This window comes from Aplidium turbinatum, chromosome 1 (assembly GCF_918807975.1).
Source record: "Aplidium turbinatum chromosome 1, kaAplTurb1.1, whole genome shotgun sequence".
Taxonomy (NCBI): Eukaryota; Metazoa; Chordata; class Ascidiacea; order Aplousobranchia; family Polyclinidae; genus Aplidium; species Aplidium turbinatum.
In genome coordinates, this window is record NC_137472.1 from 56,952,324 (window position 1) to 57,024,412 (window position 72,089).

The window sequence follows — 72,089 nt, forward strand, 5'->3', positions numbered from 1 at the left end:
ATTCCGTTTGTTGTTGATACTCTTGCGGTTGCTATTGTTGTTGTTGGTAGTTTCTCCGTTTCTTTCTCTTTCAGCTCTTTCTCTTTCCAGCTGCCTGATTCGTTCTCTCTCTTCCTCTTGCCTTCTCTGCTCTCGAGCAATTTCTTCTTCTCGACGTTGAAGGCGTTCCTCTTCGGTTAAAGTACTTTCAACGCTCTCACCATTGTTTCCAGAATTGCCTACGCAACAATAAAGGATCTTGTTTAATATTTGAAAATTTTAACATTAAGTTTACTGCTCTCGACTTATCTATTTTGTATCAAGATTACCAATTTTTGTCGTCTTAAAAATAAAATCAAAAAGGTAGGCAAATTTCTTGTCACAACGGCGTAGTATATCATCAATAATATTTTTTTATAGTTTTGAGTTAAGTAAAGACTTATTCATAAAATTTAAAAAAAAACTCCAGAAAACACTTCATTCTTCCTAAAATTGCTGTCTGGTCATTTAGAGTTCAAAGATGAAGTTTGCAAGTAGCAGATATGTAGCAATTACCGTTCGGTTCTGTTGGCCTGATTGGTTGTCTTCTATCAGCTGACCTAAATATTCCATTCCACCTGAAGTCTGGTTGTTCGCCACTCGGGCACAAAAACATAACCGCTGCAAATACAAACATCAAGTGTTGACAATATATCAAGGATTGGCACATACTGTATTGCATCATGGCGTGAAAGCACAATAAGTTGCGGCATTGCACCAAGAAAAGTTCTTCACAAGTGTTTTTTAAAAGTTCTCCTGATCATAAATTAATTTTTTTTTTGATAATACAAATGTATAACATTGTTGGTGAAATTTTTTTTCAAAAATGAATGGGTCTATCAAAAAGTCGAGTAATAAAAACGCCATGATGGTCCAAGTACTTTTTTTACTCAAGTAGAAGCCCAGAGTTAGGCTAGTTCGAAGCTAGTTTTACCTTTAGGAAGAGATTCGCTCAGCATCTCTGGAACAATGAGAAAGCTAAAGTCTTCTCGCAGCTGAGCGTTCCATGATAACGGACGGAAGATGTAGACTCTACCATCTTGTGATTTACGAGCCATTTGCGCCTCCCAAACCTTTGGTAACGATAATAGAAATAAAATTTAATATAAAGTTGCGGTTTAAATGTACTGTAATCTAAGCTAAGCTATTTTTAACTGATCTTGAAACAGACATCAAAGCAAAGTTAATAAGTTAACCGTAACCGTAATGGCGCCATTGTAAATTACTGTTTATGATACAAATTTTGCCTTTGTTTAATGTTACTATAATTTTCTTGGCTTACTTCAACGGATGTGATCCGCTTGGAGAAAACAACTTTCAGAGTCCAATCATCAATAAAATTGTTCTCTCCGCTTATGACCACATCGGCATTGAAGCGGAACCGTTGTCCATTGCTCGGCTGGTCTGGAACTCTGTAGCCTCGATTCTTTATTCTAAATCCATTTTGAAGCACTGGAAGAAATACAAAACTTTGATTTTGAGAACTTTTTTTATAACAGGGTGTGAAATTCAAAGTTATTTCTAGTTTATCTACACGATTGTTTGCTCACCGTAGCTTAAGAAGATAAGGGAACGTTGCATGCAAAATGTAAATTGTTTTTATTGACATTTCAATTAGAAAACAACAAAAACAATTGCAATGAATTTGATTTTTATCATGTTAATTGTGAATTATGTTAAATGGGTTCCAATAGCAGCAGCTCACCATTGCAGTTCCCTTGATGTCTCCGCACGGCTGCTCGATTTATAGTGACGTCACTTCCAGGGGTTATTTGAACAGCAGTGGTTGGGCGAGAGGTTTGGGTTGTGGTTTGAGGGTCGGTTGGTTGAGGGGATGGGAGATGTGTAGATCGGATGGGTGGGCGTGTATTTCTAGGTCTTTGGGGACGAGTGAAAGGAGCTCTGGTCGGAGGCCTCGTCTGCTTGACAGTTGGTCGTACAAATGGGACAGTTGAGCTTGGCTGGTGAAAAGACAGCAAAAAGTTAAACTTCCGTTTTCCATCAGTGACTTTAAGGCTTTAACCAGTCAGCTTTGCGGCGGATCGTCAAGCTAGCAATTGAAATCATTGTCGATGTTTCATTATGTATACCATTATAAAATGACTAGATTTCCAATAACCTGAAAATTGTGTTGCCTTGATACACTTGGACTAGGATATTGTTTAAAGACTAAATTTTGTTTGACTCACTGGTCTGGTTGAAGGTTGTCGGAAATAGTGTCCAGGGTTGCCATTGTTTGCGAGGGCGAAACAAGACGCATTTTCAATTCGTTCAGGATAAAATCCAACCAGCGCTGTACAGTAAATAAGTTTTGTCAGAAAAAAACTGAAGCGTTAATAGCATTCAAAGCTCTCGTGTCGACGAATTTGCAAGTAAAGTTGCTAACCAGTTTTACCTATTTTTTAATGGCTATCTCTTCACAAAAAACTACTTTATATCAACCTACTAGCAAATAGTTTAGGTAAATCACATTCACATACTAATGTGCCATGATGAAGTCAAAATTTTAAGCTACAAATCTTATTAAAGCTTACCGGTATACCCTGCCATGTCTCTTAAGTTGGTGTTTAAAAGCACCAGACTGAAAGAAAAGATATCATATCCAGTCAAATCACCATTATGATCGGCGTTTGACAGACTCAAGTATTTTCCCTCTGTTGCTGCTACTTCTGAATTCCATGACAAAACACTGACGTCATCGGGAAGATCTCTGAAAATTGATTTCGAATTTATTGTTCAGTCAGAAGCATAGACGTAATGTACAATAAAAATCACATTATACGTTTATCGGTATGAACGTGGTGCTGGAGGACAGGCCGCAAAACACAACGTCAGCGATTGCAGTATCTGCCACACACGAAATGGAGCGAAATGTCTGCCTGTCTTGGATGATGAAACTAAAGACTGGCTGCTCTGTAGAAGCCTTTCAATGTAGCCCAGAAAAATATGTCAACATTTGTTGATAAATGAATAGACCCTCGGCCTCAGAAAGAAGACATTGACGTTCAATGCGTTTTTGCTAGTTTTATTGGATGCATAATGCTTACTTCCAATGAAAATCATTTAAAAGTTTGTTTAAAATTACTTACCTTGTAAAACTTATTATTACAGACCATCCTTCTTCAACTCGTAGATTGGCCTTGTTGAGAACCACCCTAAACATGCCACCTTCGGGCCAGGTATCCACAACCTAACCACAAGTATTGTTTTAAAAATCATGAAATACTGTATAATACTTTTTTAAGGTAAATCAGTACAGTATAGGCCTTATGTGAAAGATGGCGGCTAGCGATTCCTTAATTGTTTTGACTCTGAGGAAAGAAGTCGCGACGATTAAGTTTCTGAGTTCAAACAAAATCTGCATTTCTGAGCTCTGTAGTAAAAGTGCTTTATGGTGCTCATGTTATTGCAATGTTTGTTTATTGCAAAAATAAATTGAAATGCTTCATAGATTCGATGTGTAGGCTGCTTCTAATTACAATAAATATTAAACCACACCGAAGCTTTGTTGTCTGCGTTACCTGAAACGAATGACTTCCGAAATGGGGAGCTGGGCAGTCATTGTCCACTGAATATTCTGCATTCAAGATATACAAATTATAAAACCGTTGGATGACAGATTGCTAAACTAAAATTAATAATGCACTATAAACATTTAGATACCAAATTTCATGTGTTGGAAATGTCAAGCAATTGGGCTTGTACTTTTGCATGTGCTGTACTTCTAGAATTGCATGAATTAGGAACTCTTTTCTACAAACTAAGCTGACATGTCAAACTGAACTTTCGTTAGGTGGAGCTGCAGGATCTGTTTTACAACAGTTATTGCATGCCAAGCATTGCATTCCAAGCTTTCATACCGTTTTAACGTTTTTAAAATGACCAAGTGAGTTCAAGAGTTTGATTGACAGCCAGAACAATCAATTTGCATATTGCACAAATTGGAGTGATGGAATTTGTTGTGTAAACAACAATTTCTGTTTTGTCTATTATCTTGACATATCGAAAGCAGTTGATCTTTTTCGAAAACACAAAAGCTTGTTTTGTTTCGTCAGTTAAACAAATCAGTTCAACAAAAAACAATCAACAAAGATAGCATCAGATATAACAATGACATATTTATGAGAAGGAGGCCTTAGCAAAAGCTGTTCTTAGTAAACATTGACTATGTCATTAATGGACAATAAAAGCGTAAACTTGTATGCTTTCAGCTACAACTATAGACACTTAGACAGGTAAGCTATGACAGGATGATTTCAGTCGGCAAATCAGTCGTTTTTATATTGATGCAACCTCTGCAGACGTTGATTCAATGTAATTTGAGAGCAAGGATGACATTTGAAAGTAATGGTGTGCTGTGATTCTATCGCTATCAAGATTAGATTTGAGAAAATCATCAAACTTGTACTGAAATGAGATCATTTGTTTGCTTGCTCTAAATTTACTTATTGAAATTACAACTCGGATTTTCTTTGTATACCTGCAAATGCACCATTTTGTTTTGTACATCACACTTATCATGGCTTGGAGCTGGCTTCTATCAACAGTAAACACTGTACTGGAATGTATGATAACATTTATAAATTCCAAATTGCCAGTACCTTTGTGAGATCACGTTCGCAATGTGTAGGCTTACTTACTTTATAAAAAGTTTACTTTCTCAGCTAATAGGTTATAGCTGATTGCTTAGACTAAGTGATCTTGTGCTAATAAAGTTGTCGACATACTCCGAAATTGGTTACCTGGTAAAGTTACAGTTCTCCCCGTTGTAGTTGGAGGTGGCGATGATGTGGTTGGTATTGGTGTTGTGGTTGTAGTAGTTGTGGTTGTGGTTGTACGAGCTCTACAATATAATCATGTTACAAGTATATCGGAAGTAAATTGTGTATGGGCGATAATATACAAAAAAATCTTTCCACCAATAAAAAAACTGAATTTTTCTTTTGTTTGTATGTTTGTTATCGTTTAAAAAACGTTATGGTCAAAAGCAATTTAACATGCTACACTATTATGCTTTTCGTTTTGTCAACTACAGCTAGTAAAGCAAATATTAAACTATCATTGTTTTTTACATGATTTTAAATTATGTAACAGATCATCGTCTCGCTTTAATATTACATAGATGATTAAGTTAATAGTAGGCTCAAGGTCTCGTACCTTATACAAGTGGCCAATGGTCCAGTCCACCTACAACGGGATCCGGAGCAGCTAAAAAAATCGAAGTTTTGGTTACGTTTACGTTAAGTAATCCCAATGTTTTTTAAATGTTTTAACTTTACGTTTCGACTGTTCGATGTCATCCATCAATATTATGGGTAAATCTATAATTTTCTAACACAAGTGGCTTAAATTAAAAAGTTCTAACAAAATCAAATAGCAATAGACTACATGCTTTTGCTCATCAAATTAAGGTTTGTAGTAATTTACTAGTGAAATCAGTCGATCTCAGTTCAGTTCAATTTTGTTTTAAATAAATAAAAAAAAGATCTTTTGTGATAATGTAGGCTACTTTAAAATGATTCCACAATGCTCTTTATACAATTTAAAGATAGTTTCATTGCACTTCTGCTGTTGCCACCTACCTGCATTCTTTCCGCCTGCTAGCTGAATTGGCCAGTCTGTAGCCACTTTGGCAACGCACCGTACATACTGAGCCAGGACTTTGCCTTCGAGTGCATCTGCATTAGAAAATCTCGATTAAACATGAGGTACTAACTCCCATGAGGTAGGATACTAACCCCGGTGAGGTACTAACCACCTGGGGTACTAACCCGCATGAGGTACTAACCTCCGAGGTAACCTAGTAACCCCCATGAGGCACTTACCCTCACAACCAACTTACATTTAAAAAAGTAAAGTAAAAAAATTTAGCAAACTAATTATTATTTGCATTTTAAAGTTGAGAAACTCATTGACTGCAACACTTATTTGTTAAAAAGCGATAAATTTTATAGTTTTATGTTACTTTATTAACCTTAATTAAAACAACTACTTAGAAATGTTTTCTAGAATCTAGATAGGCCTACGCATTAACCTTGGCAGGTTGCAAAAAATGTATTTCTGTATGCATTATACTTAAATACCCGAGACTAAACAGTTGACCTACAAAATAAAACTTTTTGAAGTCATTCTAGACATTTTATATATTATAGAAACCATTTGTTAGCCCCGTTAGCTCAGTGGTTACGCGCCGGCTCACGATCACGCGGCGCTGGTTCGACTCTCGGGGTGTGCGCTTGAGCAACGCATTTCAGGACTGCTCTCCATTTAGCGGCACCTAGTGAATGGAATAATTCCCCGGCAACAAGACTTCAACAATCGGAAAACTTCACTCTGCCAATCTCGGTAACCGGCCCTGCGGCAAGAGCCTCTACAAGAATGCGAAACTACCAGGAATAACCAATCAAGGCTTTGTCCAGTCCGAGGATAAAGATTCAAAACTAAACCAAACCAAATATTTAAAATAAACAATAGCAAAATTTGCGTGTTTACTTACGTCACTCTACGTGCGTTGATATTGGAAATGACGTTGCAAATTGGAGGAGGAGCTAAAAAAACAGACAATGATGCTGTTATTAGAAGTGACGACTGCTTCAAAAAAATGTAAAAACTAAAATGTAAATAATCTAACTGATTTTTCGCAACAACAATGTCACGGCAATATTTGCGTCAGCGTACTATAAAAATATTTCCCAGACCGGGAATCGAACCCGGGCCGCGTGGGTGAGAGCCACGAATCCTAACCACTAGACCACCTGGGAGGTGAAATACGGTTCCTTTATAAGCGATCAAGAACTCGTCGCAAATTGCAAATAAAGTAATTGGACCAAATGCTTTCAATTTTCAACAGCAAAGTTATTTCATTTTATATAAGTGTCCGTCAATATCAATACATTATCACACCTGAGTTTGCTTTTTTGCTAATTCTAACCGGAGGCGAATCCAATAAGTAGTCTTAGAAGAGAGGGGGTGATTTCAACAAAGTAAAATGACGTGTCGGCTAAGTCTACATTAATCCAACCTTGCAAATACACCGTGAATAAAGCTAACTTTCTGTGTGTGAGGAGGCGATCGTCTAAGCCGCCTCTTTAGACCCGCCACCGGATCTAACTGCTGTAGGCTAAATCACATTTTTAGTTAAAAAATACGCTTTTGTGTTACCCACCTGTTGTAGCTGGTGCTCGCGTCCTGGGAGGTGTTCTTGTGGTAGTGACACGCCTACAAAATATACCACGTCATTTTACTGCCTGTCTGTTTCGTCATGAAATTTTCGGAGGCACAAAACTAAAATCATCGGCTTCTCAGTTTTGCCAACGATGTAGGACAGGGCTACTCGATCAACTAGCGGACCGCGGTCCGAATCCGGACCTTCTGGGTGATCATGATGAACCTCGGGCTTCTCAAAGAATAACGGCATTGCCACGTTTCTGGTCCTCTTTAAACCTATTTCTACTCGAAGCAATCTTAATAGCTGGGCGCTTCTCCTCCCAGACCTCAACACTTTGTCAAAATTACAAGTCGAGTTACATTTTACCTAAAGCAATGGTTCGGTGCTGGTACTGATAGTTTAACATTCGTGATTGCGTGTGAAATAACATACCCTATTCACCGGACCACTAAAAATATTCATCTTGTTAAACTGGACCTTTGTTAACATTAGTTGAATAACCCTGATAGGCTATAGGATATCCGCAATCTGCATACAATGAGCAAGAAAATGAGGAAGGACATGATTCAAGTTCCTATAGCCAATAGACTACAACACGATTTAAATTAACAACAAATAAGAATGTGGCACAATGATTTGAAACTCATGATGCCACAGACTGACTTTTGCAATGTTTTGCAATTTCTTTGTAGCTACTTGGTTTATTTTCTATGTCATAGAACTTACGGTCGCTGTCTGGTGCAAGCGGCTAGGGGCCCAGACCACCTACAGCGATTGTTGAAGCATCTGGAAGCAAATAGTTTTCGTTATACAAGCAATCAACTGCAATTTTAAACAAATCCACTTAAAAACACCATAATCAATCAATCTATTTTCTCATGTATCCAGAAAAACGCAAGTTTGAAATAGAGTAGAAATGAATAAGTTAGGTCTATGATGCTAAAATTACACACAAGTTAAAAAGCACTTCATGGTGAGACAACAAAACTAGCACACTGTTTCCTACTGTCGCTGCCGTAGTTGTCGCCCTGGTATAAAGTTACGAAACTGCTGAACAATTCTTTTCTATTGGAAACAACTTTACCTGCAGACTCTTATTTCTGAGTTTTCGTTCGCCAAATTATAACCGGTCGGACATCTGAAAAAGCATCGTGATCCAGGAAAGGTACCCCGGGAGCAACTGAATAAAACAAAGATTGATTAGTCTGAGTTGGGTGCTTTCACCTGAGTCTAAAAGGTTTTTAAGCAACTGAAGATTTTATTGTGGAAAAAGTAGCATAAAAACTATGACTTCATCTGAAACAAGGTAGGCCACAACTGAAACCACAGTTTTAGTTTTTATTTCGAAAGTTTTGTTATGGAATCTGCAAACTATCAAAAAGGATGTCGAATGATTGACTTAAGTTCTGGTTAATGTATTAAAACGAATGTAGGCCTATTACGTCTGGTTAAGTCAACTTGTGGTGGTCGTGCTGAAGACAAATATAATCAAAGTTTTATTTGAAGCAATTGTTGGTGAGAAAATAAAAATATTCATTCAATAGGTTGATTTACTTCCGTTTTAATGAAAATACAATAGACGCAGGAAGATTACGTAACAATGCAATCATCTACCTCACGTTCCTCTAATCACGCACACGCAAATGACGCAGCTTATTTTACGTATAAACAACAGGGATTTTTATTGCTTGCGTGAGGCATGAAAACGTGTGCAAGCAGTTCAGAGTTTGTTCGTGAAATGACGTAGTAGCTGCAATTAAACTTACAATTTGTTTATTTTAGTTTGAGAAAGATTGGTTATCTATACTTTCGTTTTTAAAATATTCTAATGCAGGATCAATCTGTCAGCACTCCTTAGTAATAATCTGTATACACTTACACGTATTGTACAGTGTTTGATCTTGAAAGAGATACACATCTCTGAGAACAGCTTTCTGTAACAAAAAATAAATAAAATTTAACGTAATAAAACGATGTTGGTTTTGATAGACAATTACAGTGAGCGTAAAAAGATGCTGCATTTTACGCAGAGTTGTACTTCACGTGTCATGTCAGAGTACTGTAGTTATATAAATTGTGATACGTCTAATTTGAGCTGCACCAACATCTGATTTTCACAAATAACAGCAAGATACAGTAACTATAGCTTAGTGTTAAACTGATTAATAACATAGACTATGTGAAACTTTTTCCATTCAAACTTTTTAAAATATTTGCAAAGTGAAAAAATTGCTATTAAACTAGTAATATTTTCAGATTACTCCGTGATTTTCAGACTAAAATATATTTTCAGTCGAGGTTATTATTAAAGAATTGGTGGCCCTTGGCTGTTTAGGGTTAGAAAGAATACAGCTGATATGTTAATATCCAGCATTGGTGTGGGCTTGACAGTGGAAAGGAAATGTGTTTTCCTTTTCACTTCACGTATTAATCTGCTTTATAAATTGTAGTTTATGTGTTAAAACTTGGTTGGATACGACAACTGTATTGTAGTTTATTCAAATCAATTGCAATGAAATATAATTAATACTGTAGCTTACCTTGAATTACAACAGCAAGAACGATGGAAAGTAATAAACTCCCCAAACTTGTCATATTTTTAATAAATAAATATATTTCTATGAGTAAAACAAACTGGAAAAAAAACACACAATAGAAATAAATGTTTGTCAAATCATATGTCGGTGAAAAGAAAAAATAAAGAAACAATTTGCAAGTCCAACAGAAATTATAAAACTCCATTGCGATTTTGCATTAATTTATTCCGAAATTATTTTAAGTTTGATCTCTTACCATTGCGTAAGCATTTGTTTTTTTTGTGTTTCTTTATACACGCAGCCAAAACTTAGCTGAGAATATTATTCTCTCTGCTCAAAATACAAAGTAGTTTTTCTCTGCTTTATGTTAACACTTTAGCATGTCGTTTCCGTCTAATACATCTATAAACTGCTACTGGTATGTTTCAAGAACCACTTGCTGAATCATCAAATTCTGAAACTGCAGAATATATCAATATACCATTTATCCTATTTACCGACCTCAAGCTAGAAATACTGATCTTACAGGGCTTGATAGCAACACAGCCCAATGGCTGCAGTGCATGGATGAAATAACGTGACTAATGCCGCCTCATACGCAAAAACCTACCACTGGATATTCAAAACAGAATGAAAGCTATTTGTTTTTGCTGAGACATATTTGCAACTGATGGCAAGAGAAAACCAACCCCGCTTATATAGCCTGTCATCCTAACCAGCTCTAGGACGATGACCTATGAGAGTCTGAGAAATGCTGCAGCCTCTTCCTTTTCACCCGAGCGTTGCGGAAACGCTTTTTTGTTAATAGTTTAACAAAACTCAAAGGTTATTCTTCTGCATCAGAAAACTTTTTGCCGCGCTTTTGTTACGTCATGAAAGAAACGGCGGTCGATGACGTATAACCGAATATAGTAGTAATGCACGTTGTCGTGTGAGTTTATAGTTTTTTCTTTGTATAGTTTTACAACCAAGGTGCAAAGTGACAATCTTTTATACGTAAACAACTGTTCGTTTGGTGTGAAAATGAAAAAAAACTTAGTGGTTGGTTAACGTAAAAATTACGTAACGTTAATACCCGGCTTGTGTTTTTATCATTTAGTTGCATATGACACATCTTGAGATCATAGGTCAGCATGTCTTAAGCCACTGCACAAAACGTGAGCATCAAATGTGCAAAGTGTCGACGCTTAGCACCAAAAATAGACTGTTGGCAGTGATTTGTCTTGGTGTACTTAAACACTGGCGTTGCATAGTGCATTGCTAATGCATTTTTCTTGCAATTTGACAACCTCGCTCGGCCATATCCAAATAAAGAAAAGGAAGATGTAAACGGAACAAGTTTGTTTTCCGCTTTTTAACATTTCATTTTGTCTGATATTCATTCTTGAAACGTATTTCGCAAGATCTTATAAAAAGCCATAGATTCCTGCAATTCCAAATATCCAACATGGAATCAATGAATGAAAATTAAAGGGGCTTTCCTTTGGTGAAAATAAAAAGCTTTATATAATCAGTTGTTTTCAGCACTTCGACTTCTTAAGCAAAATTTTGTATGCTATTTTCATTGCAAACACATGTAGGGCCGTTGATACGATAATTTGGGCCCGGTACCGATAAGGTCAATGAGCTTCAAATTAAAACACTTTTCAAAAACGCCCCATATCCATACAGTACGAAGTAGTTTCTTCAAGTTCCCTGGTTACTTGGACAGGTTACGGGCCCCTAACAGGGCCGGATTTAGCTGATGGGCGGCCCGGGGCACTTTTAAATCGGGGGGTCCCCGTGCAAAAAAAATTTTCGCGCCCACGGCGCGAAAACCCACCTCTACGTCTACAGTAGCATTAATCCAGTACTGCAGAGCATTTTTCAGAAACTTCTAAGGCTGAAAGAAAGAAAAAATAACATAAAATCACATTTTTTCCACGTAGGGGCCCTTCAAAAGTCGGGGGGGGGGGGGCACCTGCCCCTCTGCCCCCCCTAAATCCGGGCCTGACCCCTAAAATCACCCGGGGCCAAGATCTTAAAGTACTCCCTGAACCCCTCTGTCAACGCTGCTGAACACACATGATAAGTTTGAAACGAGAATACTGAATGTTAACTCGAGAAATGTCACGACACCAAAATATCCAAAATGTGATGTTTTTATAATTTTGTTTTCGTCTAGACCGAATCAGGCATGCAATCATATTTCAAGGGTTTAGCCTACGCAAAATTGCATTTAAATTTAGCGGCTTTGTAGACAAAGCCTTCATTAATGCAACAAACGTAGACGTTTGAATCGTCAAGAATCTTTTATACCACTTCCATCACTTCCAAGTTTGACATAAACAGCAAATTGAAAGAGCAGACGTGCTTGATGGAGAATTTGTTTTTCTCATATATTTGTTTCGATTTGTCTCAGCTGTGAATCATAGTAAACAAATAACACTTAATTTTTTCCTGGTTTTCGATACGTATTTCATCTCTTTTTTTAGATAAAACATAGCTTAGCAAGTCAGTGACCAAAATTTTTCAAATTAAGTATGACAACGTTTTTTTAATTTAACAGCCTACTTTATCAAGTTGTTTCATGAAAAGCAGTTATATACATTATGTAGGCTACTGCCTCAAGACAGCTCAAATTTGCACAAATAAGTTTAAAGTGAAGTGAAATGAAGCGAAAATATATTACGCCCCGATACCTCAGTTGCATAAACACCCGACTTTGTAAATAAATTAATAGCAAGATTAAACAACAAAATGCTCGGCTTGAACACTCGACTACTTTGAGGAGAGCTTTCCGTTCAAAGCGCCCAGTAAATGGAACAGTGTACAGCCAAAAATACCTCACCAAGCGGGAACTTTGTTAATCGCGGTAACCTGGTCTGCGTCAGTTGTTCAATGACTCTGAGTGTGCTAAAAGCAAGAAATAATGTAATGGCTTTCGCTGTTCGACTATAAACATGGGTCGGTTGCATGGCCGAGTGGTGAAAACCCTGGTACAGCACTCGAAAGGGTGCCAGTTCGATAACTCTCAAAAGCATGTGGCTGTGTCTTTGACAGCACTCTTAAAGACATGCTTGAAGATTGAACGAAGATTGGCTTCCTTTGCCTTCCAATCCACATCTAAATCTCTTCAACCACCGCGTGTAAGCCTGGATCCGACGACGACAGGAGTAGGGAGCATAAACTTAGTAAGACTTTCAATAAACAATCTCTACAGATTTCCAATAAACAATTTTTTCTCAGTGATTAGCCTAATAATATCGATAGGCTACAGCTGTCATTTGTTTTGTTTTGTTTTATGCTGAATCTCACGAATAGAATTTTACCTTGCCACCATAAGTGGCAGCTTTTACACGAACTTTTTCCATTTTGTTTACGGAAAACAACACTCCCGATCCAGATACAGTAGAATGAATCACCTTGTTACTCAAAGTCATCTACGTTTCGTGTTTCTGCTTAACATTTGCTCATTTGTTATTTTATGATTGAATAGAATGCATCATTGTTAGATTGATCTGTGGAGTTATTGTTTGATTCAATACTAGGCAACCTCTCCTCTTTTAAAAGACTCAGTGGTAATTGTGGTTCACTGACTAAGAAATGAGAATATGCTTGTTGACAATATCTGATGCTATCGAGTGTTATGATGGTTACGAAAAATCCGAAATGTTTGAATGAACAAAAACAATACATTCAACTAAAAGTTTTCATGTGTAAGATTTGTTGATCTATTACTTCATAACATCAGTCGATTATTCAAATCAGATTTGACACACCCATTATTATGAGTGGAACCAATAGATCAAAATTTATCATCAGCTTTCGAAATTTCAAACAGTTTGATTCTGAAAACCCTTTTTAAAATATTGCAATAAAAGTAATTGAGTAACTTTCATAAAAAGAAAAAAGATTTATAAATTCTAATTCCAATCAAACTTTCTTGAAGATTTAGCTCACAATTCTTACATGTATTTCTTACAACATGTTAGGCCATTGTTCAATTATTTATAGTGTTTTTATTTTTAAGAACATTTCAGCTTCACTTTTTGTTTTGATCCCTTATGCTTAAGAAACCTTGAAAATACAATAGCCGACTTTTCAAAACAAATTTCAGCCACTATACCAGGGCTACTCAACTGGAGGGCCGCGGTCCGAATCCGGACCTTCTGGGTGTTGAAGGTGGACCTCGGGCTTCTGGAAGAATAACCTCATTGCCACATTTCAGGACTTCTTTAAATAGATTTCCATTAGGAAAAAGCATTTTTTTGTGATTATCCAAGGAGCTGGGAGCCTCGCCCCCAGACCCCCCAACGCTTAGCCGTCTTAAGAAACACAATACATTTTTTCCTTTTTTTTTTCTTTGTTTATATCAGACAAAAATCCAAGTCGTGTTACATACTACTTGAAAAGTGTTTCGGTGCTCGTAGGCTACTGGTTGTTTAATTTTCGTGGTTGCATGTGAAATATTCACCGGACCGCAAGAATATTCAACTTGTCAAAATGGACCTTTGCTAACATTAGTTGAGTAGCCCTGCACTATACACATAGCCATAGTCACGAGTTCAAAAATGTCAAAGTAATGTTTGCAGCAAAAAGCAGAAAGCTTTGCAGAGGGTCCCATTTGGTGACCAGGTTTTGCATGTAATTTCTAGAATTCGAATTTTGTTAATTAATATTCGAACAATCTTCAAATATTTGGTAAAGCAATCCTTAAATCAAAGCAATCTTTTATATGAAGCCAGCAATTTGTGAATCTTGTTGTATAGCATGTAGCCTACTTGAGACATCTCCATTGCATGGGTTGGCGTAAAACCAAGTAGTTTTAAAGGCACGCTTTAGCATTGCCATGCCAGCAAGCAAGGACTGTTTTAGTAGAAATGTCAAGACTGTTTTCCACCCACTTGAATGGAATGTTTTTCTTCTCTTTAAATTGTAATCTCAGACTTCTTGGGCAAACAGATAAAGTTAGAAAATTACAAATAAAACATAAATTTCTTTACAGAAAATGACTTACCCCACTTCAGTTTCCCATTTGTTTTGTTGACTAGAGAAAAGCTGTATAATTACAACAAACAAAAATGGCAGATTGATTGCACAAATGCGCAACAAACATGGCAGCGAAAGACCAAAACGTCATTAAAATCACCTGCTACCCAAATCAAGTTTAATATTTTTACTGACGGCTTCTGTAATCAATGATCTTTAATCTGATTTTTACAAAATATTTAAAATCTCGTCATTTCGTACAACAGAAGCCAATAGCGTTGACAGGGGGTCCAAGTGGTCATTTTGGACCCGGGCCCGGGATTATCTTGAGGGCCCGGAATGTTTCCAGGGGGCCCTGAAACTTGAAGAAGAAAATCTCATTGGTACCGGGCCCAAACTATTCTCTAAACGGCCCTCACAGAAGTTTAGCCCCTTTTCGCAAAACAAAACTACCTCTTGCAACCCATGAATCTGAGATATGAAATGAGCCTTAAAAAGTATTGACCTAACTCGATGGTAAGGGCCGTTTAATTTTGACGAGCTATCCTACTTTGAAGTGCAGAACCCTTATTTACCGGCCAAAGCCGGGCATTCCATTCAGTCAGTGAGCAGTTGGTTCATATGCACTTACATAAAAAACAAAGATTGGAAAAGTTATATTCGGTGTTGCCATTTGCTTCGGTTTTAAAGCCGATGACTACTTCTTGCATTATTTTGATGAAAGATCCATTTACTACTTCTAAGAATAAAATAATAAGATAAAGTGACGTAGCTTCACATACTTAAAACAGATATTTAATGACTTTCTTCAACTTAAACAGCGTAGTTGTATAATGTACATTTTTCAGGAATATCTTTTTTACTTGAAGCAGTATAGCCTATTATCCTTACATAATGATTTTGCTATCAATTATTCAAAGACCAAAGTAACTACATTTTGTTTTAATTATTTGAATTTGCAGCAAATTTATGTGGAAATGGTCCATTTGAATCGCATCCAAAAAATCTAATGACTTTAGCAGTTAATTCAGAAACGTCAATCTTACTCAATTCTAATTGTTTTCAATGAAAGGCGGTCATTCAGGCAGGGCCGGTGGAAAGGATAGTTTGGGTCACGTGCTAATAAATTGCCCATGCCTCCCAAACACCACAACACTTTTAAACAAATTAATAGAACTCCAAGGAATATGCAAAGTTTTATTATTGTGACCCCCTGTAAGGATTCCGGGTCCTTAAAAAAATACCTGGTTTGGATCTCAAAGTACCCTATGAACCCCTATCAATAAAATTGCATTCGAGTGCCCGAGCGGCATCATGTTTTCCAGTTTCATCGAGTAACATTATACAACTGGTATGAATTGGTTTGTGGAATAATACGCCGGTTGTTGATGAAGACAAAATGGAAATAACCTGAAAGCTGTTAAAGGAGACAAATGTTCTTGTCATTCATTTTGCTTTACACGGATAAGCCATCAACGCTTGATAGTTTAATTAGGCTATTTTAAGATCCCATAAACTTGTTTCATTTTCTTAAAATGTTTTTTCTGTAGCCTACGGTTTCTGTTTTGAAAAAATAATGGGTTACGTTTAAATCAAAGTCTTACAAGCTGCGTTATACCAGTTCTTTTTAAAATAGTCCACCGTGCAACAAGCTTCACTTGAATTTTATTTTAGTCTAGTTAACTTTCTTAGAGCGTACCCCTAAGTTTTTTGAGCTTAGGAAAATTATTCTTTTATTTGTTTTTTGTTCTTTTTTGTTTTTCTTCTTTTTTGTTGCTACGACCACTCTCTTTGGCTTCATAACAGGGGGCGTCCGACGTTTTTTTCGTAAACAATTCTTCGTAAAACAATTCTTCATAAAGCATTTCTTCGTGCATGCAATTGAGAATTGATGTATACCAAGAAATGCTTTACGAAGAATTGTTTTAGGGATTTAATTTTACGAACAACTGCTTACGAACAATTGTTTTACGAACAACTGTTTACGAACAATTGTTTTACGAACAACTGTTTACGAACAATTGTTTTACGAACAACTGTTTACGAACAACTGTTTACGAACAATTGTTTACGAACAATTTACCTATAACCACAACAGGGTACCTCTTGTTTTATTGTGGGAGTGACTGCTCGTGCCGATTGCATTTTAAAAGTTAACAAATAGCTTGGTAGCTGTAAAAATGACGATACTGATTATTAAAGGCTATTTTATAGTGATAGTGGACATTTTAAATCCTTTTTGTTTACCTTTGTTTGTTTATTTTGTTGGTGTCAAATTCGAGTGTTTAGTTGTTTTTGTTATGACAATACAACGAATTTAACATCGACAAAATTTCACTGAACTTAATTCAGCAAGTTTATTTTGAGTTTGAGTTTTGAATTTTTAATTCACTGCATGATTGTGTGCTCCAGCCATGAAGAGCAAAATTAAATTGAAGCAAAATTAGTATGACTTGTCTCATGTGGCAGGCATTGTTCAAGGTACCACCTAACGGTTGACATGGTTTAAAAAGACAACCGCGCAGTTGTGCTTTGGAAATTGAAAACTTACAAGCTAGACGTTGAAACATGGCCATTAGCCATTACAGTGAAATGAAGAACGGATAAGACCAGGCATGTGCTACCGGCTGACAATAATACTGAAATCGTATTCTGAGTAGGCTACTAGACATCACAAATTATATCTTATTGCTTTCAGCATTGGCGTAGAATCGGATTGAGGGCGGCGAGCAATGAATCGTAAAAACTTTGAAAATTGCACCCAAGGCTAATTCTCGCAGCAACAGTAACAACACACATCAAGGTCTTTGAAAACGAACATTGCAATGACAAAGCAAGGCGTGCATAAATTTTTCTCTGAAGGCCAAGACCTGCAACTTGTTCATTTGTGTAGACGTGGACCTCGCTATAGATTACCTCACAATAGTTGATTTAAGTAAAAATGACGTTGGTGAAATCTGTTTTTCAGAGATAATTTTTGAATTTGCCAAAAACCACCGATTTATTTTGTCCTGTGTACTTTAGCCTAGTTTTCTCCGATTTGCTTGCTAGTTTTTACGCAATAACCTACTTTCATCATAATAAGAATAATGCTTGTTTTTAGAAGGCGCTGTATCCATCGCAGAATGCGTTGCTCTTCAGCGCTTTACAAAGCAGACAGTGCCAAACTTTCATAACTTTCATAAGAAAATTACACTAAGTTTTGTTATAAAAAAAGTTGATGCGGCCCGCGTTACCACTCCAAGCTTCGTATTTGGCCCGCCAGTAAAAAAGGTTGCACATGCAGCAGGTTTAGACGCTTAGCTCTCGACTAAGACTGCTGCTGTACATAATGTTTGAGTTGAGCCCTTGCTCCCCAGCTAAAGCCTGCCATACGCTTCAAAGCCGCAGCTCAGGATGGTCTAGCCTAGAGATCCACGTCGGGAAGTTATTCGGATTCAAACTGTTAAACCCTGAATGTGGCACACAGGTTTTTGTTTTAAGGTTTGGTTTGGGTTACCACTAAGTAGTTTTAAGAGACCGCAAGTGTTTCATTTAAATACCAAAAAATAGCCATATTTGAGCGAGAAACAACCATTACTTTTCTACTGTAGCTGCAAGTCCAAATTTTGGGAAACCGCTGGAGAAATTTGGGGGACCGTTTCGGGGACCGTTTTCGGGGACCAAAACACCTTAAAAAAACACTGGTGGCACATGCCCTCCACATACTCGAGACTTTGCTGTAGTGTTTTAAACATCATGGAAGCGCTACTTTGTTTATTTATTATGTTGTCGCCTTCGGCGTTATTATTGGGAGCTTAATTACGCAGTTGCACAGAACACAAAGTTTAAAAAGAATTTTTTAAGTTGTAAATGCTGTACTTTAATAAAAAATTAGTATAAAACTTTTCTAATCTATTAAAAATATCCTCCAGGAAAAGTGCCCCTCTCTTCCGGGAAATATTTTTCCAGAAAAAATTCACCTTAACAAATATCTCTTCAAAAAAAAAAACTCCACTTTGGTAAAGAGTAAACATACCCCCAGATAAAGTCCCTCTGTTACATATTTTTTCCGGTGAAAAATTGGATGTTTATCAGGTGATTTTTCAGAACAGATTCTTGTCACGGTGGCATTTATATGGAGAGATTGTCACCGTTTAAAACAGACATGAGAAAACTCGCCACGTCAGCATGATATTTTGTTGTAAATCTAAATTTCATGATCACTGTGATAAAAAGTATTCACAGAATTTTTTTGCCAAGACTAGGCCTAGTCTATAAATGTTTTCAAAAAATAAAGCGAGAAAAAAACTAAATCGTTCCATGAAGAGCGTGTGGTATAAAAACAATGCCGTTTTTGAACGGAAGAACTTGTGTTTGACTATGTTATCTCACAAGTCTTATCTCAAGTTTACAGCAGATTCGGTGTAAATATGTTGTATGTCTTCCATTGAACTTCAAATCGTTATCAATTTCATTTCAAATTCGTGTTTACATGTTTCTTCAGTTGATGGACATAGATAGCTTTGTGTCTGGATACAGTTTTTACTCCCCAGACAGCAAATCATGATTTGACTATCACAGGCCATTGCTAGTGCCAGAGCTCCGTTGGCCTACTAAAGCTTTGCCCCAGCGTTTCCCAATCCTTACTACGAGGAAGTGGAGTTGGTCTTCAAGAATCAACAACAGGTCCTCAAGACAGAAACAATCATCCATGCAACACATAATAGGAATATTTGGTTTAATTATTATTTATCTGAGGCCATCGATGCCTGGTTCAAGCAAGGCAATTGAAGAAGAAGACAGCAAACCAACTGTTTTTTACATTGATTCAACGTCTGCAGACGTTGAATCAATGCAAAAAAAAAACGGTTGATTTGTTGTCTCTGTCTTATCTTCATACAAGGAAAGGTGGGTTTTTCCATCGACGTTAAAGGGATAAAAAATAGTACAATAAACCAAATCACTTTTTTATTTGCATTAATTCAATGTAATCATATCAAAGCGATAAAGACAGATCTGTAGCCTGGAGGCAATTTGTGCTTGCTGATATAGGCTCTACAGCTAGCAAAATCAAATCAGTTTTACATTGATTCAACGTCTACAGATGTTAAATCCATGTAAAAATGACGGATTTTGCTCTCTGGGTCACCATGCATGAGCGATACCAAGATAAATGCAGCTTTAATCTTACAAACTAGAGACCTTTTTGTGCTAAATTGAGATAAAATACATGTTTTGTATATCCACATGGTTCAGTCGTAAGAAAAGGCTTCATTAACTTTACAAAGCCATTATTTGAAATGTCTTTGAGACTTCGCTCAATTTCGTAAATATGAAAAAAATTACTCAAAAGTTGTATGCTGCAACCATCTCTTAAGTTTTTGAAAATATTTATAGAATCAATGTAAAAAACGGCTGATTTTTTGTATGGCTAGAACTTTATAGTCCTTAGAACAGTGGTTCTTAACCTTTTGCCTTATCGGCACCACCTTGAAATTACCAATCAATTTTCGCACCCCCTCCTAGGATTGGCTGAAAAGTAATAGACGCCTAGAGTTCGAAATTTTTGTTGAAACCTGGTAAAACAACTTTGCTTCTTACGTCATATTATAACAAACCTTGATAATTCAGCATCCCCGCACCGTCTAGGCACGGGTCTCGCACCCCTTGGTGGTGCCTGCACCCCTGGTTTAGAACCCCTGCCTTAAAATGACCTTTAAGTTGGCGAACGACCAGTCAAAAAGTCTAAATACGGCGTTGTTCATTGCAGCAACTACACTCTCCAGTGTAAGTGCAAAATCAGGCGAATGTTCACGTTGAACAAACGTTAAAAAGCAATAAAATTATGATTTAATTTTTAATTTGCGCCCAGCTAGTTTTATTGGCTTTTGAGGACCCTGTCGACTTTTCAGGGTTACTTGCGGTCATGTTCAAATTGCGATCGTAAGACAGTGTAAGTTCATTAAAGGTCATATTGAGAGGTTCCATCTCCCCAGACAGCAAAGCAGCCGTTATTTACATCGATTTATTGCCTGCATACGTTCAATCAATGTAAAAAACGATTGCTTTGTTGTCTGAGACTAAGGTAACAATTGCTGTGGGTAGGTGTTTTATTTGCCCTCTATCATAAAGATTCAAAACTACAAAGACATGTCGCTGTTTTGTCTTCATAGATCCAAAGAGTTTTGCACCAAAAAAACTTTGGATACCATCTACGTAGTAGTATCTGATACCTACGTCGGTATCCAAACTTTTTTTGGTGAAAAACTCTTTGGATTTATGAAACATTGAAAAGTTTGTTATTATTATTAAGAAACTAGTAACTTGCCGGAAAAAAGTCGCATTTTACAACATAAAACAGACAGCAACACATTGAAATGTCTTGAATTGAATAGACCGGCAACCTTCTACTTCTTTTGGCAGTATCTGTTAGATAAACATGTACACCACCAAAAAGACATAACTTTCGTAGCCGAAGCATTACAGATGCAGCACTGCAAGGAGCTGGAGCAGAGAAAGAAATTGCAGTCTATCAAGCCAACTGTCGCCGTCAAGTGTCTTGGCAAAATCAGGCATCATGCTTTTCAGATTGGTCTATCTCTAACCGACAAGCCGATGAGAGCCTCCATCAGCATTATTAATAAAATTATCATTAAACGCCATAACAATTATATTAATCATTATATTTTATCATTATTATCATTATAACCAGTCCATTATAGTCATTAGGTTATCATAATATTATAATCATTATACAATAATTATTTTATTTTAATCATTATAATTGTCATTATTATTTATATTAAACCCACATACTGGCCGATATTGCACGAGTTGGAACGGCAAAATCACTCCACTTACCAAATGAACTTTGACACAGAAAATCGTTTCAACCATTAAACGACACAATTTTATCATTAACTTTAAATTTCAAAATTGTGACCTAAGTAATTTTTAAACTCAGGTCTTCAAATAATAATTTACAAGCTATATCTCTGAGGAAACGTGTCGTAAATGCTGCATGAAGAGCTTTTTATACCTAATTATTTTTTGCATTTCTTTCACTTGGAAAATTTTTAGATTTTTGATCTTGTAAAATTAGCAAGTCATTATTTTCCGTTTTTGGAATAACATGATGTAAAGCGCACTTCTAAAAACGGCTGGTTTTGTCAATTAAATGCAAGCTTACTTTCCTGTGTCGTCTTCTGTTGCCATCAAATCTATCAAACCGGTCATTTTACTATGCGCATGCGGTGTCAAGTGGTAAAGCTTGAGCGGTTCTATCTTGTTTGACTTGTGTCTAGACAGCAGACTTTGATCGTCAAAGATATTTTTGTACGTGCCAGGCAAGTTGTATGAACTACTCACCTTCAATCAGGCTTAGTCAATACGACTACATACGGTATTACGACTAAATAAATAGCACAACCACCAACAATTAACAGCACTCATCCGTAGATAAATTCTCATTTCTCCAGTTGCTTTTTTCCGTCAGTCAGGTAGTTCAATTTAGTTTTCATTATCAAAATGCATAAAAATAACAAAGGATATAACGACAATCATCCAACAGAAAGAAACAAAAGCGACAAAAACAAAATGCAGATGACAAGTCAAAACAAAACATGTTTTCAGGAATAACAAACAAACGAATCTGGTTTAGATAATTTTGATGAAGTATGTATTGCATGGAAGGGACAAAGCCGTTTATAGAAAACAAGGTTTTCTTGTTTAGTTAATATCTTAATTTATAGGTCACAAATTAAACGTAAAACCAGGTAATAATCACTAGCTGTAAATAACCGGTTTGTCACTGTCACTCAGACAAACAAGATTCGCGGTTCACTCACGCCGACAGATTACACGAAAATATAGAGTGTGCTTCTGTGGGTCCTTTTAAATTTAAAAGATGTCGTTGTGATTTTTCAAAACTAAAAGCAGGTTTAAGCAACGCCATGGTTTAAGACGATTTCATATTTTTCATACTTTGCAAATGCGACATAGCTTTATCCGCCAACAAAACCTCAGATTTTCTCTTGAAACACAATAGAATTTGATAGAATAAAAACTTAAAATCTTACACAACATTAAAATTAATATATGAGCGACGACGCGGACCGTAAAATAAAGAAAATATTAAAGTTAATGTTCTATTCAAATACAAAAGAGTTTGCAGAACGATGGCTATAGAGCAAATTAATCTAAAATCTTAATAATATGATAAGTGGCAGCACCAGATTCGTTCGATTTTCATTATAGCCTATCTATCTTCCATTTCATCTTAGTTCGATTTATTAGCATATTCTAGCATTCAGTGTAGCCTATATCTTACTATACTAGCAGGTGAAAACTGTACTAGGGGGTGAAAACTGCTTCTATAAGTGTCTGCGTTTTCAGGTTGGTCAAAAGATGATGGAAAATGCAGTTAAAAACACTTTACGTCAAAATAATGGAAGCGCCAGATAGAGTTTTATGAGCTCAGTCTGTGAAGTTGAATGAAGGCTGCAGCCTATTGCCAGTTGCAATCGTCTTGGTTTGCCTTGTACATAACAATTCTAGTGGCTTGCCAAGCTCACATGTAGCCGTTGAGAGGGTACTATCAAGTTCATTTCAATCAAATTCACGCCCAGAATTTGCTCTTCGCAAGACAAGAATATCTTGGTAAGGCTTTGCAATGCGAAGCTCATCTACTTCGAACATCAGGGATTGCCATGGCCATCATAAATCCCTTTGATCACATAATTACCTATTCGATCCCATCGGGAATTATTGAAATATTTGATCGTCGATATATCGATCTATTGGATATTGAATATTTTGGAATAGAAAATGAAATAAGTTAAAATTTTGAGAAGCAAATTGCCGACACAAACCACATAGATCTGGTTAGCAGGTATCCTCTTTAAATGGAAAGAACACGTATATCTATCACAGGTATATTACGTGACAAACCAATAGCTGTGGTGTTGACTGTTAATCTTAAATGACTAATGCGACTTCGGCACAACATTTCAGGGGCTAATTGAATGTGGTGACGTTCTTTTCTTGTACTTCTTTGCCCGTTCCTACAATTTAACTCAAAACTTGACGCTTTTGATCAATATGAAGACTGTGTTCTTCAGCCGAACACATGTGATGCTCAAATACCACCCAAACTTTAGGTTGGTAAAATGAAAACCTCGGATTAATATTATACGTTCAGTATAGCCTTTCACAAAATTGGAAAATAATGTTGATATAAAGTGAACGAAAGGTTTTTCTAATTCTGTGCTAAATTCACAATTACTTGTCATGTGTTAGTTTTCAATTGGTTTGTGTCCTTTTGCATGCTTAAAGTCTTGTTCCTTCTCCTTTGTGTTGTCCATTTGAAAGTGACTTATGGGAAGTGGACCTTTTCGTGTGATTAAGGAAGTTATGTAACTTCCTGATTTACTTTGAATTGATTGGGTCCATGCAGATATTCATCAGCAACAAGAAGGTTTTTGCAATTCATTGTTGTCTGGTTTTAGTTAGAACAATCAACAACATACTGAGGCTTGGCCAAAACGCTTGTTTTAGAGTACCGTATCTTGTTTCCGTCTTCAAGCTATTGATTGAATTGACTTCTCTTGAAGCTGTGCAAACCGCCACGTTAAGTCTGCACGCGCAGCTACTTCAGCGTATTTTGTTTTGTACCGAAGCAGTGAGACGAACTAGCGTAAAACAACAATAAGTTCACAAACTTTAGTGCTAGGTGCAGACATTCACATTCTGCACAGCAAACTCAAGGTGTGTGAGATGTATTCAAATTACGTGATGTAGCTTTTCGTTTATTCAACACCAAATACCAAAAGTGCCAGCTGCAAAATGTTAAATTGTTAAGAAAATTTAATTCCGGCTTCCACTAAAACCTACAATTCGATCTTTCTTATGTGAAAATCAACCAGGTGAAAAACTAGTGACCCGTAACGATATGAAAATCAACTAGGTGAAAAACTAGTGATCCGTAACGATATGGAAATGATGGAAATTAACCAACGCTACAGTTTTGTTTTGTGCGTTTTGATTAGTTCCCAGGCAACAAAATCCGTTGTCACCACCAGTGATAGAAGTATTTGATAAAACTACCATTCAACGTTTTATAGGCAGAGAAAACTTTTTCTGGAACCGTTGAAAATTCTATGATCAGATCACCGCTGCAATGCGTTGAATGGTAGTTTTATCAAATATTTCTGGAAACTTCCTTGGTTTCGTGTTATCTGAATGACAGAAGTGTTTTGCAAACCATGGTTTGTGATTTAGTTATTTCAATGAATGAAAAACGGAGCTTTTGTTGCATCAGCTTATTTATACTTTTTTCTTTTTTACTTTATGACAACATCAGAAATACGTTAAACTAAAAGCATGTCTTTCAGCACTCATAAGAAAAAATCTTTACAAAGAAGAAGCAAATCTATATTCCATCCGCTCAAGAATACACAAATAACTTTTTTGACTGCATGTTGGTTTCTCACAATCAGGGCCGGATTTATCTGATGGGGGGCCCGGGGCACTTTTAGATCGGAGGGCCCCCGTGCACAAAAATTTTTCGCGCCCGCGGCGCGAAAAACTATCTCTACGTCTACAGTAGCATCAGTCCAGTACTGCACAGCTTTTTGCAGAAACTTTAAAGGCCTAAAGGAAAAAAATAACACAAAATCACGATTTTTCCACATAGGGGGGCCCTTCAAAAGTCGGGGGGCCCGGGGCAACTGCCCCCTCTGCCCCCCCTAAATCCGGGCCTGCTTACGATTGCTGTGTAACTTCATCTAGTCGAGTAAGCTGTGAAAGGTGAACATTAACAAGTACTAACATAACAAAGTTTTCAATATCCAGTTGAGAACAAGCCGGCACTAGCACATAATTTTATAACGCAATTCGATGTAAAGCTGACGCAAGCAGGCTGTGTTGACCTTCTGCTAAACGTAACAAAATCAGCTTCTATTCTGACGAAGATGTTTGTTTCGTCACACAGTGAGTTCTACTTGAGTCACTGGTAGGGTGGAGTCACTGAGTCCATAAACAACAAAACCACACCACCAATTCTTTTTGCCATGATCTACTCAATCGTTCCTTTTTGGCGTGTTTCTTGCATGATATTAAAATATTGTCCACTTCTTCTCTCGTATTGTCACTAAATAACAGGGCATCCGTCAGTTAGTCGCTGCCTGGTGTCATCATTAATAGAAACTATAGGCCTTTCAGACCATGGAGAGGTCATGTACAGCGGGCAGTTCTTGATTATATCGACTGCCGACTGCACCTTACTGCAATCACACTCACAGGCAGACCCAAACGCAAAACATCTCCACCAAAGTGTCCTATACCCCTGAGCAGGTGGTTATGCCTTATTAGGCAAGTCTAGAAAAGTCATGACCCAACTGACTCATGGATGGAGATATGATCACTTGACAAAGTGGAGATGTGCTACCTGATAATGTGTCACACCACGTCGCATCAAGGCACCACTGTTTATGACAGTAGAACTAGAGCATCCATGAGAGACTGCCAGAAGGTCATGTGCAACGAGTACAAATGGCTTTCTTTATTTTTATCGTTGTTTTAATTATTTTCTCGATGTGGTTACGTGTAACAGATGGCGGGGCTTTGGGTGTTACGGCTTAGTGAGAGGACTGCACGCTGGTGCCACAGTGTAGCTGGCTCAATAATTGCAAGGACAAGCAAACAATCGATTAGCGTTGTTGGTCGAAGACATCCAATGGCAGTTCGCAAGCAGTTGTTGATTAGCACATCGACAAGGTCAGTATGGGCACTTCTGCACCAAGTTACAATGCGGAGCATGGGCCGTAAACTAAAGCTAGCTTGTACAAATTCGTCTCGCACAATATCGTTACTTTAAGCACTCAACAAATTCAAGATTTTCGAGAATCGGGCATTTGGTAATGAATAAAACGATATTTTTGTAACCTAGAGAATTAAAAAAGTGACTATATTTTTTTCATAAAAGCAACCCAAAAGTAGGCTAATTATATTTAACGAAAACAAGAAAACCAAAAAATTAGCCGCAGTTTAACCATTAGGGGAGGATGCAGCAAGTAGATTTAGAGAGGACGATTTTAACAAAACACAATGATGTGTTATAGGTACATTAATCTGACTTGCAAAAACACCGTAAGTACAGATATTTTTTTTGTGTTTTAGGGGAGGTGATTGCCTCAATCCGATTGCCTCAAGCAATTAGAGAGATCAGGCCCCTAAAATACAAATAATTTACAGTGTTTTTGCAAGTCGAATTAATGTAGACCATCTACAGATCATTATATATTGTTGAAATTGCCCCCTTAAGGCTACATACTAGATCTTCCCTGCATTTAATCCAAATCTTCAACCACCGGGCGTAAGCCTGGATACGACGACCAGTCAACCACCTTGTCATAACGGAACATAGTGGATTGTAGTCTAAAAGTACAGAAGTGACTGTGGTTACTCTATAAATTCTTAAATATTTACCCGACAGCTATAAAATTTTGGTTCTACATTTCTTTTGTTGATTGGTGCAACCTAAAAATAACTTTAGCAACAAAAATTATTCTCGTTTCTAGCACTAGTTGCAACGTTCATCTGATGAAATTGAATACTAAAAATTGAAAAAATTACTCTAGTAATGTGTGATGTTTTTGTTAATGAAATTTATTCTACACTGTTGTGGTCGAGGCAAAATCATCGTAATTTGTTTTACGAGCACAGTTAGAAAGAATAGGCTAATTAATCACTCTCGTAAAAAGACCGCATCCGAAGAGCAATTTGTGAAGCGAGAAAAACTCTACTACACTTTCTCAGTTGAATGTGTTGCGTAGCATGACCTGAGTCATTTCAGTTGTAGTTTCAATACAGGCTACAATACCTTTCGCTAGACTTGAGTTCAGGGCAAGTCACTTTGCTCCACTAGTGAGGTAACGAGAACATCAGTGTGCAACTGGCAGAAAAAATGTCAAATACAGCAAGCTAAATATTAAACTGTAGATGCTGAAACCTTTTTGGTTTGTTTATGTTTGTGTGTCAAAAGGGTCGTTGAGATGATAATGTGCCCCAGGTACCAACAAGGGTCCCTGGCCTAATAAACAAGACGTCTCCAAATCAATTAGACTTTAATGAATATGCTGTGTATTCTTGTTTCTAGGCCCAATGAAAAAAATTGACCCTTAAATGATCTAGGGCCCGGGTAAGAAAGTCTCCCTTGGACCCCTTGTTAATGCTACTGTGTGTCAAAGTATCAAGCTCATTCTGTTTTGACCTCCTCCTACACGGTGCAAAACTCTACCTCCTGCCGCTTTTGAAAAAGCCAACAAACTTGGCACGAAATCACGTTTTTCATTTCTGCTGAAGAAAGTTGTCAGTCAGCTCAATGCGTTTGTGTGGCAGTAGATGTCGGTCAACGCTCTGATATAAAACAAGATTATAACCGCTGCCCTTCGATATGTTGCAGCAAAGCTCAGGGCTTTTGCAGACTCAGACAAACCCGTTGCGTGGCATAATCGTAAATTGTCTGTTGCTTTGTCACGTAACACAGGCTGCGTCACCGACTATAAAAGCGTTGAGGGTACTTGTCCAGTGGTGAGTTACTGCGGTTGCAGGTTACGAAACAGAAGTCTGATCAGGGGTGTGGACTGTTAATTTCATTCAATGTTTAATCAGAAAAAATAAGCTTAATGTTTTTAGTTGATTCATCAGTGAGGCAATAAACCATCTTGTTTGTTGTAAATTTTACTTTCAATTTCATCAGATGAACGTAGCAACTAGTGTTAGAAACGATAATCCTGATGAACACCCAAACTTTTCAGTATTCATAAAAAGAAAGCAATTATTTGCTCGAAGATTTATTGATAAACGGCTGCAACAGAGATGATTCGTGCAATTGCCTTATTTTTATTGTGGCTCGAAAAGTCGCTTAAAATTCAGTCACTGAGCTCAGCTTTGGGAATTAAGTTAGAACAGTTGCTTATGTAAGTAAATTTATCGCTTGTCAAATAAGCATGAGTTCATTTTGCAAAAGTCTTCTATGTTACTTGAAGTTTATGATTGATTGATAGGAGGTGCTGTTTGATAAGCCTTAATATTACATGTAGACTACTTACTGATCAAATAGCAACAGTTTTTTGTAAAGACAGATTGCTGCAATACCACGAGTAGCATGGAATAGTGCAAATGTTTTTAACTGACAATTTAATAATGCAGCCCAGGCTATTTTGTCAAATGAAGTCGGAAAATATCATAGACTGCCAAACATGTGCGGCTTAGAGAAGTTGATGTTAATTTAACACGTTTGGACGTTATTGTGACTGCAGAAACGTCAAAAACTGTAAAACTACACAGCTACAAAGTGGCTTCACCATAATTTGCTTTAAAACTAAATTAAACTTCGACATTTTGATCCACACCAAAACGTAAACTTAGAACTGGTTGTTGGGTAAAAGACCATTGGTTTGCATTAGTTTCCTAACACCACCAAGTGTGAAGAGAAAACCTGGCAGCCATTTTGTGATGTGATCAGGCGAGGCGTCGTTGAAGTGGCAATTTGAAATTGGGTTGTAAAGTAGAAGTAAAACCATCAAAGATAGAACACAACAGTTATTCCAACTATTTGTATGCGGTTTTAAAAATTGAAAGTTTCAAAACATAATTCTTGTTTTAAAATTTTAAAACTTTGTAGCAATTTAAGAAATCTTTGGTTTTTGTTTATTGTACGATTTTAAGCATTGTATGTATTTACGACAACAGTTCTTTCATTTAACCTTTTCGTTTTTGTGCAAACGCGAAGACCACAAAATGCCACATCATTCATGTAAATATTAGCCATGTGCAAAGAAGGAACTTTGAACATGCACGTTTCAATTGCACTAAAAATAAATTAGCATAATATGCTAATGTGCTTGTTTAGTTAAGATAGCCTGCGGCAGTGGTGGGCCGGTAACCAGAATATCGAAGGCACGATTATTTTAGATGTGCGCTAGGAAACTGAAAAACAAACTTTCCCAAAAGTATGCTCAAATATTTTAGCGTATGCTGAGACCAAATTTGTTGGGCGAGTTGCTTGTATAAAGTACTTTTGACATTGAAAATCAAAGTGCTGGTTTGTGCGCGATAATAGATCCAGAAAAAAAAAAAAAAAACTGAGAAGGGCATTAGAATTTAAATTGTCCAAAAATTGTTTGAGCAAAAAACTTATAGCACATGCGAATCAGAAGGACCCCTCATAAACGTCGAATCTACCAGCAAAAGATTTTACTGCATTGATAAAAACATGCAGAAGGGTTTATCAACGGTTAACCGTACTGCTGTTCTATGCCTTGGTAATTCTTGAGGTTTGAAAAGTTGTAGTAGTCAGTTTATAGATTTGACATGGCAATATATCAATTTTTAATTTTAATGATGAACAAACTGGCGCTTGCCTTTTACAAACAAACTAATACTTTTTTGATATGCCATCACAACAGAGAATAAGTATTTTTATCACAAATATACTGTAAAATAATTAACATCGTGAGGTGTAGTATTAATTTTAATCATGAACAAACTGGCGCTTGCCTTTTACAAACAAACTAATACTTTTTTGATATGCCATCACAACAGAGAATAAGTATTTTTATCACAAATATACTGTAAAATAATTAACATCGTGAGGTGTAGTATTAATTTTAATCATGAAAACAAATAAAGCTTGTGAGCGCATCGGGCTTACTGTGGCTCTTATCAAAAACCTAAATATGAATATTACTGTATTACGAACATAAATAGGCTACTTAAAACAAAGTGTTTAATCTACTTCTGCAAAGAAAACGGAGTAGGCTACTAAAGAAAGTATTAACGTAACTAAAGGCCCCCCAATAAAGCCACATATCACATTATTACTGGACTAAGAAATAGAATAAAAACAGAGTCTGGGAGAATAATTTAGGCCCGGTAGGTACTAATGAAAGATTTGAACCATCTACTTCTACACAAACAACTGTTGAAGAAAACAATAAAATAAAAATGCGATATTTTACAAAATCCGACAAAGTGCAGTGTGCTTTTTATAGTTTTTACCAATAACTTGAAAACAACTTGTATCATGCGTGCTGTTGTTAACGATTCAAGCAATTTTGTTGTTGACAATGTTTTGTTAATTCAAGCAATTTTGTTGTTAACAATTCAAGCAATTATTCACTATTTGTTTATGGCTAATAATTCTTTTTTTTAACTTTGTGGGTCTTGAGGGGATAAAAAAATTGCAAATCCTTTCTTGATAAAAAATAGGTATTTCATGATCATTTGGGTTAGGCGACATTTAATCACGCAAAAGTTAATTGATAATGTTCAGCAAAAATATAATTACCCAGACAAGTCGTCTTTTTGCCATTAGTAGTTACTAGTTAGACACCAAAATGATTTTGTTCACTCGCTCACGAAGTCCAATAAGTTTCTATATGAACTTGTTTATCACTTTTAGAACGAAAACTTTTTTGTTTCCGAACGTAACTCTTGGTGCTTCCCTATTTTTGAGCGAATGATTGATTGAAAGACGTAAAGTTGTATTATGGTGTCAAGCAATTTCTCAGACATTTGTGCAAATGAGAATATTTGGTGCTTTGCCTCCCACCACACCTTTTATCTCTATGCAATCTTGGCTAGAACTTACCATTTATGCCTTATGGAGTAGCAAAGTTCTTACAAGAAAATATCAACCATAAGGTTTTTACCCATTTATCTTCATAACTTTTTTTATCCCATTACCTCACTTATCCTAATCATCACAATTCCACCCATGCCTGACAAGAATTGAGCAACAACAGGGTTCATTGAGCCGCCAATGTACGAGCAGTCGAGAACCAACGCAATACCCCTTTAGAAGGCTTGAAAGTGCTTCACTGCCATCATATGGTTGAACTATGGAAGGTAAAATGTTTGGACAAGTGAAACAACACATCAAGTCTCCATTAATGACAAGCTTGTTTCAAGTTCAAGATCCTAACATAAAGCTTCCAGCAGGGGTGTAGTCAGGGAAGGGGAGGGCAAAGGGGGCAATTAATCCCCTCCTCGAAATATTTTGAATAAACGTTTGCTCTTCTGTTACAGCATCATTCGACAGAGTTTTACTACTGATTTAGGCTGAAAGTACTTTCAAAATGTGCAGTTTTAAGGTCTTTTTTCCAAACAATTTTGAGGGAAGCTCCCCAGACATTCCTCTGGTTGCTTCGCTTTCTTCAAATCGTTGCCTGGCGCTACAATACTTATTCTCCCCCTCCCGAATTTTTTGCTGGCTGCGCCCCTGGCTCCCAGACAATATTGCAATTTTGAATACTTTTTTCCTTGAGTAGTAATGATCAGAGTTTTCAATAAGAGATATTCTTTTCCAAGTCGATTCCACTACGACAACGGATGAAAAACCATCTGCAAATCAAAAAAGTCTTAGATATTGAAAGAAAAACTTTTTTACTGCTTTTTTATATCGAATTTGTTCTTTATCGTTTGCGTCTTCTCTGCTAGTCTAAAAGTTGAGAGACTGTCTTTTATAGCCTACTCCTTAAAAACAGTAGAAGTGGGCTAAATGACATGGAAGACATCAGCAGTCATTGTCCTGGCTGGCCATTCAAACCATTAAGCCACGAATCCCGTTTAAAAAGTGTTAAGCTGTGAAATTGATGTGATGTATGGTATGGTATCTGCTTTTCTATTTCATGCTCACAGATTGCAGGTGATGCCAACCTTTGCTTGTATTTGAGAGGGAAAGTGTGACGCAAATTTCTAAATGAATGGGTCACACCCGGGTCTTCCACTACTATTTCACTTCTGTGAGGTGGAATCTGAGGTTGAGCTAATAACGTTGCGGCATTATTGTAGAGCAAGTTTGTAGATTATTTGGTCACTTTTAAGTCCATTATGGTTTTGTGCATTTCACAGTTTAGTGATACATGTAACATTGACAACTTAATCCTCAGGAAGTAATATGATTTGAATGAGATCGTTGAATTGTACTTGAGCATTACCGTAGCCATGGCCACCTAAAAATACGGCCTGATTTGTCACATTTTGCAGAAATTTCCAGGTTTTTCTAACTTTGGGCGAACGTTTAAATAATTTTTTCTAAAAATTAGATTTTTACGCTTTTTTTAGTCTTTTCCCCAGATGACACAATAGGTTTTAACATCCTCACATGTTGAAAAACAAAGAAAAATTGATTTTGTAAATTTTAGTCAGACTGTTAATTTTCAATAACAGTCTGATTTTGCGTTTTTTAACTTACTTTTTCTCATTTGCTTCTGCTTCCCCAAGGCAACAAAAAAGTTTTTTGTCATTAGGAAACCGCAAAAAGTAAAAACATCTCAAAAAATGTCAGTCAAGCACTAGCAGTAGCTGTAATCAAAATCTGCAAAATGTGACAAATCAGGCCGCATCTCCAGGTGGCCATGCCGTAGCGTAGACGTTTCGTTATCGACAACAGTAGGCCAATTTAAAGAGCCTAATGGTAAAGACAATGCAGTTTACAATATGGATCATGGCTTTTTCTTCTTCATATGGGTTTTTACCTCCCCAGATTCACGATGTTCCCAGACTACACTGAAATGCTACTAGAGAGCAGCCAGTTTTTGGTTTAAGGACGCGGAGACTCTCCACTCCGTTAAGTGGCTTAAAGTTGATGGGTTGATGACAATACACTGTTACACGCCTCTGCTTTGCAGTGTCAAAAACTGCCAGGACCATTCACGATGATACATAGCCTACCCAATTCAAGAATCAATAGTTGTCTATCAAGTCATCAATTGGTAACAATTTAGGCCTGCTGAAAATTAAGAATTAAATTTTCTTATCTTGGGGTGAATTCTGCAGTACATCAGTTTCAAAATGGTGGTGAGTAGTGCTTCATATTTTGGTTCATATATTTATCAGGACGAATCAGTGCACCAGGTTGCCTGCTGTCCGGCCCCGTATACGATTACTGTCCTTTAGGCTATAAGAAGTAGATCTGGTTGATTGAGATAGAAAAAAAGAGGTAGAATCCTTTATGTTCTATAAAAAATTAGTTCAATAAAGGCAAGACCAGACTTATCAAACTGCTTCTAAATTCGCCCCAGCAACGATGCTTTGTTGACACCACAAAAAAAATCTCATTAAAAATAGGGTAACAAAACATTTGTTGAAAACAGCAGTTTTGACTACAAGCTTACAAGTGACCTTTTAATTCACATTTTAACTTGATTCAATGCTTGGGTGGTCTGACTGATCTCAACAACCTACTGCGTGTGATCCACTGTAGAGCGAGTATCTTACAGTACTTTTGGAAAGATTAACATTAAAACTACATTAATAATAATAGATTAATAATAATAATTTTAACATTTTTTAGAATCTGCTTCAACTTCTAGAAAAGTTCAAATTATTTTAAGCCCAGTGGAGCATATTTCAATGGCATAAGAATAGCGTAGAAGCATAGAGATCTCCGTTGTAGTGGTAAAGCTTTCCAAAAGTGGCCGCTGTCATTCGTAGACGACGTCTTTCTGAATATGGTTGTTGCATGCAGGCGAAAAATATACCAAACAACCAAATTAGAAAGTCGGTTATTTACGCGTTTGTACCGTCTTCGGCCAAGTGATGATGAGATAAGGTGCGCAGCGAGCTACAGCTTATTTGGGATTAAAAAATAACCTGAGTAACAAATGCAGTCTATGAAATAGTGAGAATACGATTGAACAACCATGACATGAATTACAACAAATCAGCGATTGTGTCAAAATTTGTAAAAAGAACAGTCATTTTTTTGACAACGAAGTTATTAAAGTGTAATTAATTTATAAGATTGTTAAGTTGTTTTGATTAGACTTTCACAGTGCCTACTTTAATGAAAGTTAAAGGAAAATCAGACAAACAGTTTTTAGTTTTACAGGCCAGAAGTAGTTATTCCACTGATCTCAAACACATGAAAAAGCAAAATAGGCTAGCTGATTATATAAATTTTAAAACAGTTAGAAAATTTAAACAAATTCATTTTTCCATCTTGATTGGCGCCTCGTTTTCAATTTTTCGGAGCGCATTGTTCTTATACACTGTTTTCTTTGTAAAGCTGTAAACATAACCTTGCAATTGAGTTCTTTGTATTCAAGACTGTGATTGACTTTATTAGGGTTTGATACTTGATTGGTTTGGCAAAATAAAAAATTGCCGCTTGAAGGTGCTGCTGAGTTATCTCATCGAACTTGAACAGACTAAAAGTGATGGCGGTTGTTGTCAGTTTTGGATTGACTACACATACGGGTTCAACTCCCTATTCCACCACTTTCTCTGATAATGTACATCTGTTATAACATAACATGAAACCAGCCTGAACTGTTCTAACGACTGTTAAAAATCCACAGGTGGACGTTTGAACGTCTATCGAAAGAATAAGTCTGTTGCATGGAAAGATTAAAATTACATACTTGAACTTAGACACAACGATGGACTCCCATATCTCCTCCAGTCCAGAAAATAGTCTTCAAAGTGATTGACTTGTCTTTATGAGTCACAAGGGGATGTTGCAAAATGCTGTCGTCGTAGCCTAAACATGTGTATTTCGTCTTGTAGGACATCAGTAGGTTACTGTTGCAGTTATTGCCTAAAGTTTGGTATTGTTAAATGATATTAATTAGATCAATTATTCGAAAGCAATAAAAATTTTAACTTCTATAAATAAATGATTCTTATAAAACCAACTATGCTTTCTATGCTGAAAACCAGATTATGCTTTCATAAAAAAATTGTCCACTTGTAATGTATTGCAATGTGGCATGCGAGTAGATAAAGTTGTGATAAAATATTTTCATGTTAATTTTTAAAAACCGTAATACCTTTGATTCTCAAATTTGGTACAAAACTAAAATTTTCACTAAAAATCTCAATATTTTAGGTAGAAAAACCACTTAATGCCACCATTTTTAGAATCAACAGTAGTTTTCCCTTTTGTATTTTTTCTCTGAAAGCGAGTTCCAAATGTTGTAATCTATTGAATTGCCATCTGAAGATTGGTGAGGCCATACACGTTAAAAAGAAAACTCAGAACATTACTGGTAGCTTCAAGATAATTGTGAGTATGCGGGGACTCGGGGAGTGCCGCTAGTCCTCACACCCATTTTCCGACGTTGCCTTATTTTTTTCTTTTGATGGGCCGCTGCAATCTTGTCATCCCAGGGCGAGTGGGACAACGGAGAGAGACGGTTAAGCGTTGCTTTGCATGCGATAGTTGGATGATAGGTTGCTCAGCGAAAGCAAGTCGATCTTTGTGTTCTACCAGAAACAACTTAGGTATATGGTACTAAATTATTTTCTGCACTGCATTTTTTCGCTGTTAATTCAAAACAATAATTGCGTCTGCTTGTTTTTCCAATTATGACATTTTAACTACAGAAAAAGTGTCACGTTTTTTAGTCACAATGTGTATTAACTTTCAAAACTTTAAACTATGACGTAGCCTACCTTTACTACAAAGATGTTGATTTGTGAATTTATTTATTTATCGAAAGAAACCTTCTTGTAAACCAAGCTGTGGCCAAAAGGTTAGTCACCATAGCGATTGGAGTTTATTTGAAAGTGATATGTGGTCTATAGCTAACAGATGTAGCACAATCGAAATCTAGTATCAAACTGATTGCTGTGTAACACATTTGTTGTAAAGGCATTGAAAAAATGCTGTTCTTAGTTTGAGCTCTTACACCCAAACCGAGGATTAGCAAGGTTTTGACTGAGACCACATTGAGAGAATATACAAGAGATACAAGCGCTGGTTCGGTTGCGAAACAAATGCAGATGCAGAATAAAGCAATCGCGGCACATAGCGAATAATAGTTGTTTTTGAAGGGGTTTGGTGATATTTATTTCTCGTTGAATCAAGCACTGACGAAAAGTATACAAGTACAGTACCAGTGGCAAAATCATGTTTAGTTTTGAGTGACCGGTAACACTGTGATGGTTATTCCATAGTGGGTCGTGGTCGTATGTGTGATAGCTCACTTGGTTTTTGATAAACTAGTTGTTGAGCTAGTTGCCAACTTCCATCATTGTGCAATGTGCAGTGTTCCAAAGCTTTCTTGCTTGCTTAGTGGACTTATTTTTCAACTTAATAAAAAAAATTTGTATGTGGCTGTCACGAGCACGTCTCTCTGGAGGTAAATTCGTGTGAGTAGCTTATCGAGCAGGGCTACTCAACTGGCGGACCGTGGTCCAAATCCGGACCTTCTGGGTGTTGATGGTGGACCTTGGGCTTTTGGAAGAATAACCTCATTGCAACGTTTCAGGGCTTCTTTAAACAGATTTCTATTGGGAGGAAGCAATTTTTGCTGTGATTATCCTAGTTGCTGGGGAGCTTTGACTCCCAGACTCCCCAACACTTTCTCAGAAATCCAATTCCAATTACATTTTACCTAAAAAAGTGGTTTGGTACAGATAGTTTAACTTTTTTGGTTGCGTGGAAAATAAAGTATTCACCGGATCGCTAAAAATATTCAACTTGTTAAACTGGACCTTTGTTAAGATTAGTTGAGTAACCCTGCTATAAAGTTTAAACAATTATTATGGATTTGGACAACAGAAAAACAAATTTTGAAGAATTTATACAGACTAACTTGGAATCAGGTAGTGGTGAGAAAAATGAGAAAGGGACGACCAAAGAAAACATGGGAAGACACAGTGAAAGATGATCTGACAAAGAGAAGCTTAAAAACTGAAGATACCAGCGATAGAGAAAAATGGAGGAGTCGCTGTAGTAGACAACTGGTCGGCCCTAATATTTCGGGATGAAGACCAGGCATCTTTAAAAAGCAAAATGAAGAGAAAAATGCAGACTAACCCGGGTAGTTTCAAATATAAACAACCTTTAAGTTTTTCCAATTAGCAGCTTTTTCGAAAAGCGCTTCAAAACAACAGTTTAACAACATATAGAAGAAAATAAACGGTTGTTCTTATCACAAGTTTGACACAACAATTATTTTTAATGTAGCCTGCTCAATGCTAATACAGCAACTTAATCGTTTTTTACATTAATTCTACGTCTGCAGACGTTGAATCAATGCAATAGTTGATTTACTGTCTGGGTACAGACAAAAAATGGTCTGGATTTTTGTTACTTTTGTTCGAGTAACCTAATTTTTTTTTCAAGTAAAGTTGATTTGACGAAACACATTTGGATCAATTTCTAGTTACTCAAATACTCTAATTCGAATATAATTAATGAAAAGCTGAGTTTCTCTAACTGTGATTCCAACTTAAATCGATTCTACATTAAATTAAATTGAAAAGTTTTGTTGGTGTTAAAAGTCTGCGTTGAAAATGCAATTTTGCAAAATAATCGCAACATGCTTGCTGTCATACTTTGTTGCAATTATTGCCACAAATGCCATGCTATCATGCAAGCAATGCACTTAATTTTCTTTATTTCATCAAATAAATCTGAGGCTTGGAGCAAAATATACTCCATGTTGGGATTTTTGTGGTTATAGCATTTCGGAACAATAACTTTTCGTAACAATAATTGCTTGCTGTTGTATTTTCTGCAAACTTAACTTTATTTGCACAAGTTTACTTTGTGTAGCAAATTGAAAGTTCTTGACTAATGCCCCAAATATTTAGCATTCATCAAGAACACGTCATTTCCCAGACAACAAAATCCGTCATTTTTACATTGATTCATTGTCTGCAGACGTTGAATCAATGTAAAAATGACGCAATTTGCTACCTGGGTTGGTTTTGGAAGTATGCGAAAACATGCTTGAAGATTGCTGAAGGTGACACAGAGACAAGCGGCCTTGTGTCCCGGTTTTTCCAATCCAAATCTTCAGCTTGATATGAAGAAAACTGAATGAACAACTGGTTGAACAACTGGTTGAACAACAGCAAGTATTCTAGATTTCACCGGCATAGCATTTTTGTAATCCTCCTGCTTAGTAGACTATATTTGATTTGAGTTTTCACTTTTCAACTATCTACCGTTACTTGCTCAAGCTAGTTCAATTTATAGTATTCAATAGTTTTTTGCCAAAACAATGAAGAAAAAAAATAAATAAAGGAAAGAATATGGAGGTCATGAACATTTTTATCTAATTAATATGTAATTTTTCGTTCGTTTTGGTCCAGTTGTGCTGACATCTATTTGTATTGTAGGCTAATTTCTGTTTCGATTCAGTTGTGGTGACGAGTTCTAATGAATGAAAACCGGTTCCACCACATGAATTAAATTTGATTGAAATACTATTGTGAGTGTTAGCCTGGTCAAATGTTTTAAGGTTTAGACTAGAGAAATAAAGCTATTGATTTCTTTTTTCAACAGCAAGTACAGCCTACTTAACAAGATACAATTTTTTTTCTACACTCTTAATACCAAAGATATGTCGAAACGTGGCCTAGGTCGAAATCAAAATGATGAAATGCAATAGTTGAAACTTCGTTAGTTAAACTAAATGTTGCAGCAACGAAAAATAGCCCCGAAAACAAGTCTTTGAAATTTTACAGACAGTTATAGTAGGCTATATTGTGGTTTGCTGTTTACTGCTTATTGTTACAAGAATGTGTTAATCTGTGGTTTAGCAACCAAATTTAGAAGACTCGATAGAACATGATTGTTTCCTTATCATTTATTTCATTTGTCCACGTATCCAAGGTTGAATGTAATCGTTACTATCCAATGGGCACACAGCAGGGTGCATGCAAAGTTTCAAAAGTGTTAGATCCCCAATATTGTGATGTCCCAAGAAGGGTGACAGTGTGACCAAAATGGCGGAAAGGTGTCGTCAGCCATTTACGCACGCATAGTGTGATTGCCAAATCCAAGACAGGAAACCTAAACCTTTTACAGGGTCGGAGCCAATAGATTCGTGTTCGGAAGCTTTTCAATGGCTTAGTCTTCCCCAAGCCATTGAATACCTTCACTTGCGTGTCGACTTTCACAATGGAAAAACTTTCAACACCATATTCAGCTCACACTACTTCAACAAGATCAACTTTTGAAAATCTTGCTGGATTTTTTGATCAATTCAATGTCGGATTACGTTGAAGGGTTGTTGAAAAAGCTTACGAAGCCATCGTCAAAACTAAGAGGAACGCTCATTTGAAAATGAATCAAAATAAACACTGTTTCGCTTTTAAAGTCAAGCTTGTGGTTAGCCAATGAACCGCAAACGTCTGTCACGACAAAACAGAATCATTTGTGACTGGAATGCCGAAACAAATTGATTAGGAATCAAGAAAGCAAACAAATCGTATGACTTCTTAGTTTTCTTATTTAGGAAAAGGTTTCAGGCTTTCTAGATGTGTATTAATTCTATGAGTTCTTTTCATAATTTCATTGTTTGTTGTATTGGCTCCTGACTTGGTCCTGTATTATGCTGTTCGGGCATAATGATCTTGAAAGTTTTTTTTTACATCTAAGTTGAGCTTCTGATGAGGTTACTCGTATAAAAGCGGCCTCTGTAAGACCACTCGATTTATTGCTCGGTTTTGAGTTGGTGAATAAAGTAATTTCTTAAATAAACAAATTTCGAAAAACTTGAGCAACGAATGATCCCCAATCATCAAATGATGATGTCACTGAATCAGTGCTCGACGGAAAATCAAACTGGTTCGGTCTAAGGCGATATACGCCAACTTTCGATGACTGCAGTTGTCAGATCGGTAAACCTTGTTGAAGTGGAATTGATTGGATGGGAAGTGAAATTAATTTTTTAAATGCATGATCTTAGAATGAGTTGCAAATAGGACACAAAAGATGTTAAGTTAGATTAAATTAAAATCCTTTTTTAGAACTTGTAAACTCTGGAGTTTGAAAGCTTTCCATGCGGATTTCGTTAACAGCAAATAAAGTTGCACTTGCAACACACTACTTGATAAATAAGTTAAAAAATGGAATAAAACTTGAATATTATGTTAAACTTGATAACTTTGCTCGACTTCGTATATTTATGGTTCAACAAGACAAAGTCTCTACCGAAGCTCCACTACTCGATAAATAAGTTTAAAAAGCGTAGCCTACTTTACCATTCTTGAGGTCCAACATCCACGTTTGTGTCTACTGTGCAAAACATAACTTTGGCAATTTTCATAAATGTTTTCATTTCAGACTTTGTGTGTATGCTGCCACTTTAGATCACGACGCCCCTCCTTTCATGTGCCATGGAACAAAAACAAACTTGCTGTGTCACATTCTATCTCACTTTTTTGTTTCAAGTACTCAGGGGATCCGTGCGCTGCGTAGCCTATGTGTGCGCATAAGAAGCCACCAATAGGTTGCCACAATGGTTACAATTTAATAAAAATGTAGTCTACAGACACAAAACTTACGTTGAGCAAACGTTTTGAAAACTAAACTGTTTTCATTTTCAGTGCCATTGAAGATGGTGGTGCTATTTTGCATTCATGAAATTCTGGCATTGCACAACAATCTAACCTCTTAGTGTGATTTATTAAGAATCGATTTCGCTATAGTAATAGCATCTTCAGCATATTCAAATATTGTGCATTGAATTATTTATTGCGCTAATTATTATTTATTTATCATTAACATTTACTCTGTGCTGTTTAGTTAAGACTGTTTCGCAACTTTTAGCGAAATACTTCCACAGCTGGGTTGTATTTTGAACAGTTGCTAAATCATTTCCCTGGATCCACCACTGCCACGAGAAAGTAGACCATGCTGGTTTCCCCACCATTGAAACGAAACAAACTTTAACTCAAAATTGGGATTGAGGAGTTTGCTTTTTTAATTGCTTTGAAGTGGTTAACCAAGAATACTCACTGGATTAGTGATGCTTGATTAAGTAAAAACTCAAAATAAAAACTAAACCTGCTTGCAGAATGAACAACGACACCACTGGATTGCGTATACAACAACAAAGACAAATATTATTTAAACAAATATGTACTGTGAAGAAAAAATAAAACAGCTATAACATACGACCGGAGAAAAAAATACTTGTGAGAAAGATGTTATGAGCTTCAGAAAAGTTATGTCTGGCGAAGTTTTTATTCATGCACGAAAAATATTACAAAACTAAACTTGAAACACCAAACTTTAAGCTATTATTTTATTTCGACCCAGGCGCTTGAAGATTGTTATAAACTAAACAAAATCAAAAAGGAATAAAAAAGAAATGAAAATGAAATTCGGAAAAGATATAGTAAAATCTGAATTTGCAACAGATTTAATTTGGTTTTAGTTCAACCATGACGTCAATATAGTAGCCTTCTTTTACGTACAGATCCCTTGGGTGATAATTTTTACAAGCGATCAAATTCTCAAAACTCTCCTGTCTCAAGGGATAAGAGACGAAGATAAAGTATAGAACGAGTAAGCTGAACAGTTTTCTACGTAAAATAGATGTAAAAATAAACAAGTTTTACTGTCAAGCTGCCAGCAAAGCAAGACTACACTCTTAAGTCAAAGAGAAAGACGCCAATCTTATAGTTTGTCTCGTCAATAATTCATAGATCCTGGTCTTGCATCTGGAATGGCATATTGCAGGTTAACGCTGTAACGACATCTGGTATTTAAAGCGCCTCGTTCATTATGGCGTCAACGTTTATACAATCGTTTCTATAATCAAAACGTTTATACAAGATCTAAATTCTGTTAGTTCAGGAATTTTGAAGGACTTGTCTTGTCCGTGACACTTGTCAAGGTAAAGTCCGATTCTGAAATTCAACCTTGTCGTACTGTTTGCTGACAAAAACACGCTTGTTCTTCATGCATTATTCAGCAGTTGGTCTCATAACTTTTCCAACAAATAAAACGGCCCCGGTTTCTTCATGTCTGATAAGAAACAGAAACGGCTTATTGAGCTCTACCCTTCGAGGCAGCATACGCCATCCAATTCCGAGTGTAGAAGCTGAAGCTGCCTCGACTCCTCTCTCGTCGACTTCGATTTTAGTTTTATGTCGCGCATCAGACACGAACAAACCCTTCTCTGGTGACATGTTTGAGAAGTCAGCCAGGCCTTCAATGAACAAGTTGTTAATTCCCATTAGTTTCAATGTTCTTTTCATGTCTTCGACAGCATATTCAATCGAGAATTTTGGCATTGATAGGTCACAATTGGAAAGGAACGGAAAGCCTTCGAACCACTGCACTTGCATCGCGCGCTTTATCATCTCTGAGGAAGTCGCTTGTGTGAAACGTGAAAAATCTCCAGCGTCGTCAGGCATGAAAATCACCATGCTCAGTGCCTTATCTGAAAATTTTAACATTGTCAGTTTTAAAAATTGAATGAGGCTGTTCATCAGGTAATTCATTCAACAACATGAAAAGCTTTTCTGGTGTCAACTAAGCTAAACAATTACAAGATGTTTCAAGTGATAATCTGCATTATTTCAGATGTTCGTTTTCCGTTTGTCAATTTTACAGTATAATAGCTAAGTTTCTTTGCTTATCAAAACATTTAGAAGATTGTTTCAGTTTGCTCTCTTACGCCACATAGTGCAAGTAGGTGCAATGTAAAACTGAGCTTGCAGAAACTCGAATGGAATCGTTTTAAAAAAATTTTATTTATTTTTGGCACGTATCAGCAGCAACATACAGTGCATTCAAAAATTGTGAAGCTACTTTAACTTTTTTAGTACACTTTTGTTTTATGATTTTTAATATAGGCCTACTGTTGAAATAACAACGTATTTTGAAGTTTTTATGAATTTGCAAAGTTCGAAAGTTAAATTTTTAACAGAAAAGGGAGGGATAGTTGCTCCTTTAAAGATAAACGTAAGATGCTTAGCGGAAAAATGAAAAGTATGAACCATTTTCTTATGCATTGTGCCAAAACTCGGAAATTACATTGAAGCTGTAGCCTTACCACACACTGTTGGATTGCATTATTTTTTAACCATCCTTGGAGTACCCAATTGGAAGTCATAGGGTGTTTAGCTTTAACTTAAGGTTTAGTTTATGTTTGTATTCATCATCATCATCATCATCATCGGCCATGCCTGAACAAGGCGTCGGCTACCGCGAGTCTCCACAACGATCGATTGTCCATAGTTCTTATGAGGTTTTCAAACTTTTGGTTTGTCTATGTTGAAAGATTTTTGAAGATTTCCAAAGGTGGACGCCCCCGGTGCCTCTGACCAGGAAGTCGCCCCAACATTGTCGAGTGTTTAATTCCGCGTTTGTGGTAGACATGCCCGATAAATGTGTATTATATGTATGTCCGTATTATAAGAACTAATAATAATAATGTCAACAGTCAGTAACATAGAAACATAAATCGTTGCCTACCTTGAAATGGCAACACTACCATTTGTGAGTCAAGTTCCTCGCTACGCATGACGTTGCATTGTATGCTAGGTTTATTCATCATTTGGACTTCGACGGTTTCAGTCGGATTGATTTGGAAATCAAACAATCTCGTCCGTGATGGATCAAATGTGGTGAACCATTGAGCCTATGCCAACAAAATATTCTAGGTATCAGAGTAATGTACTGCTGTTATACGATTTAATGAGCTCCTTAATTTGTAGTTATAATAAGGTATGTTTTTTGTATACTGCCGCATCCATCGCCACGTTGCTTCTCAGAAAAAAGGAAAGATAATAAAGTGCCATCTTATTGTGTTGGCGCTCAGTTTCATAGATAACCAAGCTCTGTAGGCCCAGACAAAAACCTTAATTTTTGTAAGAACTTTGTGTATATCGAGCTTCATCATTAATAAGTGTGGCTATCATAAGGAGGGGGGGGGAGGGGATCTTTCCTCTGGTCAGTAAGCTAAAGATAAAAATTGAAGCCCCCATTAGTTTGTTTGTTTGTTTGTTTGTTTGTTTTATTCTAAATAATTAAATTCGATTTTGTAGCAAATGAGCTGACAAAAGTACACACGGTTAGCAAAAGATTAACTTTACAATAAATCAGTAATCCATAGACCTGGAATTTGTTAATCCATTCTGGTGAATCTACAGTAGCCTACCTACAGTGATTTGTAATCTCACGCCATGAACCCATTTAAAGATCATTGATAAATTCAAGGGAAGCTACTAATTGGATAGTTTGATAACAAATTTTTATCTTATGTTGTTCCTTTTACTATTAGAATTATTAGTATTTTTACCTTCATATACATGGAATTGACCAAAAACATTCTTGTTCGAGATGTGACTGCTCCTTCTGGTATCATGTCATTTACTTTGTGTCGGGTTTCTTTGGAGATGTATCGATTGATCTTGCTGCGGCAATGCTTCGGCTTCTTTCGGAAATTTAGTTTTTTGACTGGTGTTCTGTGGTTTCTACATAAAAGAAAATTTACTTCCACCGCGAAAATAAATAATATAGATAAATTACGTTTTGTCAAGCAAACTTAAAATTTTAATCAAAAGTGTCGTGGTCGGTTTATATCCTATTAAGTCACGTTAAAGGTATCTTTATTTACTATAGACATTTTGAATTATTCTCGTAACCCAGTGCATGATAGGAAATGCAATCATGCGTGTTAGAAAAGTAACACTTCAGTTGTTACTATCATGTGTCACAATTCAAGAGGTTGTTGAATAAACCTGAAATTGTTCATGATACAACAATTTTAGGCAACAAGCCAAACAAAAATATTAATATTTAGTACAAAACAACTAAAGTACGGTACTGAAAAGCTCATGTGCCACAACGATATATTGTTGAGGGCGATCGTGCACAAAATCATGTTATTCAGCCATCTTACCGCGAGGTGGCCACAAAGAGCAGATTTAGTTTGCAGAAATTTGTCTGCAGGTGATGATTTAAAATGCTTTGAGGAATAACTTTTTATTTTTATGCCATAAAAGTTTTTTGCTGAACCTTCAACAGCAGAATTCTAACAACAAATTATAAGCAAGCTACTGTGTGATAGGGTATTTTTCCGCTTCTTTCAATTTTCTGTAGCCTATCGTCTTGTTTGCACAAGGCTCATGCTCTTTTGGAAAATTTGTAACTTTGTATAAAATGAAATCTTACTTTTCAATTGGAGTCTTGTATGACTTGTACAGCTGAAAGTGCTTGTCTACGAATATTCGATTGGCTTGAACCAAAGTGTAAAAATCACTTTTCTTGAATACATCTTGACATAATTCGGACTCTTTTGCAAACAAATCGTTTTGTTCATCATATCGGAGCGCATTTTTGACCTCTGTGAGGGTGGTGCCATTCAGACCTGAAATAAAATTAAGTTACTTATTAGTTTAAAACTAGTTTTGTGCACGAACAATAGTTCAGCGAAGCCTTTGCGCACTGAAGTCAGTAAAATTTAAAAATTGTGTTGGTACCTCAGTATACGATAAATTGAGATTAACACTAGAACGGCCGAAAAAAAAGTATACCTCCAACGGCCGCTGGTGTCGAAATCGACACTTTTCACAAAAACTTTATTTTTCCGCAAAATTAGCAGTAAAATTTCGTTTTATTTTACAGTGATAAAACTATCTGAAGCACTTATTACTTTTGTCACCTAATTGCGCTGTTCATTTGTTGGTTTTAGACAAAAAATATTACGTAGGCTACCAGGTTTTGATCAGTTCGAAGCTTGACTGTATCTGTATCTTGACTCTGTACGATGATCTAAAAACTCAACAAAGCGAAGACAGAATTATCATAAAAATAGCACAAAGTTTTCTTATTCAGGAGAAGAAAAAAAATCAAACAAGCCAACAAACACTTTACGCAGTGCAGCCTTTGCACTCTGTAACTTTCCAGTCACCATTACCACACTTCCCACTTTTCGACAGTGGCCGCAAATGGTAACTGTATTGTTTTTTCAATAATATCCAGCACATTTTTCCGCGTTTTCTAGATAGTCGTCCCTGCTCTTCTTCTCTCTGCAGTGTCGCCTTGCGTTTCAGCATATGAGCAGTTCTCAAGAGCTCTCAAGGAGCTGGAGGATAAAATCACGTCGGCTGATGTTGCTGCTGGAACGTTTTCTAAAAATAATCCAAGAGTTCAAAGCTGCAATATCTAGCATATTTGTCCAAACTGCAAGAGGCCATCTTTTGCTTGCTGCACGTGTGGTGTACTTTCTTGCCATTTGATCAAACACATCAACTGCTACTTTGTTTTGGCTATAAAGATGGATCACAGCAGAGGGTTTCTTTTTCTCTGTTGCATCAATACTGGACCTGTCATGCATAGTGAAAAGGACATTTGCATTTTTTTGCACAGATAGTTTACAAACATGCAGCTGTTCGTTGAATTGTAGAAGAATTTACTGGAAAATCTTTCTCCTCCACCCTTGGTCATTTCCTTTGTCAGTCCTTCTGTTAGTTCGAACAGTTCCAACAATGGTTATATTTCTTTTCTGTAGTAAACCAGCAAGATTCACCCTAGTAAAGAAGTTAACTGTTGTGACGTTGGACCCGCTTTGTTTGTGTAAATTGGTGGTGATCTTGATCACTACATCCTCGGGGAGAAGCCTTCCATTTCGTTGCTTTCTTTCAATAGTTCCGAGGTACGATAAGTACGGTACAGTATTGCATAAGTATTTTGAATGAACCTCGGCTAATACCCAGAATTTCATGCCAAACTTGTCTGGTTTGTTTGGCATGAACACGATAAAAGGATATCTGTCTTTCATTGGAAATAGCTGTTCATCGATTGGTAGGCTCCAAAATCCGGAGTGTAATTGTTGATGCCATTAGCAACAAGTCCTTCCAGTGGCTCTCGAATATGAATTAACTTATCTGCTGCAAATCGCTGATAGATTTGTGAAAGGTATTTGTAAACTCAGTAGGATGACCTAAAATCAAGCCGAGCGATAGCACACATCAAGCCGAGTGTTGAAAAATTACCATCAAAAACGCTATAAGTAACTGTGAAAACTATTGAATTAGTTTTTTCACACAGAAAATCTTTTATACTTTACAAATCTTATCAAATTTGTATGAGGTGTCGATTTCGACACCTCGGCCGTTGGAGGTATATCCGCACATTGTAGATAGCATAAAAAGATTTTTTAGAAAAATAATACTGAACTATAAAATTTAAGCATAATTGGGAAGCTACTGAAAGTTTGAAAACGTTGCGATAACAATTAAGGCTCAAAATAGTGAACTAAATTTCTAAAAGTGTCGATTTCGACACCTCGGCCGTTCTAGTGTTAATTGGTTGGTTGCGTTGATCAAGCGCACGCCAAGCGCACGTGCCTGCAATGAGTTGCTCAAGTGCACACCCCGAGAGTCAAACCAGCGCTGCGTGATTTTGAGCCGTGAGCGTGACAACTGAGCTAACAGGGCGGATGGACGGTGGACTGAATTAAAAATAGAAATCTGGAGTTTATAATTTGCATGAATTTATGCAGATCAACGATGAGGAAACAGGTAAAAATAACGTTTGGAATTTCATTTCATTTTCATGCTTTTCAATTTGTTTTTTCAGAAAAATGTTATTCCTCCAAGTTGGAGGAATAAAGAACCAAACTTAATGTTTGAAATCTCAAAATTATTTGAATGCTTCGCCTTTCAGAAAGTTAGAAATTAGAATTGACGCATAGGCCTAGTTGCAAGTTACACAGAGTTGAGACTCTTCTTCATCATAAATGTGTCAATTTGTGGTGTCTCAGAGTCGATAGAAAAAAAAAGGAGAAGAAGACACAAAGATGAGATTTTTTGTGATTTCTTTTATCACGATTGTCAGTTTAGTTAAAAAAAAAACGAGCTTAAACTTAGTAAAGAAATTTGTTCAAAATGCCGCAGTATACTGATGACAAAATGGTAAACAAAATCGTGATGTTTTGTGTAAACGATAGAAAGGTAGGCGATAGCCTATCTAAGAGATATCGCACACTTCTGAAGAAAATGTAATTTCCATTGCGCTGCCATCAAACTACTGTAATATCCTTTAAGATCGCATGTTGATAAATTTCACTTACCTGGTAGAAGCAAGGTTAGCACGCTGTACACGGACAAGGGTGAAAACACCATATTCTCACTGGCTTCCAAATCTGCGGATATCTCTTCGAACATGTCGAAGGCAAATTTGTGCAACGACTTAGCTGTTGCGTGGGGAAAGATGTATTCATTGTCAAAGACGTCGATAGGCAAGGCACCTTGAAATAATTGTATTGTAAATTTTATGTAAATTGTATCTATAATACATTACTATATTCTGAGTAACAAAATTCTTACAGTAGCATGCTTGAAAAGTATGTTAATAATTAGTATTTTACCAAGAAAACCAGCAAACCTATGTCAAATCAACCCACTCTTGGATCATTGTAACGTATTTTCAACAATCTACAAAAGCTTTAAAAGCAGTGTTTTTTTCGAATTTGGTTAACATAGATCAAAATCAGATGTTGCCTTGCGACATGTGTCCTTATCTTTACCATTTGTAGACTGTATATTAATTAGAATCAAGAACAGCTTATAGCAAAGCAATTGGAAAACATTAGGTAATGTTTTTCTTTTAATTTTGAGGACAAATCCATGCAATAACACGGTCGCTTTGTTGATATGATATAAAATAGAATAAAAAAGTAGTTTAGGATTGTTGCACAGTATTAGAGGTTGCAAGGTTATTTGAATGATCACATAAAAATATTGTTGCTATTAAAACATCATTAACTTACTATTAACAATTTAAACTTATTATTCCAATTACTATTAAAGCTATAGAGTTATTATTTTTAACAAAAATCAAAGTCACTGAAAACATCAGATACTTAGTAAAATATAGTTACTTCAATATTATTGCTAAGCACAATTTGAGAAGAGAAAATGCTGTGTTGAAAAATGTGCCACTTACCTACGCTGGCTGTCCATCCGACCAAAGAAACAAGAAGAAACTTTAAAACCTTCATGTCAGCAAGAAATCAGTTTGTATTGATATAAAAAAAGTACTTATAAAACTGTCAAATATAATTAATTCAAGATTAAATTAAATGAATTTATTCTGTAAACAAATTTCTTTAGCCATAACTTGTTTGTTGTAGACTGCTACTTAACACAAGACAAAATATATTGTCATGTGTAGCACACTGCAATGAGTCCGCTATGAACTTTGACACAAACGTTGGCTTCCGCTAGCACCTTTTTGTTTTTATATCCAAAGCCCCAGCCCTCAAGTAGGCTACCCTTGTAATCGGAAAGCTATGCACATTTTTTTCAGTGATTTGCATTTCTTAAAGAATTAGAAGCTACTTTTGCCTCACATTTTGCCTAACTTTGAAAAAGTTACCTTAAAAAGTTTGTAAGGTGTTTGAAGCACATTACTTCGTAAAGTTCTTTTACTTTTTTGTCACGTCTCAGGTACGACAGCAACAATGAATGAAACCGTTTGGTCATCAAGTCATTCTTGGTAACGTTGAGATGAGATGAACATCCTCTTCAAAGCTGAATTGTTGTTTGCACGGAGTAAATAGCTATTCAATGAAATCCTTACTTAGCACTTTCAACGGAGGAAGTGTTTCCAATAGGCCTACTCTACATTATTTTGACGTCTTTAGACGTCGTTGATTTAGAATATCTTCATCAAACCTCTGACAAGGTTTGAAAGTTAAAAGTAAATAGGCTAGCAATGACTTTATATTTATAGATTGCGGTCCATATCGAGTGTACATTGAAGAAAGTTTTAATGTTGGATTGAAGGGGATTCATTCAAAACTATTTCTTTCACCAAGTTTGGATAAACATTTGAAAGAAATTTTTCTGTTAAATCCTCTTTTACATATTCCAGAGTCTCGACGTGGTTTGGTAATTTAAATTCTATTTTAAAAAATCTCAATCTGAAATTGTGTTTAACGACGTTTAAATTGCCAAAGCCTGAGTAAAAGTTTTTGCCTGCTTACGTTAAATCATTCTTAAAGAATTCAAGCGCAAAATCGTTATGATTAAAGGTTTGATGAAAAGGGTATTTTCTTTGGTGCGTTACTTATTCTGTATATCCACTGTACTTTGCAACCGCAGTTATGTTGAACATGCAATCAAGAGGGTGGAGTTTTCCTCTTAACTTTGTAATTTAACTCTTAACTTAATAACGGTGATTTTTCTGAATTTAAATTACTTTACCAACAACATATCAAACTCTGCAATATAACCGAATCTCACGGTATTTTACTTTGAACACAAAATCCAGGTCAAAAAAACAAACCGAATATTTCCAGCGTCGATAAGTAACCCCAGAAATTCAATCAATTCAATTAGATGTTTTGAAAAAATGGCAGGTAAAAATTTTATTTTTTTCCAAGTATATATTAAACCTACAAAAGCTAGATAAAACCTCTATGGCTCTACAAACAAACTATTTTGCTGCACCACAAAGAATAGGCTAGTTTCTATTTCAATTCTGCAACAGCTATGAAAATGTACATTGCAAGATGTAGTAGTCGATTTCCACTAAACTAATAGGCTCAATTCGAAATAAAGGCGGTGATACTGTTTTCACTTACTTCCTGTTGACTTAATTAATTAATTAAACATAATCTAGATAGCACACGCCACGTGATAATGTTTGTTAAACTTTTATGAGCATTTTTCTTCTAATGATGATGAATGAAAATTTATTTGAGTAAATGGCTGTAACTGTTCTTACATCATAATAGGCCTGCTTTGTTTTAAGCGGTCTAGCGCTCATCTCTGAGAGAAATAAATTTAACTTAGCTTATCGTTTTTGAGGTTTGAATAAAAAACCTTAATGTTTATAGGCGAAATATTTGCTTTTTTGCCCAACTGCCAAGCTCTATTGCATTTCTACGAACTATTTCGTCCAATTGAAGGCCTTGCTTATATACTGTAGATACGACAAGAAGTAAAAAATGAAAAAAGGGATATAACCTACAGTTAATTGATCAAATGATCATGCTTCGTCAAGCAGACTTCCTCATCTTTATAAGTTTTTAACTTTTTCCCTATGATTTACTACTTTTCACCTTTCTAGTTTTTGATTTTTTTTTAATGTGCAGGTTGCCATGTATTCTTTTTTAATGCAATTTAAAAATCGCAAAAAGTGTTGAAGAGAATATCCGCTTATATCCGTTAAACTCAACTGTTTTTAACATTATCTACAAAAAGCTGAACTAGCTGAATTGACCAAATTTTTGAATAACTTTTGCTCTTTACAAACTGCCTACTTTGCACGATCAGCTTGGATGAATGGTGAATCATCTCATGTTTTATAGAGTCTCTACAACACCGGAAGAATTAAAGACACTCATTCAAGAAAGTATGAAGGTTACTTATATCTACAATGTAGGCGGAAAATGTCATGCAGAAATGATTAACAGATAATACCAACGACTTGGCTGTGTCGAGAAAAGCATTGGATTGCCAAATAAGGGGAATTTTCAAAAAGCATTTTCTCCTAACAAGTTCAATGCTTTCGAAACAGCGTGGTGTCTGCAAAAGTTATTTATCGGTAAACATCGGCTTGCTTGGCAAGCGGATCATATTCAGATCATGGTACGAAAATTTGACGGCATGTAACCGAATGACGTCATAGCTTTCAATCGGAAACCGAAAACTTTGAAATTTTTACTGTGTTTCCCATCAGGAGTGATTTGTTCTGAAAAATATATTTCAACTTCTTATCTAAAGAGGTTTAAAGATAATTTGCGCTGGGAACAAAAAGATTTTTCAACTAACTGTATTAGTCTTAAACAACAGCAATCTGAAAACAACTTTTAAATCTTTCCTTTTTTGATTGTTTTTCTGTTAAATGTTTTTCTGTGTTTTATTTGTTGTGTCTGCCATAGACGTTTGTTCTATAGCCTAGAGACACATTTCCATTTTATTTATAATATTAATCATCTAATCGTGTAAGCCTAATCATCTTCTAATGCAACTTTTACTTATTAATTTTAATTTCCGTAACACTAAAACTTCTTAAATCATATTTGCTTTACAATGGATGGGTAGATCTATACGTTTTGTCAAGGAAAAGGGAAAAAAAAAACAATATTTAATTGTAATGTAGACCAACGTTTTATTTATCAATTCTTCAAGCAAATGACACATGCCTATAGATTAAAAGTTATAACATTCTGGCCTACGTACACGAATAATTCTAACTAAAACTATGTTTGAAGAAAAGTCATACGTTTTCATAGAATCTTCTAAAATTGCCTGATTAATTTTGTGTCTCATCTATCATCATGTAGGTTATCAGGTCTCCGTACAATAGTTTCTCGTATTAGTTATGTAGTAATAGGCAGTTCCAACGAAGCACGCCACATCCGCTCACTTCTGACTGCTCATTAGTAACGTGAGGATATTATAGATTAAAGTATGTCTCAGTATATGATCTGGCAAATTGAAGCAAACCTTCAAACCAAGCAGTTAAAATGACACTAGACTACTTGAAAACGGTTCAATTAAAACTTACTTTATTTTTCATCGGCAACTCTTTGAAGTTTTGAACGAGGCACCTTCCTAGTTTTTTGTGTGTACCAACGTCTAACTGAGATTTTTTTATACTTGTTCTACGTCTGATGATGGCTATCCCTCGTCTTCGAGGATAATGAAACATTTTAATACAAAACAAGTCTTCGAGACATACGATTGATGTTCATGCCCATATTGAGTTCTTTTCAAATTTCATTAAAAGTTGTGAATTTGTCAATAAGCCGATAATTTTTAATAGAAAATCTCCATCTATGGAGTTTTGTCTTTTCTTCAGTGGTTATGATGAAAGTTGAGCTGAGTACAACCCGTCTACAAGAGGACACGTTATAAAGTTTTAAGACTTAAATTTTATGATTTTCTTTAAAAATTCAAACGATTGTTCTGGCTATTTCTCCTTCACGATTTTTTGATTTAGTCGTCACAGAGGACACCGCGCACAGCCAGAGGTTCTTCGCTTTGCTTTCATCAAGTCAATCAGTCACTTTACCAATCAATCAAATTTAAGAATAGACAATAATATAGACAGAGACCTAAGTGATAATATCTAAAAAAGTTAATTTAAAAAATGAAAATATGTTTATAATTTAGCATAAATTCTAGTCAGGCATACAAACGTTAAAAGAAATGTAAACTAGTTCTTTTCTGAAGTTTAAACACACGTGATCATCAAGTCTGCTTTTCCGGTTGCATGCAGTTATGAAAATCTTTGCATGGACCAATGTATAAAGCGAACCTGTCATGTCATAGTCCTATTCATAGCGTTCAATACAAGACGTGTTGAGTTAATACAACGGATGTTGATATTTGCTTTTGTACGGACGATGTGAAAGCTGAAATACAATTCCACCTTCGCTGCTCAATAGTAACGCATAAAGCTTTCAAGAGCTTCTCGAGCTTACCCAATACCCATAACACATGCAATAAATACCAACACGTGATATGAACATATACGGTATAGGCTACCTGCGTTTTCTCAGACAAAACAGCATTACGTCTTCAATTAACGTAAATACTTATTCTCAACAAGGTTTCTACAGTAGGTCATGAATACTGATACATAGCTCATGAAGCCAATGTATTGTTAGACGATCATCACAGGTCCATGAAATGTATAACCATTGAATTCACTGTGAGGTTTAACGTCTTATTTGGCATGTTTTATGACATGTCAGGCTAACTGTTTTACTTGCAGTATAAGCTGTTTGTGTTTTGACTGGGTATCCATTGTATCCATTGGAAAATGATAAAGACTTCGTCAAAACTGTTTTCGCAAAAAGTTCTAAAGTTTTAAACCTCTTTATTTGTTCATATTTGTAAAACAAGTGGCCACTCAGATGTACTTATCAAGAAATAAACCTCACCAATACGAAAAGAGCCTTAAAATATCTTATGATGAAAACTCTTCATTACCATTTATTGTACATTCAAAGAATTATCAAGAAAATGCAATATCTTCTGACAGGTGTCAAACCCACAGCAATCAAAGATTCGTTTGTATTACATTCAAAGATTCAATCTTTTCTAGATATAAGCCGTTTCAGCACAATTATTTTATATTCTTAGCCGAAAAGGCTTGTTTACCAAAAACATTAATCCGTTAGTAGTCACCAAAGAGATTAAGTTTGGGAATCTTTATCTCCGGACAGAGCAATCTTTCTGCGAAGATTAATCCCAACAGTTTCGTCTGCTTATGTCAGAGTCGGTCTCCGAGATTGGTGGAGTGAACCTTTAGCTTGTTGTTGCACTAGCAGTGGTGCCGAAGTTAGTTGAGGATTGGGGGGGGAGGGGATAAATCAAAATTTGGTCAAATTTTAGACGATTTTGAACATTGGGGGGGGTGCATATTTTTAGCCTATACACAATTTTAGTGCTACCTACTGGTATTAAGTTTATTAAACAATCACCGGATCTAAGTAAATTAGCTGCTAACAGCATAATAGGCTACAGATAAGAAATCATGGAGATAAAAGTGCTACCAGTGCTCTTGCGAATGACTGCTGCAAGATTAAGAAACAAGCAAAGAAAAACTGGTAGCCTACCTCCAGCGGGATTCGAACCTATGACCTTCCAATGAATACTTAGTTTTTTCCAAAAAATTAAAAAAAAGTTATACTTTTCTTCTTGCCCTCTCCTTCACTAGAATCATTACACTTAGTGCACTATAAGACAAAGTCACTAGTCAGAAGACTGAAAACAATCGAAGTTAGAGAAGAACATTTGCAAATTTATGACAAAAATACTAACCTTCAAACACATCACAAGAAATTATTACAACCGAACATATTGCGTCTTGCGGTAGTGCGCATTGAAAACTCATTACCACTGTCATTTATGCTGATGTCATTAAGAATATTTTGGTAAGTGTTGCAAACAATGCTAGCATTCAACCTTTCCTGTCCCAAAGTATTTCTCAGCCCGGTTTTCAATCTACAAAAATTGGAAAACGACTTCTCACAAGCAGCAGAGCTTACCGGGCAAATTAAGAGGATCTTAATCAGCTGGAGTATTTGAGAATAGAGAGGTTTTTCCAATTCGGACAATGCCTGGTAAGCTCTTTTAGCATCGTAGCCTACAGAGATTTTTCTCCTGTTGCCTTTCTGAATGAATCAATTTAATAACTCATCGATGGTCTATTCAGCTCTAGATAATTTTTGACCGTTTCAGGAACTAAGCCGGTCTTGAAAATTCGTGCAAGTTCTTTATACTTTGCAGAATCGGAATTCAGGCTACTTTCAAACCGTTCGGTCAGATCAGAGATAACTCTGTCCATGAACTGATTGTAAAGTATTTTATGTTGAGTGTCTGCAGTAGCTGCCATCGAGCCTCCACCGAATCTTTCAGGGACTCTTCTTTGCGGTGGTGCTTGCAAAGGCGTGATAAAATTAGCAGCAAATTTTTCCGAAAGTGAAACTGCATGTTTGTAATAATTACAAAAATTTTTGCTTTTTGTGTCTTTCTTTTTCGCCAACAAAAACAAAAAATAAACTGAACTGAACTTCAGCAAAAGTTTGCAATTATTATTGTTCTCAAACTCCAAATCCCGATATTTCTCTAGAGTGATTTTCAAGGTCTGAAACTGCTCTTCACAAGAGTCAATGTCAAGCTTTTCTCCTTGCAACGTGATACTAAATTGCTTTATAAGTGCCAAAGGTTTCATAATCAGCACAAGTCCCAAATATGTTTCTGCAGTTTCTTCATTACTGCAGTGCCGTGGCCAGTGGCTTAGCCTAACTCGTCCTTAATACCTTCAATGAAGGTCCTTCATTGTCTCGCGTCAAATCTAAGACAATTTAGAACTGTGATCAAACATCAATAAAAGAAAAACAACAGCAATTCGAGATGCTTGCAAACAACTAAATCGAAGTAGGCTACAACTTCATAGGAAATATTTTCATTTAAATTATTGGGGGGGATGCTGCCAAAATATTGGGGGGATATATCCTCCCCATCCCCCCCCCTACTTCGGCACCACTGTGTTGCAGTGAAATTGCCTGTGATATATTCCACTGACCACTGACTAGATGCTGCTGAATGGATAGTTGCGTGACATTCAATGATCAAGTGCACATAGCGAGAGCTGAACCACTATTGCTTGTTTCTTGCCAGACAGCCACTTTATCTGGTAGATATCTTTACCAGAACTGGTCAGATCTGCACCGGATCGGATGAAGATAATGTACCAGATTAAATGGTTGCCTGGGTTCATATGCAAAGCTGGTTTGCTAAGCCGGTTATTCAACCAAGGCACCGGGGTTGACTCTGAGAACACTTTGTGTTATTTTGATAGTTTTCATAAATATTCATATGTTTCATCATAAACTTTCGTGACAGCCAAAAATCACTTGAAATACAAGACGTGGCTTTTGTTCTATATCCTTTGATTACACCACAATTCGAACTATTACTTGACAATCGGTTGCTGTATTAGTCACAAATGTCGTTTGAAAACAAGACGATAGCACAAATGCTAGATAGTATGCCTTATCTTTGCAACCTCACCATCTAAAGTTTCAAAAAAAAAACTGCTACAAAGATGCAGTTTTGCTTAACTGTCTCGTTTTTCGCAACATTAAACTCTTAATAACAACATCTTCAAACTCAAATCTTTCTTAATCTTTTGTAATGGCGTCTGACTCAAGTAATAAAGTATGCATCATGTAAAAACCCTTTGAAAGCACAAAACAAAGGCGATTGACGCTGTACTTGTCGTAATGTAAAATTAATAAACTGAAACGGCCAACACATACTACAAAGACTAGACTAAGTGTCAAAAATGAAAAGGACATTTAGTATTCCAGTGTAAAACAGCTGAGACTGACACAAAAAATATAAAGTTTTTAAAATAAGGTGGATAATCATCGGTGTATGAGCAGATCGTATATATGATATGCGGATAATAAAGAATCCTCTTAAATTTAAAATTTCATACTCTGTTACAGCATCATTTAACAAAGTTTTGCTGTTGATTTAAGTGGAAAGCACTTTTAGAATGTGCAACTTTAAGGTATTGTTTTCAAACCTTTCCATACCTACGCCTTCCGTGATTCGTTGCCGGGCTCATTCGCATGAGCAAAAATACTTATTTGCCTCTTCTCCCGCCGGAAATTTTGTGCTGGCTACGCCCTTGGTCAGTTTCATCCTTTGCATTAACAGAGCTGTGTTTTACAAAGTTCCTGGATGTTTTAAGTACTCATAAATTAATCAGATAACAGATACAGCCTAACTTATCATATCCCGTGATATGTATACAACAAAATACTTCAACCTGCATATTACTTTGTTGTAGTAAAATGACATAAAATAATACAATATTGTTATATCTGCACCTTTCTTTACGCAAAACAAGACTCTCAGAGGCTATTGGCCGCAAACACTTCCGCATTATTAAATCTGGCCTGCGTGGGAAAAAGTTTGGACACCCCTGATATAAATCATGTAATTTATTTAGTAAAGCAACGTATTGCTTACAATATTTGTATAAAAATATATAGCAGCCAGCCTTTCCAAGATAAATGTATTTTACCTTTTTTACTTACTAATGGCTGATCTCGCCCACGACTGGTGCAATAGATCTAACTTCATTTTTTTTAACAACAACAAGAAGCGAAAGACCATGCCGTCATTGGGTCATCTTGTCTTTTTCGACCATTTTGCCACGACAAAGCTTAATACCCTTGAGCAGTGTCGAACCAACATCCTTCCGATTGTTACGCAAGCGCTCTCATAACTCTGACCAGGCATTTCAGAAACTTTCTAAGGATGACATACCTTCTTATTTCTCACTATGTGGGAGACAAAACTGCACAATATCTGCATAATCAGGCCGTTGATAGGATAATTTAGGCCCAGTAATAATGAGATCTTCCGGACCCAAATCATTCTAAGAAGAGCCCTCTATATCCAAACGATATGAGATGGTTTCTTTAAGTTTCCAGTGCCTTGAAAAGGTCACACGCTCCAAAAATCATCTTATAGGCCGGGTCCAAAAGTACTTCCTGGAATCCCCGTCAACGTTACAGTACCTGGTAAATGCCCTAATAGTTAGCCTACATTGTTAAGTTTGGAACAATCAGTAATTTTGTTGAAAGTGTAGTTAAAATAAAAATGTAGTAGGCTATTACAATTTTGCTTCCATTCCATTGTTAATAAAGCCACAGAAGCATAGATTGGTCTAACATTGTGTAATGTCAAGAGAGTGATTAAAAAATAAAACATATTAACACATTTCATGCATTCTTAGGAAGTGATTAATTGTTTCATGGTGAATGGCGATGATTCAGCAAAATGTCCAGAAATTTGTTATAAAGTAAAACAACGGCCAGTTATCCTTCATTGCACAAGCAATATCGTTTTATCAACCAAACGCAATCACTTCCTGTTTTCTTTGGGAATATTTAACTCCGACTTTTGTTTTAAAAAGCGTAGGGTTGTAGCATCGAATTTTCTCTTTTTATGATAGATAGGACAGATAGATGTTTATTGGCTGCTGCGAAAAAGATGTACGATAAATCACAACACAATGTACAGTAAAACTGTTGAAAAGATTACAATTATAAAAAAAGAAATCAATAATAGCATCACAGCAGCGGGAGGCTACGATGTGACTGTTCAAGGTCTTCAAGTCAAGCAGCCACCCCTAAACTCACCAATGATAACCATCCTTGCATTGTTCATGTAAACATATATCAACCTAGCAGTAGTTTAGTGTTCTTTCAGTTGGGTATGAACCTTAAAAATAAAAATGATTTTCATTGAAATACTTAAACCCAACAAAATGACTGTACCCATTACTTACAAAGATATTCATTATTACTTACAAAGACATTCACTATTACTTACAAAGATATTCACTGAGGAGACCGGAAGGCCGAAATGGTGTGCATTGTCTGCAGCTATGGACGTTCTTGGCTTACGCTGATTGAGCAGTGAGCACTTTGCTGGAGGCACCTTGCTATGCATTGCGCAATGCTCATTGCTTGCAGTTTGAGCACTTTGGCAAGGCTGACAGTATAGTACCATTTTTGTAACTTAGGTACCACAAATAGGAAAACGTCACATGGATGAAGCTATATATCTCCATGGCCATACCAGTGTACCTACTGCACTGAGGATGCCAGAAGGCCGAAACGGTGTGCACTGACTGCAGTTATGGACGCTCTTGGCTTACGCCGATTGAGCACTTTGCTGGAAGCACCTTATATGCATTGCGCAAAGCTCACTGCTTGCAGTTTGAGCACTTTGGCAAGGTTGATACCATTTTTGTAACATAGGTACCACAAATGGGAAAACGTCACATGGCCATACCCATAAGCGTCGATTTTTTTCTTAGAAGAGAGGAATTCTGGGTGGGCGAGAGTTTTCAAACAGATTTCATTGAATGTGTATGTTTGCAAATTCGTAATGGTTCAGTCTTCAAAATTAGCATATTTTTACTTCGGCAAAAAACGTTACCGAGATCAAACGGCAAAAGTTGAAATTGCCTCGGCAATTGCTGTGAACATTTATTAGGAAAAGATTGTACTAAAACGTGTAAAACGAGAAGCGAAAAATATACTAGAGTAGTCTATTACGAACGCATTGTTTGATTTGTTGTGATGTAATAATACCAAAAGTAGTGATAAAGCGAGCAACGCGATACGCACGCTGTTACGGTAATTCAGGTTAAAAAACTCACCGGGAGGGGAAAATAAGTTAATTTTGGGTTGATTCAACGTTCGAGTCAGCACAAATCGATTTAATTTTTCCGGCGGGTTATATTGCGTAACAACAATGCCCAATAAGAAATTTACGTTTGTTTTACATTAATTCGACATCTAGCGATGTTGAATTATCATAAAATAACGTTAATTACTCAACCAGGTACAGGTGACATATTAATAGCTCCCTGCGAGAAGATCGCCTCGATTTACGTAAGCTTATAAGCCAACATAATTTCGGCACAATTGGGACACTGCGAGCAACCCAAAGTTTGTTTGATGAACTAGTCAGAATCGGTATCATCAGATGCTATATCAGCTGGACGAGATAACGGAAAGCGAGGCGCAACAAGGAGTAGATGCTTACAATAATTTGACGTCTACTGGAGTTAAATCAATACAAATAGCAGGCCTTGATACAACTTTTTTTTCCGGCGGCCAAACGTGTCCGACTGAAGCAAGCTGTTCGGCGGCCAATCACAAGCACATGGCAGCCATCGGAACTTCGACACGCATCAACATACAGTCTTCGAAATTAGCACATTTTTACTTCGGCAGAAGCGAAAAATATACTAAAGTAGTCTATCACGACCGCACTGTTTGATTTGTTGTGATGTATTAATGCCAAAAGTAGCGATAAAGCGAGCTACAAGATACGCACGTGGCACGCTGTTGCAGGAATTCACGTTAAATAACTCACGGGGAAAAGTGAGTTAATTTTGGGTTGATTCAACGTTCGAGTCAGCACAAATCGATTTAATTTTTCCTCTCGGTTATATTGCGTAACAACAATGCTCAATAAGAAAGTTACGTTTGTTTTACATTAATTCGACATCTAGCAACGTTGAATTATCATAAAATAACGTCAATTGCTCAACCAGGTACAGGTAACAAATTAATAGCTCCCTGCGAGAAGATTGCCTCGATTTACGTATACACTAACATAATTTCGGCACAATTGGGATACTGCGAACAACACAAAGTCTGTTTGATAAAGAACTAGCTGTCAGAATCGGAATCATCAGATGCTGTATCGGAGCACGAGGTTGTCGCGTCATCACTGGAATCAGACACATCAAGAGGCTCATCGCTTGGCTGTAAGTCTATACCATCTTTGCCGTTCGCAATGAAGTGTCCACGTTTTGCGGCTTTCGGGCTTTGATACCACTCCGCAGGCCTCTTTTTTTTTCATAAAGATCCATCAGGGTGTTGACTAGGAAACAAATCTATGCTGTGCCATAACGACTGGGAAGAATGTTTAACCATAACGTTACAAGCGCTCGTGTGGCCTCGGCATTTTTATTGCCGACGCTAATGCGCCATTTGCCGACGCTAATTTCGAAGACTGAATTTATCGCATTAATAAAGTGTATTGTGGTGTCACTTGCATCCAGCTTATTGTGAGACATCAGCTGCTTGATCACTCAATAAGGTTAACAATTCAAGCATATACAGGGTGTATTGTGATTTATCGAGTGCTTTAACTCTTTTCTAGTCCTTTGTGATTATAAGTGGCAAAGTACTACTACTTTATTTACAAGGCCGCTTGTGTAAAATTTTCTCGGAACTTCATGGCGGACAAATGTCGGTTTTTGTAGGTTAATCGCGGCGATGGCCGCCTTCAGTTTCGAGGCTTGAATTATAGGGTGATATTTTTATAAAAGATTCTCCCAGCTGGGCACATGTCTAAGCGCTGGCGAAGTAGGAAGTAACCCAAATAAAACATCCAGCAATAGTAAGATTGAATCAACATTCTAGTCTGGTGTAGTCTAAGAAAACTAGTTTTTTCTTGTAATCTTGTTGTCCTTACAATCACCTCGGCAATTGCCGACGCTAATTTCGAAAAGTGTGGTTAGTCTTTCTCGCAAAGACTGCGTTTAGCGTCGCTGCAGCAATTAAGCTTTAATAGGTTGGATGTTTTCTTTCTTGCATCTTGCGATCTTATGAGCGCTGCTAAACTAAACAAACTTCTTTTTCCTTTGCGACCTAAAAAGCGCGTGACTCGTGACCTGTAATCTTTAAAGTGGCGCCTTCGGATTTGCCGCATTTGTAAAAGCGATTGTTTTTAGTACGTCTTTAGTTTGTGTCGGTTATTTTATTGTCATGTTGATTATGATGTCATATTCACATTCCCTTACGCTGACCGGGAACTGAAGTTTGATTGTGACGTAACGAAAGTGAGACCATTCGGAGAAAAGATCAAATTGCCGACGCAAATTTGGAGAAAAGATCAAACGTGGCTTTCTCTCACCAGGAATTGCCAACTGTGGCAGTTGCCGTAGCAACAACAATGCAGTGCGTACCGCCGTTTTTCCACGCAGCGTTGTTACGGAATTGCTTTGTTCTGTCGGATACCTAGCGAGAGACATAGCGAAAAACAAGAAGTTGCGCTGCAGTTGGTTGGATAGTCCAGCGTTTAAGCAAAACGAAAATAGTTGTAACGAATACTTCATAAGTGGCATGAAAACAGGGTGGGCGAAACATATTTTGCCCACCCTCGTTTCACGGCAGGGTGGGCGTCGCCCACCCTGCCCACCCTATTTCGACGCCTATGGCCATACCAGTGTACCTACTGCACTGAGGAGGCCGGAGCCCGGAAGGCCGAAACGGTGTGCACTGTCTGCAGTTAAAATTGTGACGTCTCTCTGAGAGTCAAATAAAACATCACCATAGCCTACCAATCACTTATGCTTACTTATGCATTGTTTGGCGTCTTGCTTTTTTAGTGTCCATAGAGATCATGGCGCACCGTCTGCACTCTGCAGTCCATATTGAAAATAAAACTCTTTCTCTTCAGTTTACCCCAAAACCATATCTCAGCATCAAAGCATCCACCGGTGGTGAGTTACTCGAGGAAACTAAATAAAATAAATTTGGAACGGCCATAACTCGATTGTCACGCAAATGGGTAATTAATCTCATCAAGCAGAAAAATTCGCTGCTTCATCATGTTTTGCTTGTCTTTGCATTATACAATTGCAATGTCCGCCCGTTAGCTCAGTGTCCACCCCGTTAGCTCAGTGGTTACGCGCCCGGCTCACAATCAAGCGGCGCTGGTTCGACTCTCGTGGTGTGCGCTTGAGCAACGCATTTCAGGACTGCTCTCCATTCAGCGGCACCTAGTGAATGGAATAATTCCCCAGAAACAACACTTCAACAATCGGAAAGCTTCACTCTATCAATCTCGGTAACCGGCCCTGTGTCAAGAGCCTCTGATGATGATGATGTTCGCCCTTCGTTTCCGAAGATGGCCAATGAGACTGAGATCAAGTTTCTTTTTTTTTTTTTCTTTTTTTTCAAGAGCCTCTATAAGTATGCTAAACTACCACGAAGGACCAAGGAAGGCTTTGTCAGTCCGAGAATAAAGATTCAAAACCAACCAACAATTGATTGTACATATTACATCAGTTTGCAAAGAACTAGAAGAGTGGCAAAGGCGCAAAGCAATATTGTTTTATTAACCAGACGCAATCACTTCCTGTGTTCTTTGAAAATATTTAATTCTGACTTTTGTTTTGAAAAGCGTACGATTGTATAGCATAGAATTTCCTCTTTTTATGATAAGTAGGATAGATAGATAAATAGATAAATAGATAGACAGACAGACAGACAGACAGACAGACAGACAGACAGACAGACAGACAGACAGACAGACAGACAGACAGACAGACAGACAGACAGACAGACAGACAGACAGACAGACAGACAGACAGACAGACAGACAGACAGACAGACAGACAGACAGACAGACAGACAGACAGACAGACAGACAGACAGACAGACAGACAGACAGACAGACAGACAGACAGACAGACAGACAGACAGACAGACAGACAGACAGACAGACAGACAGACAGACAGACAGACAGACAGACAGACAGACAGACAGACAGACAGACAGACAGACAGACAGACAGACAGACAGACAGACAGACAGACAGACAGACAGACAGACAGACAGACAGACAGACAGACAGACAGACAGACAGACAGACAGACAGACAGACAGACAGACAGACAGACAGACAGACAGACAGACAGACAGACAGACAGACAGACAGACAGACAGACAGACAGACAGACAGACAGACAGACAGACAGACAGACAGACAGACAGACAGACAGACAGACAGACAGACAGACAGACAGACAGACAGACAGACAGACAGACAGACAGACAGACAGACAGACAGACAGACAGACAGACAGACAGACAGACAGACAGACAGACAGACAGACAGACAGACAGACAGACAGACATATAGATAGATAGATAGACAGACAGATAGATGTTTATTGGCTGTTGCAAAAAAGATGTCCGGGTACGGAGGGTACGGCGTACCCTTGAGGGCCCAGGCCTGTGTTTTTTTGGGGGCCCGAAATTGTGATTTTATAGTTTACGCGCAAAATGTTTCATTAAAACCATCCTATAAATCGAAACACAATGTACAGTAAAACTGTTGAAAAGATTACAATTAAAAAAAGAAAATGATAACAGCATCGCAGCAGCGAGAGGCTGTAAAGTGACCATTCAAGGTCTTCAAGTCAAGCAGTCATCCCTAAACTCATCAATGATAATTATAATTGGCTAACTGAGACAAATAAATAAAAATAAATGAACAACAGTGAAGCTGTCCATAATGATAAGAAATTAAAAATTTAGGTAGGGCAACGTAGCCTATGTAACAATTGCAAGTTTGATTAGTAATTTAGCATTTATTTAATATGTGTCAATAATTCTTTTTGTACATTCTTTTAAAAGTTATGAAAGAGGATTTGCAAATTTTAACTGGTACGGTATATCATTCCAAAATTTTGCGCCAGAGTATTTTATAAAGCGTTGTAGTTTAATGGTTGTGCATCGATAATAATAGTAATCTAGGTTGGTCGAGTTTCGAGTAGTAAAGTTGTGAATTTGGTTGCATTTTTAAAAGTCGTTTTGAAAAGTGGCTGGTAATAAATTAAAACTAAACTGGTACATAAATTTAGCAATTTTAAAGTTGTACAGATCTTTTAACTTTAAAATATCGAGTTGTTTATAAAAGAGTGTGACATGGTTAGCCCATTTTCTTTTCATAGCAGCATTGACTGAATTATTTTGCAAAACATCAAGCTTGCCTAAATGTGTTTTGTATGACGACTCCCAAATTGTCAATCCGTATATAAGGTAAGGATGCACGCTGAAGCATAGCTTTGGTTAATAAACAATGTTTCAATTTAGAGAGTATACCAACAGATTTGGAGAGTTTGAAAGATAGAGCATTAATATGAGGAAGAAAAGAGAGATTCTTGTTCATGAAGATACCAAGGTATTTACAGTAGCAGTGTCAACGTTTTTTAGTTGGGTGTTGCCATAAAATACTTCAACATCAGCATATGCACAACCAATGCTTTTTCCCCACTTTCACCCTACTCAGCATAAATGATGAACAAGCAAAAAGTGACCAGTCGTGTTAAGCCTGTCACCTCGCATCTTCCTGATTTTGGTTTCTGTATGTTTACTTTTCAAAGCATTGAAGGATTACCGATTCGACGTATTAGTCACGTTTTTTTTTTGCATAATTCATATTAGTTCATGGTTAAAAGTTTTATTAAGTTGAACAGTCGTGATACATCAAAAGTTCCGTAAATAGCCTACGCATGCAGGAGAATAGTGTTTTTGTAAAATAACATTATAATTGATGGGGTATCAAAACAACAAATAGAGTGCTTAATGCACAGCAGTATATAGCAAATTAAGAACCTGAATTTAAAGAATAAATACTATTAATAAGCTTACTACAAAAAGTGCACAATACCAAGCAAAAAGCCAAGCAGAGCGAATCACATCAAATATAGTTACTATTCTTTAAAACCTCTAAAACCTGTTTCTTCCTAAAAGGAGATCATCAGAAAGTCCTTATTCAAATAGAAGCTATTTGAATTTTGAATCAAATGTAGTTACTTTTATTTAAAACCTCTAAACCCTGTTTAACCCAAAAAGGGGATCATCAGAAAGTCCTTATTCAAATAGAAGCTTTTTGAATTTTTTTATTTTTTATTTTGAAAGTGATTCTATTAGAATAAAGATCTCATGATGATCTCCCTTTTAGGGTGAAACAGGCTGGTAGAGGTTTTAGAGATGAGTAACTACAGTACTTGATGTAAAACGTGAATTTAATATAGACGATAGTAGTTCAACAATTTGCACAGTTTATTTTACCATAAGATTTGCTGTCAATTTCTGCTACATTCGGTTGCGAGAAATATAATGACTTATAACGAAAAAAAAAAATGTTTTTCAACGATACTCAAAATCTGTCATTTGTTTTTTTTTACAATAATGATGCATTTTCTAGAATTAGAATTTTCATCGAATCATAATGATTTTGAATGTCAAATCGTTTTTGCAACACTCTTAAACTTATTTGATGCGATTTTACAACAGCCAACACAAAATGTAAACGCATTAGGGTAGGCTAAACAAACGAAAAAATTAAAGCTTTCTATTTGGCGTAGCTTGTTCATCAGTGATGGCATTTGCTTTATCTGCATTATTTTGACACAATTGCAATGTTATTATGAGACAAGGGTTGTCTATGCTACCAAATTTTTATCTTCTCATAACCGACACTTGGAATCAAGTATGGGACCAGCTTTACCACAAGGGGAGAGGGTACGAGAACTCGTAGGTAATTTTAAAGTAGTGCCAGCATAAAAAAGGTTAAAACTAGGCAACTGGTTTATATACAGTACTGCTGTGATTCTTAAACTTTTTCTATTCGAGTACCATTCAGTAATTCCATACAGTGTTCGCGTATCACCTATATCCAGAAAATCTCAAAAAATACAATAAAATGCAAGATTGTTAATATTAGACTGGGCATGATTAAGCTGTTTAGCAGTCGCATGAGTAGAAGACCAAATAAATATAAATTAGTAGAATTCCTAACACTTGGTAGGTCGCAAGTTCAGCAAATTTCTCCAGTAAAAGTTTGAAAATCTCCGATCTAAGTGTTGCATCATAAGTGCTCAAACTCCTCTCCAAATAAAATTATTTCTGACACGGTAATGCACATTGTGTTATCTGAAAGTCTGGGCAAATTCTATTATTTTATTTTAACTCTTGTCAACTTGAGTGAGTTTCTCGTGTACCACCTGGAAGACTTCCGCGTACCACTTGTGGAACGCGTTGGCTATCACAGTCTGGAAACCACTGATTACTGTGTATTGGCAGTGTTTACAACCTGCGTTGTGTAGCGGCTGCCTTCATAATAATACATCATTGAAACCTTCACGGTTGATTGCAAATGAGGTGTTTATAAGTTCTAAGGTCAGGGGTCAAAGGTCATATCTAAAGATACTGTTCTCACGAGAAATTTTTCGAAGTTTCTAATGTGATGTTAAACCAGTTGTGTTTATAGTAGAGACTTATCAGTGGCGTAGCGTAACTCATTTGATTGGGAGGGGGGGGACTCCAGAACCTCAAATATTAATAAACCCTGGCCATTTTTGCCTTTCTAAATTTGCTGTTTGCAATTTTGTAATATTAATTAATACGATATGTAGGCTACCTTACAACACGAAAAAGACTTGTAGGCTTTGTATGGTGCATGTTACAGACTCACAACAGATCAAAATGAAGATATATGTGCAAGTCGGCCAGGGATTCTCGATTTTCCTAAATTTGGAAAACGAGTTTTGAAAGACTAATTGAAATCAGCCTGCAGTGTAGTCACAAAGATGAAGTAGGCTACTGAGCTTTCAATTCATCAGTGACCGGAGGTATGTTATCAACCTTGGAAAAAACACTTTTTTGAATCAGTTGTGTAGGTTACACAGAAACACTTCATGAGAGATTAAAAATATATTTCATGATTGAATTAACTGTAGCCAGACGCGGATTTATGGGGGGGCCCAGGGGGCCCGGCCCCCCCCCAAAATTTTGTAAAAAATTGTATGTTTCCGCATCAAATGGTTTGATGTGCTTCTAAACAGCTGATATTAGTCTCTCGGCATCACAATTAATGAAAATGGTTGTTTTAATGTCTATTTTATAGCATATCGTATATGTCGTAGTATCATTGTTCATATCTGTTTAGCTTTTTCTTTTTTTTTAATTGATTTTCAAATTTTCTGGATCCCCCGAAAAAAACTCTTAGATTCGCGCCTGACTGTAGCCTAAGTTAAACAGAACCATGGTACCCACCTTTTACTCCATGGCAAACAAAACTTGAAAAGTTACAAAATTTTGGTTTGTAATTATATTTACGATCAGAGCTGCCAGATTGTTCGGTAAATCTAATTATGTTTTAGACGGTACGTTCTTTAGTCTAGAAATTGGTTTATTTTTCGATATAATGAGCAATGGTTAAACTATGAAGGTAATTCGCTGTCCACAAATAAACTATCGCGCTGTTTGGTCGGTCGTTTCTGCGGTACCCGGTCAATTGGTCGAAAGACATTTGGTCGACAGTCATTTGGTCGACAGACATTTGGTCGACAGGACGTTTGGTCGACAGACAATTGGTCGACAAGACATTTGGTCGACAGGACATTTGGTCGACAGACATTTGGTCGACAGGACATTTGGTCGACAGACATTTGGTCGACAAGACGTTTGGTCGACAGACATTTGGTCGACAAGAACGATTTATTTTAGGGTTAACTAACCCTAACCTAACCCTAACCCTAATCCTAACCCTAACCTTAAACCTAACCTAACCCTAACTCTAACCCAAATGTCCTGTCGACCAAATGTCTTGTCGACCAAATGTCTTGTCGACCAAATGTCTGTCGACCAAATGTCTTGTCGACCAAATGTCTGTCGACCAAATGTCTTGTCGACCAAATGTCTTGTCGACCAAATGTCCTGTCGACCAAATGTCTGTCGACCAATTGTCTGTCGACCAAACGTCCTGTCGACCAAATGTCTGTCGACCAATTGACTGTCGACCAAATGTCTTTCCACCAATCGACCGGCCACCGTTTCTGCAAAGTAGCCTGCAATTTTATTTTCCTTGAGAGTTACTTTAAGATTTGATCACAATACTTGTTGTAGTGATTTTCTTTCACTCTACGTCAGAAAAAGTAGGTCAACGGTGATAAAAACGTTTGCAAATTCTGTGAATGCCTTATACCCTTGTTGATACAGCGCTTCAACTTTAAAAAACTTAAAATAATGTCACTTCAAAGTGATTGGGAGAGGCTCTTGCCCACTCTCATGTTTCTTAGACGCAGCGCTGCTAACTCTTATTGTATGAAAAGAGTCAATGCAGAATCTATTTAAGAGCTAAAAAGACAAATTTGTGTTTTGTACGCTTTTCAAGTTAAGATAGCCTATTTAGCTTAATCGCCTACAACTTCATTACCAGCGGAGCATTTCGAGGCAGTCTTAGTAGCAACAAAGGTAATTGGCCAAAGTTGAAATATTTTTCGAATTTTTATTAGTAAACTGATAACTTTTTTCAAACTTATAAGCAATCTTACAAAATTGATGAATTTTCAAGCATTGCTGTTTTCATTCTCAAATTTTGTCACCATTGAAAGTTTCTTAAGCGTGACCATCGTTTCTCACCGTTGCTGGTTTCTGGTTTTCCCCGTTATGCTCAACCGGGTGTATTTATTGGAAAGTTGAAGGGTCAAGAATTGTATGAGTTTGAAATGAGGAACCAACAAGTTTCGCCACGTTCTTTGCACAGGTTTTCATCAAGACAAGATGTTGAGAAAAACCAGAAAAATTAGAAAAGCCCCTTGTATTTTTAATTTATTTTTTTAAGCTAGGTTAGTTAAACATTTTTTTTAGATTGGTTGCGATTTTGGTTTGATTTTTACACTGATAGATTGAAGCACAAATGAGCTACAATGTAAGAACGCCGTTTGATCAGTTTAACATTTATGTTTATTATTAACTTTTGGTTAAATTTTACATGCATAAGAAATTCACAGAATTAATCATTTTCTAACTAAAAAATAAAGAGCCTTAAATGTAGATACTAACTAAATTCATGTTTAGCAAACGTTTAAAAAACTAAACGGTCTTCATCGTCAGTGCTATAAATGTGAGCACATTTATGTTACTGAAGATGAAGTCAATATAGTTTTCGAAATGTTTGTTTGCAGAACATGAGTTTAGCATCTACATTTTGGGCTTTGTTTTTTTGATTAAATTAATCAGATTCATTGCAAAGAAAGGTAAATGTTGCTACCAAGGAAAGTTAAAATTGATAGATTTAATTTGCTTTAAAGCAAAAACGCAGAAAAAAGCATGAGCATGATATTGGTTTTCAGATATAAGTTATTCGAATTATTGTTTGATTGATTGTGGAAATCTTCAATAATGTACGCGTCATTGAAATAAATTGACGGCGTCAGCGTCAGCGCGAATTGCCTAAGAACTTTACGGCGTAAAGTACTGCGTAAGCTCTTAAAGAATTTGACGGCGTCAGCGTCAGCGCTAATTTCTAGCGCTATTTTTTGCCAGCGTATTATAAAACGGAAATATTTCAACCACGTTTAGGCTAACAATAGCTATAGATGAACAGCAGGTATTATGTTTTGAGACTGTATTGTAAGTAGCTGCTTAACCTGTTAGTTATTTCCTTGTAGAAACACAAGCATTTCAAAACGTTTATTTGACAATCTGCTGCCTTTGGGACGCATATTGTCCTTTCCAAGTGAAAACATGCGTTCCACAGCAGCGCCGGTTGGTATTGGTGGGTTGTATTTCAAAAACAAGTCTTGAAAACGTTTTATTCAATTCAATTCAATTCAATTTATTTTTCTTTGTCAGAATGCAAAAGAAATGATATTGTGAAAATGAAATACAGTAACAAAACCAACAAAAGGAAAAGGTGGCAAAACCTTAATGGTTTAAGACGTGCATGAAAGGATCTAATATTGCGGTATGCATCAATAAATATAGTTGAGCACGGCCACCAAACTTTTACTCGGAAAGGTATCACTGCTCCAAGCGTGCTGTGATGGTTTAGCATGTATAAATCTTTTAACGAGGTCCATTGGTCCACTGCACCAACATCGCTCTTTTCAGGGGCATAGAGCTCTAGAAATAAAGTATCTTCAACGTCCACGATGCCATTCATGGATTTTTCGCTTTCTGTCGCTGATCCCTCGTTCTCAATACATGGGTGATCACCATTTGGCAAACTTCTTCCGCGTGTATTCCAGGAAGCCATTCCAACCAACGCAAAAGCCGGTAATTCGGATGAGTGGCGCTGGCCAGAATACATTGTGAAACCATAGGTGAAACTCTTATTGTGAAACGAGATTTTCCATGAAAACAAAAATTGACGCATAGCGCTTGACGCTTAAAATCGGCAAAATAGTTTACGGCGCTATCACTTCCGTCAACTGAAAAATAAATTGACGGCGCTAGCCTCAGCGTCAACAAAAAGTTGACGCCGTCAACGTACAACACTGGAAATCTTTCTCTTTGGAATGAGAGAGTCTTTCAGGAAGCTCAATTTTTCAGTATCGCATACTTGTAGAAGCTTTGAACCACTGACAAACCGGTCACCGAGATTGACAGAGTGCAATTTCCACTTGTTGCTTAAGTGCTGAGTTATTACATCAACTAGTTGCCGACAACTAAAGAGATGTTCTTAAAGTTGGTTGCTTCGCATACCCCGAAAGGAAAACTTTTTTTTTAATTTAGCAGTTTTTTCATATACAGTACAAAATCGTGAGCTCAATCGATTGCGCTAACCCGGGGTGGGGAACTTAAAATGAACATTGGGGCTGTTGAAAAGTTCAAAGCTGTACAGGGTACTTGCAAGAAACTTTGCGTACCCTGATAAAGTTGTACCTAGGATACAATGTGACAAAATCAATCACAGCTGTTTGATGTCTACAATTTTCAAAGTGTTTCAACGCGAAACGAAGTTTTATTCATTGAGAGGTAAAGTTTCGTTT

At 36.7% G+C, this 72,089-nt stretch overlaps 2 protein-coding genes and 1 non-coding gene across 3 annotated transcripts in view; all 3 read right to left on the minus strand.

Annotated features, from left to right (window-relative positions):
- LOC145772321 (uncharacterized) overlaps positions 1–4,815 on the minus strand; it is an 11,075-nt gene extending 6,260 nt beyond the window's left edge. The window contains exons 1-10 of the mRNA XM_082584199.1: positions 4,761–4,815; positions 3,540–3,595; positions 3,108–3,208; positions 2,553–2,728; positions 2,208–2,311; positions 1,724–1,979; positions 1,301–1,470; positions 953–1,091; positions 535–639; positions 1–218 (exon numbers count right to left, since the gene is read on the minus strand). The exon at positions 1–218 is cut by the window's left edge and continues 320 nt beyond it. Coding sequence (XP_082440325.1) covers positions 1–218; positions 535–639; positions 953–1,091; positions 1,301–1,470; positions 1,724–1,979; positions 2,208–2,311; positions 2,553–2,728; positions 3,108–3,181 — 1,242 coding nt within the window. The 5' untranslated portion in view covers positions 3,182–3,208; positions 3,540–3,595; positions 4,761–4,815. The remainder of the gene's footprint in view (positions 219–534; positions 640–952; positions 1,092–1,300; positions 1,471–1,723; positions 1,980–2,207; positions 2,312–2,552; positions 2,729–3,107; positions 3,209–3,539; positions 3,596–4,760) is intronic.
- Positions 4,816–6,707: 1,892 nt separating this feature from the next.
- Positions 6,708–6,779, minus strand: Trnae-cuc (transfer RNA glutamic acid (anticodon CUC)). The gene has a single exon. It is a non-coding gene; the product is annotated as a tRNA-Glu (tRNA).
- A 34,222-nt stretch (positions 6,780–41,001) lies between these two features.
- LOC145783670 (leukocyte elastase inhibitor-like) lies at positions 41,002–49,495 on the minus strand. Its single transcript, XM_082595562.1, has 6 exons — positions 49,391–49,495; positions 48,516–48,692; positions 45,614–45,809; positions 44,739–44,913; positions 43,913–44,078; positions 41,002–42,875 (listed from the first exon to the last, which is right to left on the minus strand). Exons 1-6 carry the CDS (start codon positions 49,443–49,445, stop codon positions 42,397–42,399), a joined length of 1,248 nt encoding a protein of 415 aa, XP_082451688.1. The 5' UTR covers positions 49,446–49,495; the 3' UTR covers positions 41,002–42,396.
- Positions 49,496–72,089: the final 22,594 nt, after the last annotated feature.

Bases quoted from the DNA above. Each gene is read 5' to 3' on its own strand.
- LOC145783670 (XM_082595562.1), bottom strand. From the start codon at position 49,445: ATGAAGGTTTTAAAGTTTCTTCTTGTTTCTTTGGTCGGATGGACAGCC. The intron at 45,810-48,515 runs GTAAGTGAAATT...ATTTTATTTCAG, and splicing joins GCTAACCTTGCTTCTACCAG to GTCTGAATGGCACCACCCTC. The intron at 42,876-43,912 runs GTAGGCAACGAT...TAAAATTTTCAG, and splicing joins GGTAGTGTTGCCATTTCAAG to ATAAGGCACTGAGCATGGTG.